Source organism: Saccopteryx bilineata, chromosome X, assembly GCF_036850765.1.
Source record: "Saccopteryx bilineata isolate mSacBil1 chromosome X, mSacBil1_pri_phased_curated, whole genome shotgun sequence".
Classification (NCBI taxonomy): domain Eukaryota; kingdom Metazoa; phylum Chordata; class Mammalia; order Chiroptera; family Emballonuridae; genus Saccopteryx; species Saccopteryx bilineata.
Window position 1 is genome coordinate 131416759 of NC_089502.1, and position 72089 is coordinate 131488847.

Below are 72089 nucleotides of genomic sequence, written 5' to 3' on the forward strand. Positions count from 1 at the left end.
CCCTCAGTCCCTCTTCACCACACCCCTATTAGTTTGTTCCTGGAAACAACTGCTAATAAATAACACAAATCCTCACCTCCCATCTGCTTCTAGGCTACCCCAATTAAGACAGAGTTCACCCCAAGGAAGTAATTTTGTAACTTTGTATGGTCATGGATGGTAACTAGATTTGTGGTGATCATTTGAAATGTATACAAACATCAAATCATGTTGCACACTTGAAACAAATATAATGTTATAGGTCAATTATATAAATACTTCAATTAAAAAATAACAGAGAGAGTGAAGAACAGAAGTCTTTTTGGAGTATTCCAACTAAGCTAGGTCCTAAAGTCATGGAAAAATTTAGCAAGATGAAAAAAGTAAGAGATTCACCCCAAGAGTTCGGTAAAAAGAGAATGCTATGGAAAGAATTTCCGACGTGTGAACACAGAGGTGCAGGTAAAAAACAGCCTGGAATATGCAGGAAACTACAACTGCATCCTAGAGCATGAAATCAGGAGAAAGGATCGGCCAGTGATGAGAGGGCAGGCTCCGCATACTCAAGAGCTTGATGTACTTACTGTTCTGCAGCCAGCAAGCAGCTGCTTGTTAATAGATTCAGAAATCTTATGATCTGGTTGTTAAACAATGGTAGCTTGACACTGGCCTAGGCGGGGGGTAGGAGGTAGTTAAACTATGGAAATTTGCAAACGCTACACATTAGGTCCTTTTTAAAAAGAGAATTAATTTACCAGAACATCACTGCCATGCAAAAGGATGTGCTTTATACCCCATAGGCAGTAATGGGAAGGCCACTGACTTTTTATTTTTTAAGACTTTATTTATTTGAGAGAGAGAGAAGAGAGAGAGGAGCAGGAAGCATCAACTCCCATATGTGCCTTGACCAGGCAAGCTCAGGGTTTCGAACTGGTGACCTCAGCATTCCAGGTCAATGCTTTATCCACTGCGCCACCGCAGGTCAGGCCAGTAATGGGAAGGCCACTGACTTTGTAGCAGTGGAGTGTTATAGCCAGGTTTGTATTTTTTTATCCAACAATTTGAGAGCTATCTGGAGTTTAGAGAAAAAAAGGACCTGAACCAAGGCAATGGTAGCAGACATGCATGTGGGGGACAGAATGATTGAAAAGTTTGTCTGATTGGACATGAGGATTGACGGGCAAGCCGACTGGGCAGATGGCTGAGCCAGCCTCTGATCAACCTGGAGAATACAGAGTGAAAAGTTAGTTTGGGCAACAAGTTCATTTCAGAAACATTGAAGTTCAGAATTCTGAGGCACTAGGCAGTTGTAAATATGGGTGTGAAGCACAGACAAGAAGCCCAGACAAATCTGGGAGTCTCCATGGCTCCAGTCACTTGAGTGAGTCTGCCCAGGCACTGCTGGCCAAATCCACTCTCTCCTACTTGGAGGCACAGTCTCCGTTGCTGACTACCTATTCTGTCAGTTTCTCCCTGCTCTCATCACTGTTTTTACCTCAAGTAGAAGAATAGTTCCTCTGAAAGGAGGGCTGCTCTGGCCAATAGGCCCTAGGTAATTCCACGTCTTCTAAATTTATAGTTCTCTCTCTCGGGCATTTAAACCAAGGGTCCCAAGATGTCACCTAGAATACTCTTCATCCAGGCGTCCCCAAACTACGGCCCACGGGCCGCAATGCAGCCCCCTGAGGCCATTTATCCAGCCCCCACTGTACTTCTGGAAGGGGCACCTCTTTCATTGGTGGTCAGTGAGAGGAGCACTGTATTTGGCAGCCCTCCAATGGTCTGAGGGACAGTGAACTGGCCCCCTGTGTATAAAGTTTGGAGACCCCATAGGCCCTACCTTGTATCCATAATTAACGGTACTCCTTCCCCAGACATGGCCTCAGGTCATGGAGTCAGACATTCATCCTTCAGCTCTTCCCTACTGAAGACAACTTCCCAGCTTTCCAGAACAGCTGGCCCACAGATGAAAGGCAACCTTGGCCTCCCTCCCTCGAGGGAGAGAGATGATGATCCTGAAGTCTGGAGAATTAACCTCAGGCTCCCAAGAACTCATCCGAGTTCCTTTCTAGAACCTAGGGAATCTTTTTTTTTTTTTTAATGGTATACTTGGAAGCTGACCATGATTTCTGCTTCCTGAGAAAGCTTTGACCATCACTATATCCCTTCATTTCACAATATAATTTTCACTTACAGATGGAGATTTTAACAAAATTCCTTAAGCATTTCTAAGTTATCTTTAAATTAAGTGACACAACATACATGCTAATTCCCATCAGCCCTGTCACCTCCACGCCCCTACCTCAGCCCAGTAGGAAATGACAAACTGGATACAGACATTTTGAGAATTAATTTTGAAGGCTAACTACTGTAATTCCTGCCTATTGTAAACATTTTCACCACAGGAACGCTGGCACCAGCCATAATGTATGCCTTTAGACTTCAGTATAAAATAGATCAATTTTCCTAAACTAATCAAGTTCATGCATATTCTCATTTGTTAGACACAATAAAAAAATGTGACTTTGCCAAAGTATGTAGGTGACCAAACGGATAACTTCAGTAATGGCTTCATTGTAAAGCTTGAATTTTAGCCTGAATCCTCCTTGTCAATGTAGCGCTAATATTTAGTCACCCTAGGAAAAGTGTAGAGGGAAAAACACTCCAAGAAATGCTTTACAATCCAGAAGTCTTTCATTAAAAAATCTGAAATCCCTGCACTAACTATATTTATAGATATATTTTCCATTAGAATTTCCACATTGTTTTTAAGTACCTTTGAGACATGTTTAGAAAAAATTCCAACACCTAGCTAAGCTTTCAGAATGTAGACATTGTACTTTCATCTCCATATTGAGCTAAAAAAATAACTGGATTATTCTTTTGCCAACATTTCTCAATACTCTCACAGGGGAGCTAAGATAAATCATGGCAGATTTCATCTCAGAGGGTTCTTCTGGTGTTTAGGAGTAGAGAGGAAATTTATTTATGAGCTATTAGCAACATAAATGGATATTGCTCTTGGGACATAATCATCTATTATATAAATAGGATATGGCTAAATGGCAATAAAAACACAGGATTCACTTAGATAAACATGAAAACTGACATATTTGGAGTTTTTCTATTTAAATATACATTATATGTCTAGAATTTTTTAACATAAGAGGTTAACTTGGATTGGAATGATTCTCAAAAATATAATAGTTGAATATTTGAACTTGAATGAAGGGAACTTAATTGATCAAATACAAATTGGTTTTGGATTTAGCTTCATGTTCATATTAAATAAAGAAAAATTGTTATTTCATAGTCACATTATATATACACCAGCTTAATGAGGACATAAGCTTTCTCTTATTCAAAAATAAAATGAAAAATCACAAGTACTACGATGAATCATTTTACATTGGAAAATGGTATCTTATTTTTTCATGTGTAGAGAATATTTGAAGGAAAGAGGTAACGATGACATAGTGGAAAGACTATTAGCTTCAGACCAAACACAGCTGGGCTTGAGGTCTGGCATATTCACTTTTTGAGAAAATGGAAAAATTAATATTAGTGTTCAATTTTGAGCAAGTTTCTTCAATTCTCTTAATTTTTTCTTATATGTAAAATAATGCTGTAAAGATTAATATTTGTTAATATATTTAAAGTCCCTGGCATGGTGGCTATTACATAGTAGATGCTCAATAAATAGTAGCTACCCTACTTTATTATTTTTATTTTCCAATTACGGTTACCATACAACATAGTAGCTACTCTACTAAATCAATGGCTCTCCCATTGGACCCAAATTAATTAACATAGCTCCAAAAATCTTTCATCATCTGGTGCCCCTTGCTTCCATGACTTCATCTTGTAACTTATCCCTCTTGTACTATCCACTGGTAGTCCCTAAATTGAGGTGTGTGGACCCCAGGGGAGGTATAGCAGACCCTTTTGTGCCCTACCTATATCCTTCAACAGCCAATTCTAAATAGCAACATCTATATCTCTTTCTCTGGGGGCTTTCTCCAAAGTCGCAGAAGGTCATTGAGCTTGCTGATGCAGAAAGCTGGACATGTTGGAGATTTGATGCCTCCTGGGAACAGCCTTCAACCACTGACTGAGGATTGTCCCCAGCTTTTTCATCTCAGGAGAAACAGTCTGAGGCATCTGTCAAGGACTGTGAATGGTCTGAGATTTTGTCCTAGTTGCAAACTAGCAGGTGAACCTGCCACAGTTCCATAGATGCTGGCAGAAAACAAGAGTCCTCTGCGTCTGAGATGAAGGACTTCATTACTGCATAGCAGGCGGCATGAGCTTCATGTTCTCATTGGTTTCCCTTGATGTGCAATTCCCATGGGGTGCTTTGTAATGGTCCAGGTGGACACCATGCACATAGTAGGTCTGTGTCATCACTGAGAGACCCCAAGCTTAGAGAGATCCCAAGCTCATCTGTTAAGGGGCTATTAGGCAAACCTACCCAACCTTTGTCCCGAAGAAAGACATTATCTTTATTATCCTGGTCAGGAAACATATCTGCCCTCTGCCCCAGGATGGAGACACTATCTTTATATTCCAAGACTGCTATGCAAACATCCTTGGAAACATAGAGCAGGACAAAAGTTGTCACAAGACGTGTAGAAACGGCATGGAGAATGGTCTCCCAACAGCATGCCCTCCATCACCACTATTCCCCAGCAGCACTGAGCTCTGCAGTGCTAACTCACTTGATAATGTCCCTTTGATTGGCTTCCTTCCCTTCTCTGTCTCATTTCTCCACTCTCTAACAGAGTTTCCTGAGATCACCTCCCAAATAAATGACTTGCAGATGCCAGGACAAAATTGGAATGCCATTGGGAAGAAAGAAATGAGAAAATAAATGTGGGATCAGTGACCAAAAAGTCTACTAGCTTGCTTACATTTCTCTTGCAAGAGTAGGAAGCATTTACTTTCAGTGTTCTTGTGGAGTTAAGAGAGTAAACAGAGCTTTCTATTTTGCATTAACTCAAAATACACAGTTTTAATTTAAATGCATCTTATAGTATTTCCTGAGCAGCTAATTATCTCATTGGCGTCATTAAACTGCTGAGAAATTCATTGGTCCCAATCACTGCCCAATAAGATGATCCTCTCAAAGAATAAAATGGACTTTATAATATACTCTGATATATACATTCAGAATAAAATTTGGTGACCATGTTATCACTCATGAGAAAACAAGATTTATTTCTTCTTTCCAAACAGTAGGATGTTCCTTACTTTTAAGCCATAACGATAGGATTCACTTTAACTGCACATACATAAAATCCAGAAACACCATGTTTTTAGTGGATAGCTATAGTGGTAGCCACAAACAAAAATAAGGATGTTTTCAGTTTGTTTCCCCAGGTGCCAGCCAACTTTCTCGGCTTTAACTTTTATCCCTTTTACATCCTTTAGTTTTAGTTGTGACGTTCTAAATGGCAGGGTCTGTTGCAGAAAGAGCTGTGTGACTAGCTGTAAAACTTCTCTAGGACGATGCTTTTCTTGTCCGTTCTTCCTCTAAGTGTAGTCTCTGGACCAGTATATCAGCATTACCTGCCGTGGGAATTCTACAGCCCCAACCCAGACCTACCAAATCAGAACCTCTTGGGGAAAGGCTCAGCCTCTCTTTAACAAGTATTTCCAGATGATGTTGACACACTCTGGAATGCTCTTCAGTCTACCCCAAAGTCCCAGTTCTAGTAGGAAATTCTGATGGCTTCTAAGTCAAGGAAACCAACTACCAGCAGCCTGGTCATACAAATAGGAAAGCTTTCAAAATCAGGCCTCCATTGTGCCGAGGCTGATTACCTCAGAGATTATATTTTAAAGTCTGTAAACTAGAACATGGACATTGAATCAGCCAATTTTTACCTCCTTCCTTTAATGAGCACTTTGAGTTGTTTTGGTTTTAGTTTTGGTGTTTGGGCCTTTTTTGAGTGTTTTAGAAATGTGACATTGTCATCATTTTATAGAGTGACATTCACATCTTCAAAAGATCTTTCCCAATTAACCCCATTCTCCTTTGATGTGGCATTTTACTTTGTGACTCAGGGTCTTGTTAACATTTGCATATTCATTTTGCATGTTATTAATCTGCAGCCAAACCATGTCCTTTGGAAAAACTCTGAGTAGATTACATTCATCTGTCAGACTGGAGCTCATGGGTACAGACCATGAGATTTTTCTCATCTCCTCAGAATTAATTTGGCCTCCTGACCCCTATGTAAGTCAATGCTGTGCCAACCAAACACTGATATAAATAAAAAGAATGAAAATCAACTACTCGATTGTCCTTAGCGTACGTCCAGGATCAGGTTTCTCCAAATTCTCCACCATCTTTGCAGTGCCTGGCCCTCATCATCAACTATGAACAAAAAACCCTTAGAACTAAAGAAGGCCAATTTTCTTCCCCCCAACTAGACAGAAGGAAACACCCACTGCTCTGTGGTGGCCACACTCCAAAATCTGTGTCATGGCCACAAAGGCGAGGCTAAGGTGACCAAATGTCTCAATTTGCCCAGGAATTAGGAGTTTCTTGGGATACAGTACTTTCAGTGCTAAATCCAGGACAGTTCTGGGTCAACTATGATCATTGTTCACCCTCATTTAGGCATTAATTCAGAGAACCATTAAAAAAAGTTGATAGGCTCACCTTTCACATCACACTCTGCCTACTACTCAGGCCAACTGGCCAGCAAGACAGCCCCATGATCAGGCCTTCCCACATTCCCCAATGCCAAAACCCTGCCTGGTAGCCCTGGGCAAAATATAGTGTGCAAAATGCTAGGTCCCCACCTTCCCCATTTTACAGCTTTCTTCACGTCCTTGCCTTTTGCGTGGCCCTGGTTTTCTGAGCCATCTATCTCTGGTCTCCCTACCTCCACACACCAAATCTTGCCTAGAGGAGATTTTATCTACATCAGGGATCGGGAATCTTTTTGGCTGAAAGAGCCATGAACACCACATATTTTAAAATGTAATTCCATGAGAGTCATACAACGACCCGTGTACGTTAAGCATTATCCAATAAAAATTTGGAGGTGTCCCAGAGGACAGCTGTGATTGGCTCCAGCCCCCGCAACCATGAACATGAGCTGTAGGAAATGAATGGATTGTAATACATGAGAATGTTTTATATTTTTAACGTTATTATTTTTTCTTCTTAAAGATTTGTCTGTGAGCCAGATGCAGCCATCGAAAGAGCCACATCTGGCTCGCGAGCCATAGGTTCCCCACCTCTGATCTACATGAAGTTACAAAGACTGATTAACAGAGCATTAGTTCTCAAACCTCACCACATATTCAAATCATTCAGGCTACTTTTTAAAAGAATGCCTGAATCCCACTGGTGGAGGTTCAGATTTCATTGATCTCAGGCAGATTCAGGGGTTGGTATGTTTAAAAAGCCCCCCCCCTTGATAATTCTAATCAAGTAGGGTTAAGAAGCACTGGTTTGAAACACTTGTTCTCAAATGTGATTGCACATTGGAATTGCTTTGGAAGCTTTAAAAAATATACTCATGTCTGGGTCCCACCCTCAAAAAGTCTCATTTCATTGGCTTGGGGCACAATCTTGACTTTCAGATTGGTAAAAGCTCTTCAGGAGATTCTAACATGCAGCCAACTTTGAGAACCATTGATCCAGTCTTGCCGTTCAAAGTGTAGTCCACACACAGCAATGTTGGCCTCACTGGGAAGTTTGTTAAAACACACTCATGGGCCCCATGGACCTACTGAAACCAAATCTACATTTTAACAAGATGTCCCAGATGATTCACATGCATGTTGAAGTTTGAGAAGCTCTTGTTTAGAGTAGTACCCCTTCCCAGATTATTAAACAAGACCTAAAACCTTAATGAAAAGAAGAGGGCTCTCTTGCAAGAATTTAGGCATCAGACAGAAGGTAGGGACGCATTTTGGTAAAAGGAGGGCTTCCCCAGTCCTCTGAGTCATGTCCCCAGAAGCATTCACCTACTCCTCCTACTCAAAAGAACATTCTGGTATTATTAAATGTCAGCTGAAGATATACATCTGGCTATGAATCACCCAAGGGAAAATAGACACTGTGGAGGGCTGTCGCGGAAACATACTTCCTGGAAACGGCTGGCAGAGTTCAGGAACTGGAACTAGTATGAAAGTTATCGGGAGGTGCTATTATTTTTTAAAAAAGAAATATTTGAGAAAAATGGGCCCTGTCCACATGGAAGGCAAAGAGTATGATTGGGGGGTGGGAGGGGAATGACATGAAGAGATAGCATCACAGAGATTGAAATTACCCTAAATTAGAAATTGTGTGTTTATTGGTGGGCGAGTTAACAAATCTTCTCTGCCTAACATATTGAATACTACAAAAGAAAGCCTATGCAAAAAATGGCAATGACTTTTACTTAGTTTAATGATGATTAAACGTTATGTAATTTAATTCCTTTGTTTCATTCTGAGCAGACAGAGTTGAGAGGTTCCCGAATGTCTGAGCTGCCCTCTGTTATGTAGCAGTATCATTCATTTTTTCTCTATTTAGACTTATTCAGAATTACACCCCATTTCCAAATGGATTTGAGGGGTGAAAATGAAGAGCACTGCTCTGCATCATCCCCCCAGAGGCTTTAGTCTAAAAGACCCTGTAAGGAGGAAGTGGTAGCCAAAGTTCTCTATGAAATGCAGAAAGATGGCTTCCTTCCTAGGTCAAGTGCACAAATTCTTGTACCCTCGCTTGAATCGTATGATAGCACATTCATTTCAGGCCCTTCATAGCTCAGTGGCATCCCAGAGGAGAGAGGCAACCCTGAGACAGTCCCACAGGAGGTAGCCTGCTGAATTGCAGCTGTGTGTGCAATTCCTCTTGGATTTCGACTCCATGTACACAGAATCCAAGGAACAACAGACACCACACTGGAGCTACTGTGATAACTTGAAGGCAGAATATTTTTCAAATCCACATTAGGGGCTAAAAAGGAGGGACCCATTCTTTTGAACTCAATTTTTATATATCTGAGAAAGCAATACTTCTGATTAGACCTATCCTCCTAGGCATTTGGCAATGACTATGAATTCAAACTATTTTTATAGCAACACAATAATGCAATAATTTTACATTAGCATGGTCATCTCTGGGGAGCTTGTTAGCCCCACCTCAAACCTGCGGAATCAAAATCTGCATTTCACCAAAATCCCCAGGTGGTTGATATACTCATAGATGTTTAAGAAACACTGATCTAGAACAGTGATTATCAGTCCTGGCTGTGTACTTGAATTACCTTGGGGAGGTTCTCAACCTTGAGGCTATCCAGGTGCCACTCCAAACTAATGAAAGCAGTCTTTGGGAATGGGATGTAGGCACCCCTGTGCTTTAAAATCTCCCAGGTGTTTCTGGTGGGTAACCAGTTTTGAAAGCTGCTGACAGAATATGTAGGATAAGGAGCAGTGCTGTTTTTCAGGGTATATCATCCTCTCCCTCTCTCTCTCTCTCTCTCTCTCCCTTCCTCCCTCCTTCTCTTTCTCCCCATGTCTCTTCCTCTCCATGAAATATTGGCATCATAAATATGTTAATTAAATTTACAATAAAGGCCCTGGCCAGTTGGCTCAGTGGTAGAGCATTGTCTGGCCTGTGGAAGTCCCATGTTTAATTTCCAGTCAGGGCACAGAGGAGAGGTGCTTCTCCACCCCTCCCCCTACTGTCTCTCTCTCTCTCTCTCTCTCTCTCTCTCTCTCTCTCTCCCTCTCTCTCCCTCCTATAGCCATGGCTTGAATAGTTTGAGCAAGTTGGCCCCAGTGCTGAGGATGGCTTCATGGGCTCACTCCAGCACTAAAAATAGCTTGGTTGCTGAGCAACAGAACAGCAGCCCCAGATGAGCAAAGCATCGGCCCCAGATGGGGTTTGCTGGGAAGATCCTGGTCAGGGTGCATGCAGGAGCCTGTCTCTCTGCCTCCCTGCCTCTCACTTAAAAAAAAATTACAATAAAAATGAAAGTGCTTTTCCTTAAGCAGCCACATAGGTACAATATGGACCTATGTTCCTAAATATTATCTTTTCATGCCTCTTCAATAGATGGAGCCAAACACTATGTCTTATGTGCTCTTCCCAGAATGCTCTGTGTCACCTTAAATAAGTCACCCTCTCTGAGCTTTGGTTTGGTTTTCTCACAAATAAATATGAGCTTATATACCTTTTTTACTCTCAGTGATTACAGGCAGTCCCTGAGTTAGAGACGAGATAGGTTCTGTAGGTTTGGAAATATTTAAGTATTTATATGCACAGAAAGGTAAAAATAAATATTATGTTGACAAACCTCTGTCTAAGTTGCATTTAATAGGTAAATATACCTATTTCACTCAAATGCAAATTTAACTTAAGAACAAACCCACAAAACCTATCTTGTTCATAACCCCGGGGATTACCTGTATATAGAGGGAATACGGTACCAGTTTTAGTACTGCAAGTCCCCTGTCCCACAACACCTCTCAGTCTTGGACAAAACAGGGTGATTGGTCACTCTAGGGGAAACCAAGTGAATCATCATTAAGATATACCTAGAGGGCTTTACTGATCTACCTGGCTCCCAAGGCAGACCTTGCTAAGGAAAGATTAAAATTGCTGAGCCAATCAGAGATGCAAAGTGTGCAAATGCGGAGCCTACCAATTGCTCTTGAACCAGGAGAGCCCCTCAGAAAGAAGAAACAATGTTAGGGAGTCGTGTGGAAACCTGATTCTCCATAAACAGTTGTTACAGACTCAGATCCAGCCTAGAAGGCAGAGAGCCGGTTTTAAAGTCTGTAAGATTCTGGCAGGTAAGAATGTTAACAATATAAACCATCCCCTGCAGCCTGGAGAACCATTAGTACAAAATTGTAAAGCATTCAAAAAAAATTGTAGAAACTTTCCAGTCTTGCAGGAAAAGAAGTCATAAGCTTCACATTTGTTTTAAGCATGCCTCCAAGGTGGAATGAGGGAATGAGGTAATGATCTAAAAAGCACAGGTCAGTCCCTCAGCCCTCCAGGGCAGTAGTGGTTGTGGATATGTACATTAGGCAGTAGATCTTTGCAACTTCAAATAAAAGGCGTCTTTAGGTGAATTATTATTACTACAAAGCACAATGTAGATTTCCAGTAAGACCTGTAGAAGAAACCACTCCAAGCCAGCTCTACAAAGAACTCTCATCATCCAATGGCACTCCTAGGGGCATAGTTTTACATTGCAGCCCTGAATCCAAAGCTAGCCTTGATTTTTAAAGCAAAAAATCCTGGCCTTGCTTGGACTATTACAGTAGTCTCCCAACTCATATCCTCTGTCCACTCCGGCCTCCCTCATCTTTATTGTCTGATTGGTAGGTCCAACTGACACATCACCACTCTCTTGCTAAAAACCCTTAAGTGACTACCCACTGCCCTCAAGATAAAAAGTCAGACTCAGACTCAACAAGGCCTCATCTCTTACCTCACCATGCTGCATACTGACCGTGGCCAGTGAGACAACTGTGTCTCAGTGAATCAGTCAGATTAATCCTCAGTCGTTTGTGTAAGCCTTCTCTGCCTTCACCACACCCCACCCCACAACGGCTGCACCTCTCATACATATTATTATAACACCCTGTTCCATCCCTGCTGGGAACTTCACAATCCATAATTACAAGTTTGTATGTGAATATTTGATTAATATTTGTCTTCCCGTGGACTACAAGGCTACATTAGCACAGAAGTGGTGTATTACCTTCCCGTTGTATCCCACATTTGTATTAGCATACTGGCTCACAGTAGGCACTCCATATGTTTGTTGGAGGAAGAGAAGAAAGGAGAGAAGGAGGAACAGAGGGAGAAAGCTAATCGTGTTTTTATATTTTGTAGGAGAAATGTACTTTACTGGAAAACTATTTATCGTCTGGAGCAGCATGGGCAAGCACTTGCTATAAGAGCCCAATAGTAAATTCTTGCAGCTTTCTGGGGCATAAGGTCTCTGCGGCAATGACTCAGCGTGGCCACTGGAGTGTGAAGGCAGCCACAGATCATACATAACTGAATGGGCTGTGTTCTAATAAAGCTTTATTTATAGATACTGAAATTTGAATTTTATACAGTTTTCACATACTACAAACTATTTTTTTTTCAACCATGTTAATCTCATAGCCATGCAAAAACAGGCTGAGGCTAGATTTGATTTCGGGACTGAACTGCCAACCCATGGTCCGCAGCCCACTCTTCAGGACATCTGATTCTTATTCTGTGGAGCAAGGCTACAGCCCCCCAGGTTGTGAATAACTGAGAGAAAGGCAAACGAATTCTTGTCTATGGACATCTATAGACATGCCAATGAATTATTCTGGTTAGTGGGACAAGTCCCACCCCACCAAAAAAACCCAGCTCTGCCACCTTTTGCAATCTCTTTCACCATTCCTATATTACATATGTTTGCACTTTTATGACTTCTCCCTGGATTTCTTCATTAAATTAATGAGTTAAAGTTAGAACCTTTATTTTAACACTTTCATTTTATGTGTGTGTGTGTGTGTGTGATGTTTTCACCTTTAAAAAAGCATATCTCTTAATACCTTTTACTCAACTGTCTTTCCCTGGCACAGTAAGACCTATGATGGAACCTTTAATAAATTCTGTGGACTCCTTGTAAACATATCCCCATGCTGAGATTAAAGCCCATGGCCTCTCTTCATTAATGACTCAAAGTGCCTCTTTCTATATACCCACTCATGTCAGAAAGCAAGGAATGTCAAGAAAATACATACATACAGAAAAATGAAGTTATGAAAGATAGATTGAATCCAAAAATGAGGTTAGTACACAAAATATTATGGTGAGAGGCAGGCCATAAATTAAATTCTCAATTATCAATATCTAGAAATAGACACAGAGAAGAAATGCAGTCAGTTAAGCTTCCTGCCCAGTGCCCATGAGACAAAAATAGAACAGTAGGCTCAGGAAAGTGAAGAGATCACAAAAGCGAGAAGTTTCTGCCTCGGGTTCCCACAAGGCAACAGCTTCCGCAACCCACCAATTCTTATTCATTGAGCTCTTATTAGGCCCAGACCCAGTTTAATTTTTAATTTATTTTTAAATTATAGTTGACATACAATATTACATTACTTTCAGGTGTGCATCATTGTGATTAGACATTTGTATACCTTGTGCAGTTTTCAGCAGTTACAAAGTTTGTAGGCCTATTCTCATGCCATTGTTTTAGGGAGTTTCTTAGCCAAAAAAAGAGACCTAATTTGATTAGTTGCTTCTTTGTATAAGACAGTGAAAGAAAGATTTGGGACATCAAAGGACAATTATAGTTTTTTTTTTTCAACCAAGTTCATATTTTCTAGTCAAAATAATAGGGTAAATCAGACATTAACCACACTGGATTCATGGTCATCTGGTCTTTCGCTTTAATAAACTGTTGCAAGTACTAACCCTGAAGGGAAATGCTGGCTTAGGAGAAGGAACAAAGACGGGCTTGTCCGTGGGCATCTCTCAGGGGACGCACTAGAATTGTGGGGTCCATCTCCAAAATCAAGCTTCCTCTTTCCGTTTTGTATACATCTGTATACAACAATCTAATCTGTTCTTTTTGTAATTTGTATAAATTCACTTGCGAATCGAAAGGCCTAAATTTTGCAGTCCAGTGGTCTCCTGGCACCAATAATTAAGACTATATTTTACCAAATAAATGAAGCATTAAAATTTACCAAATGGTCAAAAAACTCCCTCCTTCAACCTCCTGCCCTTCAATATACAATATACGACTTTGCCAAGTCACGAGTATCTTCCATAATCTTGCTTGATTCTCTCCTCAAGTTTTTGAACTTAGTTTTTTTTTTAATAAATAAATTTTTATTTAAATGGGGTGACATCAATAAATCAGGTCACATACATTCAAAGAAAACATTTCCAGGTTATCTTGTCATCCAGTTCTGTTGCATACCCATCACCCAAAGAGAGATCGTCCTCCGTCACCCTCTATCCAGTTTTCTTTGTACCCCTCCCCCCCCCCCCCCCCCCCCCTCCCTCCTTCCCTCCCCCCACCCCCCGTAACCACCACACTCCTGTCCATGTCTCTTAGTCTCACTTTTATGTCCCACCAATGTATGGAATCCTGCAGTTCTTGTTTTTTTCTGATTCGCTTATTTCACTCCGCATAATGTTATCAAGATTCCACCAATCTGCTGCAAGTGATCCGATGTCATCATTTCTTCTAGCTGACTAGTATACCATGGTGTATATGTGCCCCATCTTCTTTATCCAGCCTTCTATTTTTTTTACAGTGATTAAAAGCCTTTAAGCAAACTCTTGGCCAATACAGCAAGAATCCATAAAAGAGTAGAGTCCTTAACATGTTCACCAAGTCCAAGTTGGCCCCATCACCATGCCAAATCCCTGAAAAATGCAACCCAACCACAGTTCAGTCTGTAGGATATGTCACAGGGAGCAGGAGTCCAGGAAAAGTCCACATCCAGGAAAAGTCCGCATGGCACTGGAATTGTTGTCACCATTCTATACTTTGCAGCTCATGTCCAAGTCCCAGTGACCGCTGCTTCTAGCTGGTAATGATTCAGGTAGACTGGAGAAGCCATTTGCAGCATGTGTGGATATGGAGCTTAGTTTTTAAAATAGGTAATACAGTCATGTGGTCTGAAAAGCAAGTCATGGGAAGGCATACAAGTATAGAGCCTCTGCAGGGAGGGATTCCTGGGCAATGATATGACAATTCATTCTGTATCTCGATGGCTGCAAGCACATCAATCTGTGTGTAGGATAAAATTGCACAAAACGACACATGTAGAAATAAGTGTATGTAAAAACTGATGAATACTGAATAAGGTCAGTAGTCTAGTTAACAGTAATATACCAATGTCAATTTTCTTGATTTGATATTGTGCTAGAATCACATAAGATGTCATCACTAGGGGAAGCTAGGTGAAGGGTTCATGGGACTCTATATACATTTTTGTAACACTGTGAGTCTAAAATTAGAATTACTTCAAAAACACTTTTTTTAAAAAAAGCAACCCATGAAAGGTTTGTGGTGAAAGTCTCTAATCCATTCCTCCACTTCCCAATTTCAACCCACACATTCCTATCCAAGCAATCAGTGCTTCTAGTTCCTTGCAGCTCCATGTAGAGTTTTCTTTTTTTCCCTTTTGTATCACCAAATATGAATAGATATTCTTATCCTCCTCTTTTACACAAAATATATACATTCTACACTGTTCTGCACTTTGCTTTTATACCTAATGCTCTATCTTAGTGCACTTTCTATTTCAACCCTCTCTCTATCTCTTTAATCTATTGATTGATTTTAGAAAGAGGAGACAAAGAGAAAAAGGTGGGCAGGGAGGAGCTAGAAGCATCAACTCGTAGTAGTTGCTTCCTGTATGTGTCTTGACCAGGCAAGCCTGGGTTTCAAAGCAGCAACTTCAGCATTTTAGGTCAATGCTTTATCCCTGTGCCACCACAGGTCAGGCTTTAGTGCACTTTCTAGATGTCATATAAATTATTTTCTTCATTCTTTGTATAGATATGAAATATTCCACTGTATTAATGTGCCATAATTCATTTAACCAGTCCCCTTCCAACATACCATTGGACTGTCTCCAATATTTTTTGTTTATTTTTGGTTTCATGGTTTTATTTTGGTATGATTGCACTGTAGCTATAAAAAAGGAACAACAGACTACAAATATTTAAAGTGTGGTACTTTAGTCAAGGTACACAAATAGACTGTTAGAAAAAAATATAGTTCATAAATAGACCCCCAGATATATGGATGGCTGGTTTTTTAAGTTTATTTTAATTATAGCTGACATACAATATTGTATTAGCTTCAGATGTACAACATTGTGATTCAACATTTATATCCCTGACAAAATGATCACCATAATAAGTATGGTAACCACTTGTCACCATACATAGATATTAAAATATTATTGACTATTCCCTATAATATACATTATATCCCTGTGACTTATTTTATAAAAGTAAGATGGTACTTCTTTTTGAGTTTTTGTTGTTGTTTTGTTGGGTTTTTTTCCAAAGTGAGAAGCGAGGGTGGGAGGCAGACAGACAGACTCCTGCATGAGCCCGACCAGGATCCACCCAGCATGTCCACCAGGGGGCGATGCTCAGCCTCTCTGAGGCGTTGCTCTGCTGCAATTGGAGCCATTCTAGCACCTGAGGCTGAGGTCATGGAGCCATTCTCCGCTCCCGGGCCAGGAAGTTGGTACTTCTTAATTCTTTTATCCTTTTCTGCCCTTCTCCCCACTCTCATCTCTGGCAACCATCAGTTTGTTCTCTGTATCTATACGTTTGTTTCTGTTTTGTTTGTTTTGTTTTTTAGATTCCACATACAGGTGAAATCATGAGGTATTTCTCTTTCTGTTTCTGACTTATAGCCCTGCTGACATGTTGTCACTAATGGCAAGATTTTATTGTCTTGTGGCTGAGTAATGTCCCCTTATAATTATATATATATATATGTGTGTGTGTGTGTGTGTGTGTGTATGTATATGTATATACACATATGTATATACATAAACACATACATACATATTTCTTTATCCATCAGTGAACATCTAGGTTACTTCCATATCTTGACAATTGTAAATAATGCTGCAATAAACATAGGGGTGCATAACTCTTTTTAAGTTATTGTTTTTGTTTTCTTTAGATGAATACCCAGAAGTAGAATTGCTTGGTTATATGGTAGTTCTATTTTTAATTTTTTGAAGACTCTCCATACTGTTTTTCATGATAGCTGCTCTAGTTGACAATCCCAACAGCATAGTTGGGTTTTCTTTTCTTATGGACAATGGATTTTGACAAGGGTGCAGAGGGTATTCTTTTCCTGGAACAATTGTACATCCATATGCAAAGCAATGAATTTCAATCAATAATTTACCCTGTATACAAAAATTAACTCAAAATAGATTATAGACCTAAATGTGAAACCTAAAATTCTAAAACTTCTAAAATAAAACACAGAAGAAAATCTCTGTAACCTCTGACCTTAGGATAAGCATATTTCTTAGATAGAACATCAGAATTATAATCCACAAAAGAAAAAAAATGATAAATGTGTTTCCAATATTTTGTATTACAAAAAAAATGCTACAATACATAACCCTGAACATATACCATTCCACATGTGTGTGATTATATCTAAAGGATGAATTGCTAAAATCCCAACCAAGCATTAGATTAGTATTGAATGACTGCAAGATTGAGTCTTCTTCCAGATGAGTTTTTGTTAGTGGTATGTCCTATGTTGCCAGTTGAGTGTACAACAGTATGCTTTAACAATCAACTGAGTGGATAGCAGGAGTTAACCTTTTATGAAAGTTAAAGAGTAGAATAGACCAAGGGACTAGCCATGGGCAGGGCCAGCATTCTTCTTTAGAAATAATATTGGGTCACCACTAACTCACAGAGAGTAGACAAATATATATAAAATATATATATATATATATATATATATATATATATATATATGAGGTGCATATATGGTGCATATATATATATATGCACCTCACAATTCCATACCACAATAAATTGATCCCGAACAAATTTAAAGCATGTAACTAAATTCTACCTTAGCTTTAACAAAAATTCTAAACCATTTCAGATGAAGAACCTTAGAATGCTTAAGATGGAGCAACATGATTTCCTAAAATAATCTTCAAAGTAAACTGCTTTTGAAAAGTATGCCTAGGTGTCTGAGCTGACTTGCAACATAGTTTGTTGCCTATAAATCAATTAAATATCAGTGAACTGCTATCATAAATGATCATTTTGTTTTAAAAAGAGTCTCCTATAGTTCTTTCACTTATCAATAATTAGATAGGAGAGCCAAGAGTTTATCAAGTTTCCTTTATGAGCCGAAATCCAGAAAGAATGCTTACATGTATGTATGTCCATGATAGTTAAAAATAAGAATAAGGGATGTGTTTTTTATTTTGTTTTTTTAATTCATTTTAGGGAGGAGAGAGAGTGAGAGTGAGAGAGAGAGAAGGGGGGGAGGAGCAGGAAGCATCAACTCCCATATGTGCCTTGACCAGGCAAGCCCAGGGTTTCGAACCGGCGACCTCAGCATTCCAGGTCGACACTTTATCCACTGTGCCACAACAGGTCAGGCCTATTTTGAAAAGGATTTATGATTTGTGGGTTTCTGTATAAGAATTTCATGTTAATTATAGAAAGAAAAAACTAAAAAGGCAAAAAGATCCCCTGTAATTCCACTTTTCCAAAAACTTTTGCTCTGATTCTAAAACTAATCTTACTGCTACTAAGAATGAGAATTTTTTAAAATGTTACTGTAATTTTATTATCTTAACAATATTATCTGTGGAATTGGATGAATTTCTGTTCTTAGTGAGGAACACACACATAAAGTGGTTCTTCACACTGAATGCACATTGAAATCAGCTGGAGAGCTTTGAACAATGCTAATGCCTTAGTCCCGTACAAATTCTCATGCATTTGGCCTGCGGTGCATCCTGCACATCAGAATTTTTAAAGCTCCCCAATAGGTCCTAATGTACCACCAATATTGGGAACAACCGGTCTGAGTATTAAGGAAGGGAGTCTGCTACACGTTGAATTGTGTCCCGCCAAAATTCATGTCAATTTTTTAAGCCCCAGTACCACAAAAAGTGACCTTATTTGTAAGTAAGATTGTTACAGATGTAATTAGTTAAAATGAAGTCCCACAAAGTAGGCTAGGTCTCTAATCCAATACGAATACTGTCCTTATAAAAGGGGGAAATTTGGACACAGAAACTCACAGGGAGAACACCCTGTGAAGATTAGAGATAGACTGCCACAGGCAAGGAACTACTAGAAGCTGGGAGAGAAGGGCTAGAACAGATACTCCCTAGTGCTTTCAAAGGAAGTACTGACATCCTTGATCTCAGACTTATAGACTCCAGAACTATGAGACAATCAATTTCTGTCTTTTAAGACACTCAGTTTGTGGCACTTTGTTATGGCAGCTCTAGCAAGCTAGTACATATTTATAACCATTTTCAGTGGCCTAACTCCTGACAAGTATATAACATTAACTTAGTGGCATGACTAAGTAAATGGCAAGAATAGAGTCATGGGAGGCACCCAAACTGGAAACAGTTTATCACATGTCCACACAGGAATGGCAGGGCTCTATTTCTGGCAAACCATCACCTTCAAAATGATTACATCTTCTGGTTTGGTCACCATCTACACACAGTGTTGACTCACCCATAAGTTTTAATAAATTCTTACTGGCTATTTGCCATGGCCGTGCCTAACAGCAAGTGTGAAAAACTGAAGACTGCTCTAAGCCAGGACAAGAGGCCATCTGAGAATGATTCTTCACACAAGCTGCTAATCAGTAGAAGTGTGAATAAAGCCACAGCAAAATAACGTCTATATATTCCCCACATTTTGACTTTATCACATAATCACAGAGTTTTAAACAGTATTTCTGGAATTTTGTTACTGTCCTACAAAGCTTCAGGTGAATGCAGGTGCAAGGAACTTAACTGCAACTATTTTATGGGGAATTAATTTCCCTGAAGATTTGTTTGTGGCATGTCAAAAGAATAGAATTTTACAGCCATTTATACCTACCTGCCAGAACTCATTTTTTTATGTAATTTAATAAGAAATTTAAATTATTTTTAAAAGCTATTTCAGTCATGTATTCTTAAGTGACATCTGGCTAACAGTCCTGTCTGGAAACAGCACCCTCTTGATTCCCATGAAAATGTCTATGAAGATGCAAGAAGAACATACATATCATAAAAAACTAAAACTAGCAGAACCTTCCTTGTTGCAGCTAAGTACAAAACAGGTGGATCATAGGGAAAAAATAAGAAAAGAAGCAACTGGTACCCTGTCCATGCTTTCCTCACAAAATAAAACAGTCCCACCTGCCAGAAAGGTTAAAAAAAAATAAGACTCATATTCTTTCCCCATAGTTTGATCCATTCCACCCACGATGTAATATTGCCTGTGATTGGCTCACTTAGCTGAGGAGTGGGAGTGGTGTGTAGTTTCAGGGCTTCTCCACAGGTCAAGAACCCAATGTCAAGGTTGCCAACTGCTATGCATGTCCATACTGATTATGCTTTCTGGTAGGTTTGTGAACCCATGTGGACCCACTGTGAGCCAGGACTCCATTTATTACATGGCGTCATATACCCTACACTAATACATAGAGACCATGATAATACTAGGGGTCCTAGCATATCATTGTCAACTAAGACTCTGTATTGAACAACCCTGGAAAAATCTGAGTATTCCCCTTTCCTCCCTGCATGATTACTCAAGGAAATGTTCATAAGTTTCTTAGGGAAGAACTGGGAGAATTGCTACTGTTTAGTGCCATGAAGTGGTAGGGTTTTTCCTCATGAAGGCCCAATCTTCAGTCAAAATATTCTGGGTCTAAGAACTGGCTCGGGTCTGGTCATAGGATTGTGACTGTCCATTGTGTTGTTGATCTCAGCCTTCTGATCACCCATTCTTGATCTTCTCTGATTATATATGTTAAGCAACACTTAGAGTGTCTGCCTATATATGTTGCCTCTAAAAATACCATTTTCTATTAGCCATCTCCATAGATCCCTGCAATTCAAGTCCCCTGGGTGCCATTCAGAACTTGCTGCCCATTGTGATCATTATACCCAGTTTGCCTCTTTATAGTTACCCATTGCCATCTTGCTTCTGCTATTCTGGGTCCCTAATATCCCCGTTTCTACTAAGGAGCCAGGTCTGTAACAGCATTTAATATGATCAGCTCTGGCCTACAGAGAAAAGCCAATATTAAGCTATTCAATGACATTGGTACCTCTTTCACCAGTGCACTCCTTATTGCCTTGGAAAACAGGTCCCGCACAAGGAACATAGACAATGGATTGGTTTTTCTTGCCTTATATAGTAATGCCAGTCTAGCATCCCCCCTTCTGGGAGCCTTTTGACCCCTTCCTTCAGAGTCTGTCTTGACAATCCTGACATCTCTATTTCATTTAATGTAGGCCATCACTTTTATTCCAAGTTTCCAAGAGCTATCCCAGGAACATGTAAAACTGTGCTCTCCGGGACTACACCAGGGTGTTAAAAGCTGTGTCACAAGAAAGTCCTCTAATATTGATAAGGTGGATAGAATTCTCTGGATTTTTTTCTGGTTTTTTTATTTTATTTATTCATTTTAGAGAGGTGAGGGGGAGAGAGCAACAGAAAGAGAGAGAGAGAGAGAGAGAGGAGAGGAGCAGGAAGCATCAACTCCCATATGTGCCTTGACCTGGGGTTTTGAACCGGTGACCTCAGCATTCCAGGTGGACGCTTTAGCCAGCCGAGGTGGATAGCATTCTAAGATGGTACCCCAGATTCCCACTCTCTGACTGAGCCATTATACAGTTCTAGCGTGTGGGGGACTGTCAATACCCCACCTTCCACCACGATGAGGTCTGCATTGCCATCCAGCAGGTGAGTGCTCCAAGTTCAGAATCCCATCCTTAGAGTCTGCTTTCAATGACCATTCCTGCTACCAGCTGTCTTAGATTGGGGTTCCTAGAAGCAGAAGCTAACACAGACAATGCTTCACAGGACTTATTGAGGGAGAGCCCTTAGGAGAAAGGAAGTAAAGGGAGCAGGTTAGGAAAGCAGAAAAACAACTAAGCAAGAATGTGGTCTCAGAAAGTTGCTGTGGCCTTATCCCACATGGGCTCTGGAGCATAAATGGCACCACAGTTAGATCTACCCCTTGAAGAAAGGGAACCAGCTTTATTTTTTTTAAGATTTTAAAAGGGTGAAGCATTAATTCATAGTAGTTACTTCTCATATGTGCCTTGACCACGCAAGCCCAGGTGTTTGAACCAGTGACCTTAGCATTCTAGGTCAACACTTTATCTACTGTGCCATCAGAGGCCAGGCATGGAAGCCAGCTTTTTATATCTTGTGTTAGTGAGTCATTGGCTGTAGGATGCTCCTATTCGGGAGAGAGAAGAATAACCTCCCTAGAAGGGTGCTTCCTGCTAAGCAAATTTGCTGCAGAAGGAGCAACATTGAGCAGCTTTAGCAGGCAGCGCTCGAAGCAGTTGGGGGATAGACGCAGCAGCTGGCAGAGGAGACCTGGGCAGGGCGTCCACATCATCCACTACACAGCCCTTCGATCATCCCAGTTTTGATCATCCTACCTCGACAACTACCTGCAAGCTCTGCCCCCATAACTCCCTTCCTTTCAACACCATCTCCTATGACCCTAGATGTTCTCCTTACCTGTTTATTGTCTGACACCTCCCCCCACCAACTAGAGTGTTAGAGCTATAAAGGTAGGGACTGTTTCTATTTGGTAACAATATATCTTAGGCCAATGCTTGTTATAGACAGTAAATGTTTGATGAATTAATTAAATGTCTAGTTAATTAATATCTTTTAGTGAAATGATCAAAGAGGACCTCTTTTATGAATTACTCTAAAGTTTAAAGAGGTGGTTCTCAGAGTGTGCATCAGATTCATCTGGTGGGCTTGTTCAATCCCAGATCTCCATAGCCTTCCTCCAGTTTCTGATTCAGTAGGTCTGGAATGGTGCCCCAAAATGTGCATCTCTAACAAGCTCTAGATAATGCTGCTGCTTCTGGTTCAGGCACCAAAATGAGAACCACTGATGGAAAGACATATGGATGAAATACATGACATAAAAAGATTTAAAAGGGGGTACAGATTTCTCACACTTAGAAAACTCCAAGAGGGAATAATAAGTAAGTACACTTTTTCAGAATTTTTCTTTGGAAGAGAATAATCACCTTTTGCATTTTCTTTAAATGTTTTATACATAGATCATAATAATTGGGTCAACCAATAAATTATTTACAGAGTTGTAAATAATATTTTCAAATGCTTATGTATTCATGTTAAGCAGAAAAAGAAAGGAATATTGAATACATGCAAATTTAATCTCATCAATGTGAAATAACAGAAAGAATTTCATCAATGATAACTGTGATAGTCTTTGTGTAGTAGAATTATTATGTGAAATTCTGTTTTTCTTTTTTATGACTTTCCATTTTTTCTGCACAAAGCATACAGTACTTTAATAGCCAGAAAGGTAAAAATATACATTTATTTCAAAATTTAAGGTTTAACTTTTCAGAGAGGATAAAGAGTCAAAGATAGAAGAAAAAAGATAAACACAGAACTATCCAAATTATAATAAAGTATCTTTTATACCTAAACTGTCATGTTTCTCGTCAAAATGAAAACATTTATAAATATCCAAAAGACTTATAATAACAATTCATGTTTAAATTTTAATGAAATTATCAATGAGTAACAGTTTATCCCCAACCTCCAAATTAGTTTATTTAAAAGAAATATTAATCTATTGCTCCTTCTCACAATTCCAAAACATAAAAACTCATATAGATTTGTTTAAAATAACAAAAACACATGAGGCCATGTTTTAGAAGCTGCTCCTTAGGTCTGCCAGGGTGGCTTTTTGGGCCTGTGCTAAAGTCACTAGGAAGATTCTAGTGTCAACACAGAAACAACCACAGCCTCATAAAATTTTAATTTTCAAACAACTCTGTGAAAAAAGTTAAAATAAAGTAAAATCTAATTACCTTAATTAGGATTACATTTGCAAAACTCTCTTGTTGATTTTCCATTTAAGGACTTTGTAAAAATATTTTTAGTCATGTACAAAACAAAAGGAACTAGGAGGTTAATTAGCATGAAATTTGAGTTTCTCTCTAGGTTGAATCAAGGTGACTTTTTTTAAAGCAACTCAAAATAAGGTCACCCAATGTTATACAATCTGTCTTTGTGGAATCATCCCATTTCATAAATACCTTTTATAAAATAATAATAATGTGTGCTACCTAGGGAAATGATAGTGCATCTGTTTTTAAAAACATAAAATTACCAAACTAATTTTAATTAGTTTAGAGAACATAAACATTGAAATTGTAGTCGTGTAAATAAGACTTTAGAAGTATGTAAATATTATGTTGAAAAATTAAAATTAAAAGCATTCCTAAAATATTCAAAAATAAAATGACACAAGTTAACATAACTATGTATCCAGATGGTATTTTAACATGGACAAAGGACAACTATTACAAGTGACTTTAAAACACAATACAGTGGCACCTTGAGATACCAACAGACCAACATACAAATTTTTAAGATACAAGCTGCGAATCAGTCCATATTTTTGTTCGAGATCCGAGCAAAATACTAAGATACGAGTCATGATTTGGGAAGCTGCCACTAGTTGGCGTGTTGGCTCACGGGTCCAGTATCAGCAGTTTGATATATGAGTTGACTGACTTACGAGCAAAGATACAGAACGAATTAAATTTGTATCTCAAGGTACCACTGTAATTTGACTCTACATCCCTAGCAAGATATAACCTATTTTTTAAAAAGTCCAGTTAAATTTGAATTTCAGATAAGCAACTAATTTTTTAGTATAAATATGTCCCAAATATTAGATGGGATATATTTATACTAAAAATGTTTATAATGAAAAATTATTCATTGTTTCTCTGCATTTTTAATTTAACTAAGTATTCTAGTTTATTTTTTATTAATTTATTGTGTTTACATAGATTCTAATGTCACCTGTGTTCCCCATTATATCCCCCCTGACCCCTGCCCAGTAACGCCCTCCCCCTTTCCCTCCAGGATTTGCTTTTTTGCTCCCATCCCAACCTATCACCCTATCATCCCCTTTCCCTCTGTCTGCTTTCCTTCTGGATCCTTTGATCCCGCCTCTGTCTCTATTCCGCTCCTCAGTTCATATTGTTCGTTGGATTCCTTATATAAGTGAGGTCACATAATATTTTACTTTCTCTGCCTGGCTTATTTCACATAACATAATAGTTTCCAGTTCCATCCATGTTGTTGCAAAAAATAATATTTCCTTCTTTTTCATGGCCCCATAGTATTCCATTGTGTATATGTACCAAGGCTTTTTAATCCAATTGTCCACTGACAAATACTTGGGCTGTTTCCAGAACTCAGCCATTGCAAACAATGCTTTATAAACATGGGGTGCATTTATCCTTCTCAAACTGTGCTATGGTATTCTTGGGGTATATTCCTAAAAGTGGGATGACTGGGTCAAAAGGCAGTTCAATTTTTAATTTTTTGAGGAATCTCTATACTGTTTTCCACAGTGGCTGCACCAGTCTGCATTTCCACCAGCAGTGCAGGAGGGTTCCCTTTTCTCCACATCCTCGCCAGCATTTATTCTGTGTTGTTTTGTTGATGCGCGCCATTCTGACTGGTGTGAGGTGGTATCTCATTGTGTTTTTAATTTGCATTTCTCTAATGATTAGTGAAGTTGAGCATTTTTTCTTATGCCTATTGGCCATCTGTACGTCCTCTTTGGAGAAGTGTCGATTCATCTCTTTTGTCCATTTTTTGAATTGGACTGTTTATCTTCCTGGTTTTGAGTTTTACAAGTTCTTTATAAATTTTGCTTATTAACCCCTTATCAGACGTATTGTTGAATATGTTCTCCCATTGTGTGGTTTGCTTTTTTATTTTGTTCTTATTGTCTTTAGCTGTGCTAAAGCTTTTTAGTTTGATGTAGTCCCACTTGTTTATCCTGTCCTTTATTTCCCTTGCACCTGGAGATATATCAGCAATACATATATTGCTGCAACTGATGTCAGAGAGCTTATTGCCTATGTTTTCCTCTAGGATGCTTATGGTTTCATGACTTACATTTAAGTCTTTTATCCATTTTGAGTTTATTTTTGTGAATGGTGTGAGTTGGTGGTCTACTTTCATTTTTTTTTTTTTGTATTTTTTTTTTCTGAAGCTGGAAATGGGGAGAGACAGTCCGACAGACTCCCGCATGCGCCCAACCGGGATCCACCCGGCACGCCCACCAGGGGGCGACGCTCTGCCCACCAGGGGGCGATGCTCTGCCCCTCTGGGGCGTTGTTCTGCTGCGACCAGAGCCACTCCAGTGCCTGGGGCAGAGGCCAAGGAGCCATCCCCAGCGCGGGGCCCATCTTTTGCTCCAATGGAGCCTCGCTGCGGGAGGGGAAGAGAGAGACAGAGAGGAAGGAGAGGGGGAGGGGTGGAGAAGCAGATGGGCGCTTCTCCTGTGTGCCCTGGCCGGGAATCGAACCCGGGACTTCCGCACGCCAGGCCGACGCTCTACCGCTGAGCTAACCGGCCAGGGCCTACTTTCACTTTTTGCAGGTAGCTGACCAATTTTCCCAACACCATTTGTTAAAGAGATGGTCTTTACTCCATTGTATGCTATTACCACCCTTGTCAAATATCAATTGTTCATAAAGGTGCGGGTTTATTTCTGGGTTCTCTGTTCTGTTCTATTGATCTATATGCCTGTTCTTATGCCAGTACCAAGCTGTTTTGAGTACAATGGCCTTGTAGTATAACTTGATATCAGGAAATGTGATACCGCCCACTTTATTCTTCTTTTTCAAGATTGCTGAGGCTATTAGTGTTCTTTTTTGGTTCCATATGAATTTTTGGAATTTTTTTTATATCTTTGAAGTATGTTTTTGGTATTTTAATAAGAATTGCATTGAATTTATAAATTGCTTTGGTAATATGGACATTTTAATGATGTTTATTCTTCCTAGCCATTAACATGGTATATGCTTCCACTTGTTTGTATCTTCCTTGATTTGTTTTATAATTTTCCGGGTACAAGTCTTTAATCTCCTTGCTTAAATTTACTCATAGGTATTTTATTTTATTTTTTGTTGCAATAGTGAAGGGGATTGTTTTCTTAATTTCTCTTTCAGACAGATCATTGTTGGTGTATAAAAATGCCTCTGATTTCTGAGTATTAATTTTATATCCTGCCACCTTGCTGAATTCATTTATCAGGCCCAGTAGTTTTTTTACTGCAACTTTAGGGTTTTCTAGGTACAGTATCATATCATCAGCAAATAATGATAGTTTTACTTCTTCTTTTCTAATTTGGATGCCTTTTATTTCTTCTTCTTGTCTGATTGCTGTGGCTAGGACTTCCAGAACTATATTGAATAAGAGTGGTGAAAGGGGGCACACCTGCCTTGTTCCTGATCTTAAGGGATTGCTTTTAATTTTTCCCCATTGAGTATGATATTGGCTGTGGGACTGTCAGAGATGGCCTTTATCATGTTGAGGTATGTTCCCTGTATTCCCACTTTACTGAGAGTTTTGATCATAAATGGGTGCTGGATTTTATTGAATGCTTTTTCTGCATCTATTGATATTATCATGTGGTTTTTCTCCTTCCTTTTGTTTATGTGATGAATCACATTCATTGATTTACAAATATTGTACCAGCCTTGCTTCCCCAAAATAAATTGCACTTGATCATGGTGTATGATTTTTTTCATGTATTGATGGATCCAATTTGCTAATATTTTGTTGAGAATTTTAGCATCTAAATTCATCAGGGATTTTGGCCTATAGTTTTCTTTCTTTGTGTTGTCTTTGCCTGGTTTTGGAATCAGAATTATGCTCGCCTCATAAAAGGAGCTTGGAAGTTTTCCTTTCTCTTGAATTTTTTTAAATACTTTGAGAAGGATAGGAGTTAGTTCTTCTTTGAGTGTTTGGTAGAATTCGCCTGTGAAGCCATCTGGCCCAGGGCTTTCGTTTGTTGGGAGTTTATTGATAACTGTTTTGATGTCATTTGTTGTAATTGGTCTATTTAGGTTTTCTGATTCTTCCAGATTGATTTTTGAAAGATTATATTTTTCAAGAAATTTGTCCATTTCACCTAGGTTGTCTAATTTTTTGGCATACAGTTCTTCACAGTATTTTCTTACAATCTTTTGTATTTCTGCTGTGTTCATTGTAACTTCTCCACCCTCATTTCTAATTTTATTTATTTGAGTCCTTTCTCTTTTTTTCTTGGTGAGTCTGGCTAAGGGTTCATAGATCTTGTTTGCTTTTTCAACGAACTAGCTCTTGGTTTCATTGATCCTCTCTATTGTTTTTTTAGTCTCTCTGTCATTTATTTCTGCTCTGATCTTATTATTTCCTTCCTTCTACTACCTCTGGGCTTTACTTGCTGTTCTTTTTCTAGTTATTTTGCAGGATTAAGTTTCTAGTTAGTTGCAGGATTAAGTTGTTTATTTGAGCTTTTTCTAGCTTCTTAAGGTATGCTTGTAATGCTATGAACTTCCCTCTCAGAACTGCTTTTGCTGTGTCCCACAGATTTTGAGTTGTTGTATTTTCATTTGTTTCAAAGGAATTTTTATTTCTTCCTTGATCTTATTGTTAACCCAGTTGTTGTTTAATAACATGCTGTTTAGTTTCCAAGTGTTTGAGTGTTTTTCAGTTTTCCTATTGTATTTGATTTCTAGTTTCATGTCATTGTGGTCAGAGAAGATGCTTGATATAGTTTCAATCTTCTTAAATTTGTTGAGACTTGTTTTATGCCTTAATACAGGGGTCAGGAACCTATGGCTCGCAGGCCAGATGTGGCTCTTTTGATGGTTTTTTATTAAACCTTTAATAAAAAAAATAATAACGTTAAAAATATAAAACATGCTCATGTATTACAATCCATTCATTTACTACTGCTCATGTTCATGTTTGTGGGTGGCTGGAGCCAATCACAGCTGTCCTCTGGGACAACACCAAAATTTATTGGATAATGCATAATGTACATGGGTCGTTGTATGGCTCTCATGGAATTACATTTTAAAATATGTGGCGTTCATGGCTCTCTCAGCCAAAATGGTTCCCAACCCCTACCCTAATATGTGGTCTATCCTAGAAAATGTACCATGAGCACTTGAAAAGAATATATATTCTTCTGCTTTAGGGTGAAAGGTTCTGAAGATATCTATTAAATCCAGTTGATCTAGTGTATCCCTTAATTCTGTTGTTTCTTTCTTAATTTTCTTTCTTGAAGATCTATCCATTGATATTAGTAGAGTATTGAAATCCCCTACTATTATAGTATTGCTGTTGATCTCTCCCTTTATGTCCATCAAAATCTGCTTTATATATTTATGTGCTCCTATATTAAGTGCATATATATAATATTTATAATGGTTATCTCTTCCTGTTGGATTGCTCCCTTTATCATTATGTAGTGACTTTCTTTATCCCTTACTATAGTCTTTGTTTTAATGTCTATTTTGTCAGATATAAGTTTTGCTACCCCAGCTTTTTTTTTTATTTCCATTTGCATGAAATATTTTTTCCATCCTTTTACTTTCAGTCTATGTGTATCTTTTGTTTTGAGGTGCATCTCCTGTAGACAGCATATGTATGGGTCCTGTTTTCTTATTCATTCAGCTACCCTATGTCTTTTGATTGGAGCATTTAATCCATTTACATTTAAGGTTATTATTGATATGTAGTTGTTTATTGCCATTTTATTTTTTAAAGTTATATTCATCTTTTACTATATTCTTTTCCCCCTTTGTTCTGTTTACAACAGGCCCCTTAACATTTCTTGCAGCATTGGTTTGTTTGTAATAAATTCCTTGAGTTTTTGTTTTTGTTTTTGTTTTATTTTGTTTTTGTCTGGGAAGCTTTTTATTTCTCCTTCAATTTTAAATGATAGCCTTGCTGGATAAAGAAGTCTTGGTTGTAGGCTCTTGTTCTGCATTACTTTGAATATTTGTTGCCATTCCCTTCTGGCCTCAAGTGTTTCTGTTGAGAAGTCAGATGTCATCCTTATGGGTGCTCCTTTGTAGGTGATAGCCTTTTTTTCTCTAGCAGCTTTTAATATTTTCTCTTTATCTCTTAGCTTTGGTATTTTAATTATTATGTATCTTGGTATAGATTTTTTGGGTTTCTCTTTAATGGAATTCTCTGTGCTTCTTGAACTTGTGTGACTTTTTCCAGCATCAATTTAGGGAAGTTTTCAGCTATGATTTTATTGAACAAGGTCTCTAACCCTTGTTCCTTCTCTTCTTTAGGAACCCCCATGATGCAGATGTTGTTTCTCTTTAGGTTGTCACAGAGCTCTCTTAGAGTTTTCCCAGATTTTTTCAGTCTCTTTTTGCTCCTCCGCTTCTGTGCTTTCACTTATCTTGTCCTCTAAGTTGCTGATTTGATCCTTTGCTTCATCCAGCCTGCTATTAATTCCTTCCAGTGTAGTCTTCATTTTTGATATTATGTTTGTCATTTTTGTCTGGTTCTTCTTTATGATTTCCATGTCCTTTTTGATGCTTTCAATTTCTTTACTGAAGTGTTCATTAAGTCCATCCATTGTAGGTTTGAGATCTTTAAGCATCCTAAAAATTATTATTTTATACTCTTCATCCAGTAATTTGCTTACTTCCGATTCGTCCAAGACTTTATCAAAAGATTTATCTTATTGAAGCATATGACTTATGCTTCTCTGCCTACCCATTATTCTCTATGACTTGTAGGCTTCTTCCAGCTGTGATCTTCTTACCTAGTAGAGCTTCTTTGAAGTCCTGATTTGTTTGTTTTCTTCTCAGTTTTCTTAACTCAGTGGTAGTCTTGTTTACTGATCTCAACAGGGGGCTTATTTGGAGCTCTATCCAGGAATGCAGTGGGTGTAACCTGAGACTCTGAATGCCCAGTCTACGCCAACATCTCTCCTGGGGTGGGGTGCTTTCTCTGTTTCAGTAGGGGGAGGTGTATCTCAGATCTCCATGGAGACCTGAGTTACTGTCCCTCCTCCCCACTTCCTGTTTTTAGGTTTGTCTTGTTGCTCTGATTGGAGCTGGAGAGCTTTCTGGAGGTAGGTCACCCAGAACCACTTTAGGCTTGTGCTTTGTTGAGGGTTCAACGCCTCCCCCAGGTATGGCTGCCTCTGCACTGAATGAGTTAGCTTCTCAGGTCATCCCATACATTCCTCTGCCCATCACTGTCTGTCTCTTTCTCCTCACTTTCCTTTTAGAAGACAAGCCAGCCCTCTCAGCTCACCTCATTTCCAGGTCCCCAAGAAAGTGGCTGTGAGTGATATTCTCTGCTCTTCTCCTTGTAATGAGAGCCCTTCTGGGCTCTCAGTCTCATCCCACCTTCGTTTCTGAAAGCAGGGGAGACCCACTGTGCCTCGGTGCTCCCTACCAGGCTTGGTGTGGCTTCTTCTTTGCTCCTTAGTTTTTGAGACCTGTTCTTTTAATCCAAAGTTGGTTTTTCATACTGATTGTTCGTAAATTAATTTGCAATCCAGTTTGGTGGTGTGAGCTGGGAGTCTGTGCATCTGCCTACTCTGCTGCCATCTTGGTTCGCATTCTAGTTTATTTTTATCAGGCAATCCACATTGGAAACTGGGTAAAAGATATACAGGACTTCTCTGTGCCATTTTTGCCATTCTTATGAATATACAATAATTTCAAAACAATTTTTTTAAATAGAGAAAAGAATTTAATAAGTAGTATCACATAGAATTGGAGTCTAATTCATCTCAAACTACCTATAGCTGAAGAAAAAATGATACCTAGAATATTCAAAAATAGTAAATGCATATTTTTTCTTTTTTAATTGGATTTATTAGGGTGACATTGGTTAATAAAATTAAATAGGTTCTGACCCAGGCTGGTTGGCTCAGCAGTAGAGCATCGGCCTGGTGTGTGGAAGTCCCGGGTTTGATTCCTAGCCAGGGCACACAGGAGAAGTGCCCATCTGCTTCTCCACCCTTCCCCTCTCTTTTCTCTCTATCTCTCTGTCCCCTCCCGCAGCCAAGGCTCCATTGGAGCAAAGTTGGCCCAGGGGCTGAGGATGGCTCCATAACTTCCACCTCAAGGGCTAAAATGGCCCCAATTGCAGAGCAGCAATGCCCCATACGGGCCGAGCATTGCCCTCTGGTTGCCATGCCAGTGGATCCAGGTCAGGCACATGCGGGAGTCTGTCTGCTTCCAACCTCCCCAACCCCGCCCACTTCTCACTTTGGGGGGGGGGAATTATATAGATTCCAGGTGTACAATTCTATAATCCATCATATATACACTGCACTGTGTGTTCACCACCTCCAAGTAAGTCTCCTTCCATCACCATTTATCTCCCTTTACCCTCTTCTACTTCCTCCACCCCACTTTTTCTCTGGTAAACACCATACTGTTGTCTGTGTCTATGAGCTTTAAAAATGATAGTAAATGCAAAGAGGCAGTAGTTCTGAGATAAGACCTGACCTTAACTTATTTAATATAAGGTCAAGGTGGTCTGGGCACTTAACAAACTGTTCTTTACAAGTAAATGTGTTACTACTGCAAGCTGACTAGAAGGTGAGAGGAGAAATGGACTAGAAGTGATTTCTCTGTCCATGGTGCTGGACTGACAAAAAAGATTTTATTTCATTCAGTACAAATACATCTTGATTAATAAATCACACCTAAGATCATTATAAAGAGCACAATTTTATCATTATTTTTCTTTAGAAAATCCTTCGGCAAACCTGAAAATGCATGAAAGGCAGTAACAATAGAAATAATTTAAAAGTGAAAATTGGGAATATAAGAAAAGTTTTTCCAGATAAATAAACATTGTCTCTTATAATTGATATAATGTTTCTTCAATTGAAGAATTGTTTTTTACAGAATATTAAGCTTTCTACTCTGAGTCATTTCAACATCAACCTGAATCGAGGAAGAAAAGCAGCACTGCCTTCCTTAATCTCAGTCACATTTCAATTTGGGGGGGAAAAATTGAAGAACCAACTTTCTTTTTCCTGGGTTTTGGGGAAAGGAAGGAAGGTAATAAAGAGAGAGTACTATGAGAGTGGACAAAAATATCACAGCACCAGAACACATGGTGAGTGGGTAGAGTGGGAGAACACTACAAAAATGGATATGTATGACCTCACTGCGCATCCCTAAAATATCCTGCAAAGATGGAAGGATTAACAGCTTATTCAACACTGTGTACAGATGCACAGAGCAGACCATGAGCTCAGTAATCATTCCTTGCCTGTCAGAGTCTTCATTGAAAATTGGTGCTTCAAACTCAATATAGTTTGGCTCAGATAATTAAGAATATGTTTTAAAAGTGTATTTTCCAGTTAGCAACGAGATGCCTTAAACAGCTTTCTCCTCGAGTAGCCTAACCTCCCACCCAGTATATGGCCACTACTTTGCAGAAAATCACCAGAAAGGGAAAGAGTCAAAGGTTTTCATTGTGCAAAAATTTAGACCATAAAACTTTATCAACTGCTCGTTCTTTACTGAGCACTGAAATAGATACAAGGGATTTACAAAGACAAAATAAAGCATATCTCACCTACAAGTTTATATTCAGTTTGGAGAGAAGACAAAATTGTACAAGGTTGAAAAGTTTATTTAAGAACTTTAATGAAGCCCTGGCCAGTTGGCTCATTGGTAGAATGATGACCCAGCATATGGCTGTCCAGAGTTCAATTCCAGTCAGGGCACATAGAAGAAGTGACCATACGCTTCTCTACCCCTCCCCCTCCTCCTCAATCTCTCTCTCTCTCTCTCTCTCTCTCACACACACACACACACACACACACACACACACACACACAGCCATGGCTCTGGTTTGAGCAGGTTGGCCGCAGGCACTGAGGATGGCTCCATGGCCTCAACTCAGGTGCTAAATTAGCTTGGTTGCCAAGCAACAGAGAAGAGGCCCCAGGTGGTCAGAGCATCTCCAGGTTAGGAGCTTGCCATGTGGATCCTGGTCGGGGCACATGCAAGAGTCTGTCTCTCTGTCCCCCACAACCTCTCACTTAATAATACTAAAAAAAAGAATTTTAATGATATAAAAACTGGCATCTTTATAAACATTTGATTCACATTTTCTAGCTTACAGAGCACTTCTGGTACATTCTACCATTCAGCCCATGCAGCAGCCCTATAAGGGAAGGGGTTTTGTTATCCCCATGAAACCTACAGGAATTCAGCTTTGGAGAAGAAATAAAAATATTTCTAAACAATTATTCAAATGATAGTAACTGATTTTATCTGCTGACTTATTGGGACATGGAAAGTAATTGACCTCCTTGGGAGCATATTCATATCCCCAGTAATAGATTGCCCAATTTTTGGTATACAGTAGATGCTCAATAAATGCCACTGAAGACAAGTTGAATTGATGTATTAATAAATGTTACAGCACATTCCTTAGTGTGATATCCATTGGACTAGCCCAATGTTTCACATAATTAGGAATTCAGTATAAAGAATTAAACTAAATGGTAGGGGATTAATCCTAAGAATAGAGTGCTTACTACATGCCACATACTGTACTAAGCCCTCTGCATTTATCACCTCATCTAAATCTTATAAACTTTTTATGAAATATGGGTTGTTGTCATGCCTATTTTTCAGAAAAGGAAAATTGACCTCAGGCAGGTTAAGTAACTTATCCAAAGTATCACAGGTATTAAGAGTCTGTGATCTTTTCATTATTCACCTAGTAGACCATAAAGCTAATAATCCCATTAGAAATTTGGAGGGAGGCCTTTCAGGTCTGGCCCTCTCGAGTGTGACTTTGGTGCATGGGCCTGAGGTGAAAGTGGATAATGGTGAACTGAAACTGAGCAAAAATGAGTTAAAGAGATACCTAAAAACTGAAAATAAAGTAGTGGAGAATAAGGCCAAGCAAGAGAAACTCAGTGAGAATCAGCTAGGCCAGGCCATTGCTGCAGCCACCAACCTCCCTACTGATAATGATGTGGGTGTCAGGGAGGAGAACCTGGACCCAAACCACTACTGAAGGATCTGTAGCCCAGCAGTCCACCAACTGAAGATCAATGGGAAAACCCGTACCCATGCAAGTTCCATGTAGATGTCTCGCTCACTCACTTCATCCAAGAATACAGCCTGGGGACCATCTGAATGAAATCACCTTAAAGGTGACAGGTAGAATCCATGCCCAGAGAGCTTCCAGAGGAAAGCTTATCTTCTATGACCTTCAATAAGCAAGTCATGGCCAATTCCAGGAATTACAAATCAGAAAAAAATAATTTATTCATATCAAATACAAACTGTATCAGGGAGACACAATTGGAGTTCAGGGGAATCCTGGGGAAACCAAGAAGGATAAGCTGAGCATCATTCCCTATGAGATCACACTGCTATCTCCTTTTTTGCATACGTTACCTACCTCATCTGCACTTTGGTCTCAAAGAAAAGGAAACACAATAATGTCTGAGATACTTGGACTTTATTCTGAATGACTTTGTGAGGCAAAAATGTATCATATGCATATGTAAGAAGTTTCTTGGCCCTGGCCTGGAGGGTAGAGCATTGTCCCAGTGCATGGAATTCTTAGGTTCAACCCCAGTCAGGGCACATACAAGAGGCAATCAATGAGTGCACAACTAAATGGAACAACTAAATGGAATGAGTTGATGCTTCTCTTCCACTCTCTTTCCTCCCCCTATCTCTATCTATCTATCTCTCAAAAATCTATGGGAATTTTTTTTAAGAAAGAAGTTTCTTGGATAAGTTGGAATTCCTAGAGATTGAAATTCCCATGATGAACATTATCCCAGAGAGAGCTGCGGCCAAGCCTTTTATTGCCTACCATAATGAGCTGGACATAAATTTATATATGAGAATTCCTCCAGAACTCTACCATAAGGTGCTGGTGGTTGGTAGCATTGACTGGGTTTATGAAATTGGATGTGAGTTTTAGAATCAAGGAATTGATCCTGAGTTAACCACCTGTGAGTTCTACTAGGTCTACATGGAAATCATGATTTAGGGATGGGGAAGCACATTACAGGCTTTACAAAGTCACCTACCATCCAGATAGCTCAAAGAGCCAAGCCTATGAGATTGCCTTCACCCCACCCTTTCAGAGAATAAGCATGGTAGAAGAACTCAGCCCTGGCTGTGAGGTTGCCAGAAACTAACCACTTCAAAACTAAAGAAACTCGCAAAATTATTGAAGCTATCTCTGTTGTAAATATGTTGAATCCCCTCCAGCTCAGACTACAGCCACGGTCATTAATAAACTTGTTGGGGAGTTCCTGGAAATGACATGCATTCATCTGTGAGCACAGATAATGAGCCCTTTAGCAAAATGGCACTACTCTAAAGAGGGTTTGACTGAGCACTTTGAGCCTTTTGTCATGGAGAAGGAAATATGTGATGCCCACACTGAGCTGAATGACCCCATGAGGCAGTGGCAGCTTTTTGAAGAACAGGCCAAGGCCAAGCCAAGGCCACTGGCAATGATGAGGCTATGTTCATAGATGAAAACTTCTGCGCTGCCCTGGAATACAGACTGCCACAGGCTGCGGCATGGGCTTCCACCAAGTCACCATGTTTCTTTCAGACTCTAGTAATATTAAGGAAGTACTCCTGTTTCCTGCCATGAAACCTGAAGACAAGAAGGAAAATGTAGCAACTGCTGATGCATTGGAAAGTACAACAGCTGGTATTTCTGTCTAGAAAATAATAATTGTAAGTCACATAACTCGGGCATCGTTGCATCTCTGCAAAAGATCAGGACTGCAAGGGAAATTTTGTGTATCGCTCTCCATTTGCTATCGCAGTTCAGTCACCAGAAAAAAGAAAGGGAATTAAGATTTCCCTTTTTACTCCTTGTTACCAAATAAACCATGTGTCTCTACTCTTTCCCAACAACAATAACAACAAGTAGAAGGAAGAGATTGCCTCAGGTTGAAATTATCAGAAAATATTTCATGCTAGAAAAGAAGCCATCAAAGTAGCTGTCATATTTGATAGAGTGAGAAAAGGGGACTCCAGAAAGAGAATGAGGAGAAATAGCCAAACTTTCAGAGAGAAAAACCACACAAGGAATATGTGTTAGTTAGAGTTTGTAATATCAGCGACTGTAACAAACAGACTCCAAAATCTCAATGGTATAGTAAGTTGATTTTTTGTTCACGTGAAGTCCAAAGAGTATGTTCCTAGGTATAAGATTTCCTTCCACACGCTCTTCAGGTATTCAAACTCCTTTCATCTTTTGGCTTTCCCAACTCCAAAACCTTGGTGTATACTGCAGTATCCTCTAACCTTGGAAGTCAAGGGAAGAGATGGCACAGAGAATCATTCTAGAAGTTTTTATAGGTCAAGACTAGAAGTTGATCAGTTCACTTCTACCCTTATTCCACTGGCCTAAACCCAATTCCATGGCCACAAAAGCCTCCCAAGGCAAGGGAGGTTTAGAAATGCAATCTAGCAGCATGCCTGGGAAGAAGACAAGGCATGGCAGTCTCAACTACAGTATGTAAACTGGACGTTCTTTCATGTTCCATAGAAAGTTCTTATTCTCCTCTTATAATTCTATTCTAGTGTTAGGTGTCATTTATCACTGACCATGATATAACGGTTGACTACAAGGGTAGTAATCAAACATAATGCTCACTCTAAACCAGGGGTCCCCAAACTTTTTACATAGGGGGCCAGTTCACTGTCCCTCAGACCGTTGGAGGGATGGACTATAAAAAAAACTACAAACAAATCCCTATGCACACTGCACATGTCTTATTTTAAAGTAAAAAAACAAAATGGGAACAAATACAATATTTAAAATAAAAAACAAGTAAATTTAAATCAACAAACTGACCAGTATTTCAATGGGAACTATGCTCCTCTCACTGACCACCAATGAAAGAGGTGCCCCTTCTGGAAGTGCAGAGGGGGCCGGATAAATGGCCTCAGAGGGCCGCATGCAGCCCGCAGGCTATAGTTTGGGGACCCCTGCTCTAGACTCAGTAACCACCTACAATATGTTCTATGAACATCTGCCTTTCTCCAGCATTATGTTCTCATTTGGCAAAATGTGAAAGCAATATAATGGACATACAAAAATTATCTAGCTGAAGGAACTCTGTATAAGTCCCAGGAGGAAAAAGGCAGAAAAGGGAAAGGTAATGGGCACCTATATAGAAACTAACCACAAGAAAGATAATTTCATTTAAGCTTATGGAAGGAGAGGAAAATGGAAGAATAAAAGACAATCAAAGAATTGTACCCTGATTTATTGATGTCACCCCATTAAAATAAAAATTTATTTATAATATATATGTTTATATATATATTTATTTATAATATATATATTTATTTATAAAATATATATTTTTATTTATAATATATATATAGGCCCTGGCCAGTTGGTGCAGCAGTAGAGCGTCGACCTGGCATGTGGAAGTCCAGGTTCAATTCCCGGTCAGAGCACACAGAAAAAGTGACCATCTGCTTCTCCACCTCTTCCCCTCCCCTTCTCTCTCTCTCTCTCTCTCTCTCTCTCTCTCTCTCTCTTGCTGTTCCTCTCCCACAGCCATGGCTTGATTGGTTTGAGCACATTGGCCCAGGTGCTGAGGATAGCTCTGTGGAGCCTCTGCCTCAGGTAATAAAAATAGCTCAGTTGTAAGCGTGGCCCAGATGGGCAGAGCATCAGCCCCAGATGGGGGCTGCCAGGTGGATCGCAGTTGGGGTGCATGTGGGAGTCTATCTCTGTATCTCCGCTACTCTCACATTTTTTAATATATAGATTACATGCCAAATGTATATAGAGCACATACAGAGTGAACATGCCAAAAATAGTAATGGAAAAGATTAGGAAAGAAGAGAGAGAGGACCAAAGGTTTAAGACAAGATTCATCTGCCACCCTAAAACTAAGGTAATGAGAGCTTCTAATACAAATATGATTCATAGAGAAACTTGATGTTTTATGACAAATATTGCTCATATAGGGGGTAGAAATTCTTCCTTTCCCCTACCATTACCCATCCTCCAGGATTTCTCCAAGGCATCTCAACAAGCTTCAAAAAGATAACACTAAGGCTGTGAAAGCCAACACTGGTGTCTATATTTACCTCATTTCTTCCCCTCCCATTCACTCCTCCACAATGTGGCTTCTTTCCCCACCACATCACTGAAAGCACCCCAATCAAGGTCACCAGAAAGCTCCATCTTGCCAGATGTAGGGGTCACCTCTGTCCTCAATCTTAAAGTCCTCTCAGCTACAGTCAACATAGTTGATCACTCCCTCCTGGAAATAATTTCCTTTTGTGCTGGCAGTGACATCACATTTTTCTAACTGTTCCTCCTTCACCAACTGACCTCTAAATGTTTATAAGCCCCAATGTCCTCTTCTCTGTCTTGCCTTGATGGATTCATACAGTCCTGTAGTTTTAAATACCATTGGTATTCTAGTTCTGCCAAACTGTATCCTCTGCTGACCCCCCAAGTTTCCCCTCTCTCCTTCAACCCTCACAACCACTGTGATGGCTACTTCCAACTCGACCTCTAAAGCATCCCAAATCTCTTCATTGGCATTGTCTTCCCTGGTCCATCCTACCACCACCAATCACCATCAAGTTCTCCTATCTTCCACTCTTGCCCCTTTCTCAACTGTTTTCTATTGAGAAGTCAGAGTGACCTTTAAACCATAAATCAGATCATGTATTACCCCCCATTTAAGACCATTTTATAACATCCCATTTTTCTTAAAATAAAGTCCAAACTCCTCACTGAAAGGAGTGGCTACCTTTCTAAACTCATCTAATAAACCCTGCCCTACCCTCTCATGTTCCAGCCACACCAGCCTTCTTTCTATTCTGCAGATCAAGCCCTCACTGCTTCTAAACTACATTCTGTTCCATTCTATCTTGTTATCCTCGTAATTTCATTCTTAGTACTTGTAACAACTAATTTATATATTAGTTTCCTTATTTATCATTCATCTCTTTCACTAGACTAGCTCATGAAGGCAGAAACCATATCTAGGTTGTTCACTGCTGCGTATTTAGTATCTAGCACCAATAGTTTATCGAAATAGTCCTCAATGAAAGCATGTTAAATGACTTAAAGGGATTAGCAATCTGAACACAATAAAAATGAAAGAAATGTGTCTCCTTCGTCATCCGAATCTTCCACCAGTAATATCTTTTGACAAAGGTTTGAAATCTGCTGAGATCTCATGAGAGAGAACAGCACAATATAACTCTGAACTGCTGTCATATAGTGGTGGTCCCAATAAAAGTTTAAATGGAGGTATTTTGATGTGGAGGAGGAGCACCAGGGAAAATAGAAAGCAGCAGGAAAATGTTGACATGTGCCACAGGGGCTCAAAGCCGCCAGAGGGGCTAGGCACAGAAATCACAAACAAAAGTTTTAGAACCACCACTCTTGGCTTTCACTTCCCAGCCCACAATTACCACCAATGTGCAGTCAATTCTATTTCCAGGGTTCTATTTCTAAGCTGTAAGAATGGAGCAAATTTTAGAATGTTGCAGACTTTCACAGGAAAAAGATACCTAAAAATATTCTCACCTTTGCCAAAAACCGCTTCCAAACACAAACTTTAGCTTGTCACACCTGCCCCATTTCCCCCTTTTTCTTTCTTTGCTACTACCTATTCCCTCGCTGCACCAGATACATCTGCTACCATAAGAATTAGCCAACACGTCCCAGTAATTTGAGATCTTCAAATGATAAGTGTTCCAGAAATAAAAATAAGATGCTAAATAGTTACAAGTCATTTCTACCAGAATTATTGTTGAGATTTTCTATTTTTCTATTTTTAAGTTTCATCCGTATGTTTTATGGAAGATAATGCCAAAGCATTTGATATTTCACCATATGATTAGTTCTGAAATAAGGGACACAAAGATAGTGTTATCTGGAGCCACTTTTTCTATTTTCTGTTGAAAATATGCACCAACCTAAAAGAAGACTAAAATCTTTTTCCCTGTCTAACAAGTCGGATTTAAACTCTCTGCAGTATATCGGTTTTAAGGATTAGATTTAAAGTTTTATTCAATTAGCATTTACTGAGTACCTACTGTGTACCAAGTATCATGGTAAATGCCTTCACATTGAAGTTTATTTAACCTTCAGAACTGTCCTCTGAATGGGATTTTATTGCCCCATTTTAGAGATGGAAATTTTTAAAACTAGACTTTAAGTAACTTGACCATGTTTATAAAGGCCATGGCCAGTAGATAGGTATATAGATAGATGGACAGACAGATAAGTAGAGATAGAGATAAGTGAATTGAAAGACCATGACAGTTGTGTGCTTACACTATGTAGTAGGCAGAATAATGCTTCTCCAACCACTCCCAAAATATCCACATCTTAATGCCTAGAACCTGCAAATGTATTACCTGAATTGTAAAAGGGTCTTTGCAGATGTGACTAATTAAAGAATATAAAAGGGACCTTATATAAGAGGGAGGCAGGTGAGTCTGTCAGAAAAGGACATATGATGATGGAAGCAGAGATCTCTTGATACAATCACTGGAAAGAGGCAACAAGCCAAAGTATGCATCCATAGCTATAACAAATATGTGTTTGAAGCCATCAAGTTTGTGGTAATTTGTTACAGGACAAATAATAAACCGATACATTGTACATCCTTTTCACATATGTTATTATGTTTAACTATGGGACTTGTCCATCCCATGTGTCCTATTCACTTCCACATCTTCGGTATCTGTCACAGCACCATCAGCCCATTGTTCAGGCTGGTGGTGGTTATTAATGATGATCCAAATCCTATAGAAAACATAACAGCAATCCAAACCATATCTGATATTGTCTTCATGGTAAGAGAAGGAAATGAATTATTATGTTTTGAATCAAATTAGTCGTTTCTTTAATCACCTATGTAAATATTTCTACTACTTTTTACCAAAATTGGAGATTTGTAACTTCTTTAACTTTGAAAAAATAAAAAAGATTTAGCTAGGATTAGAACCTGATAGACTGAAGGAAGTTTGCAGGTCTTCTCTAAAGCTCTTCCAGTTCCATCCTTGGGTTAAACTATTACTAAATAATCAGAAACCAACATGCTTGGCCTATCTTTCCATCACTCTAGAACTGTGTTTACAAAACAATATTTTACCACTAAACATTGGCTTCAACCAAGGCTGAGGAAGAGATAAATCAAGAAATCCTACTATTTTTTAAAGTAAAACATTTAGACAAAATTTTCTGACATTACTAAAACCCCCTTAACACAAAGAATTGAGTAGTAAATTTCTCTCAGATATCCTCATAAAAATATTGTTAGTTTCTCTGGAGATACTGAATTGATTCTAAATAAAGAACATGTGAGATATAAAGCCTATTGAGTTTCTCTTTTTTTCCCCCAGCCACCAGGAGGCACAGAGCTAATTTTGGTATGTAAAATATATAACTTCTTTTTTTCTTTTTCTTTTCTAAGTAAGAGGAGGGGAGACAGAGAGACAGACTCCCACATGCGTCCCAACTGGGATCCACCCAGCAACCCCCATCTGGGGCCGATGTTCACAACTGAGTTATTTTTAGCACCTGAGGCAGAGGCTCCATAGAGCCATCCTCAGTACCCGAGGCTGATGCGCTTGAACCAATCAAGCTATGGCTGTGGGAGGGGAAGAGAAAGAGAAGGGGAGGAGGAGGGGTGGAGAAGTAGATGGTTGCTTCTCCTGTGTGCCCTGACCGGGGATCAAACCCAGGACTTCCACATTGCTAGGCTGTTGCTCTACCCCTGAGCCAACCAGCCAGGGCCACCTATAGCTTCTTATAGCAAGTAATTCTTGCTAGAGTTTTTCTCCTTTTCTTTTTTGAAAATTCATTTATTTTTGTCTTGTGATCACTGTTTTATATTATATAGCCTGCTTCAAACTTTTTTGAAGGTTAGAAGAATATAAATGAATCAATAAATAATATATTAAACCACATTCTAACTTTAATATTTATTACTGTCTTGATGAACATCCAAGTTTTCCAAGAGCCATGTTGCTCATATGCCATGAAACAATGAACTAGCAAATCCTCAGACACATGCTGGCTGAAAGGGTGCAGAAGGGACAAATTTAACAACAAGATCTTGGGGCTAAGCACAGAGATAATGACTTCCACACACAGTAGAAAAGAGTTTTTCATGTAACACTCAACCTAGAAGATGTTCATTTTTTGCTGAAAACCAGGATGGGCTAAAAAATATTTGCAAAGAACTGTAGAGCTCTAATAAGACCAAATGGGTTGAAATAAAGAAATAAAATTAAGAACTTTGTGCTTTAAAGTTTGGACTTGGAACAATTCAGACAGAAGCTAAACGGTCTGTAGAGTTAATATCAGGCCTGGTATAAGGCGTTGACCAGTCTGCAATGCTTTTAGACACAATCAGTGAGGGATAGTAATTAACCACTTCTATAAAAGAAGACAACCAACCAGACAGGAAAAAGTGAGACATTTTCATTGGCCATTCCTATGGAAGGCCCTCACTAACTCCTGAGACGAAACAGACTGGGAGGATAACCTCAGAACCAAACCATACTTACAGTTAGTTGTATGTGTTCTTGTGTCCCAACTGATTTCAGTCCAAAAAAAAAAATTATGTGATAATTCGGTGGTGCTAAATACTACACTAGACACCTGGAAATAAAATAATGATGAATAATATATGCTCTGGGTCAAAAAAAGAGCTCAGGTTCTAGTAAGGAAGACAGACATGAACAAGTAATTATAAGGTTGCATGAGAGTTACAACTAGAATAGACTTTATGAAACAAGAGGCCACGCACAAAAGGAAATCTGAGGAAGGAGGTAAAATAGAATATGGTTTATGAAGAAAGAGACTTTGTTCTTGAGACAGTGAAGGGACAGAAGAGAACTTCGGGCAGGAGACAAAATCTAGGAAAGTCATGGAAACATAAAATAGTATGCTTGGTTCGGAAAAACGTGCCAAAATGAAGGATGGGAGTGGATAGAAGTTAGGACATAGCAAAAGTTTCTGAGGAGGGAATAGGTATGACCAGAATTTTTTTTTTTTTTTTAGAAAATTAAACTTAACAGGGTGACCTTGATCAATAAGAGTATATAGATTTCAGGTGAACATCTCCACATCATTTGAATAGTCAATTATGTTGTATACCCATCACCCAAAGTCAAATCACCTTCCATCACCCTATACTGGTCCCTCTCCCACATCCCTCCTCCCTCCCCCTCCCCCACACCCTCCTTTACACCCTCCTCCCCCTGGTAACCACTGCACTCTTATTAAAACTTTCTTCTGGAGCAATAGTTGACTAGGTTGTTTAGACCAACAATCCTGCTGAGAATAAGTAGAAAAGCTGGGATATAAATTTTTTTTAATTAACAAACAAACAAACAAAAACACCTTAGCTTGAATGAATCAAAGGACTACCAAGGTAGTGAGAATTTGCAGAGTCAAGATCCAGAAGAAGTTGGAAGTTAAGACTTGAGACAGGCATTTGGGAATATGTTTACCATGAAGGCAATTGTCGAATACAAAAGTGAAAGCAGCAACTCAGAAGCTGAAAGGCTAAGCATAACACAGCATACAGGGGCAGAAATTGGAGTTCAGACTGCCCAGGAAAAGGGGCTCTGGGAAATACCTCAAGCTGTCAGTCAGAACCACAAAGGGCTACAGTCTACAAAGAAGGGTGAACTGGAAATAAAACAGTCCTCAAAAGGATTAAAGCACAGCTCTAAGCCCCCTCAATTCCTGACTGGGAGAAGGGGATCTTCTGGCTACCAAACAAATGCAAAAATAAATCCACTGTGGGGAAACTTTGCATGATACAGAGCATCAAAACATCTAAACGTTTTTTGTACAAATATCTGGCACTCAATCAAAAGTAATCAGACATTTAAGGAGATAAGATATAACTAAAAACCACTTTTTTAAAAAAAAAGACAATAGGAAAAGACCACAAGAAATCCAGAGAATGGGATTATAAGACACAGACTTTTAAATGGTCCAGATAAACAAACAAAATCAAATAAATAAATGGCCCAGATAATGTGTTCAAGATATTAAATTAAAAGTGGAGAATTTTGGTAGAGATCTGGAAACTAGAGAAAAAAAAAACACACAACTACACTACACTATCCAAAAACTGAACTACATTACAATTCAGAGCTTCCACATCATTAAAAATGTTAAAAGAAAGCGATACACCAGGAGAAAATATTTTTCAACACAAATAAATGATAAAGGATTCAAACCAAGAGTATATTTTTAGAAGAAGAAGAAACAAGAGGGAGAAAGTTGGGCGAGGGAGAAAGAAAGAGGGAGAGAAAAATAAAAAGAAAGAAGACTTCTACCAATTTGTAGGCAAAAGACAATACAGTGGAAAATGTGCCAAAAGTTTTGAATAAGTATTTCCAAAACGTGGGTATCCAAATAATAAATCAACATAAAAATGTCCTCAATTGTATTGGTTACCAGGAAAATACAATTTAAAACCATCATGAGAGGCCCTGGCCGGTTGGCTCAGCGGTAGAGCGTTGGCCTGGTGTGCAGGAGTCCCGGGTTCGATTCCCAGCCAGGGCACACAGGAGAAGCGCCCATCTGCTTCTCCACCCCTCCCCGCCCCTCTCTCACTCCTTCCTCTCTGTCTCTCTCTTCCCCTCCCGCAGCCAAGGCTCCATTGGAGCAAAGATGGCCCGGGCACTGAGGATGGCTCTGTGGCCTCTGCCTCAGGTGCTAGAATGGCTCTGGATGCAACAGAGCGACACCCCAGAGGGGCAGAGCATTGCCCCCTGGTGGGCATGCTGGGTGGATCCTGGTCGGGCGCATGCGGGAGTCTGTCTGACTGCCTCCCTGTTTCCAGCTTCAGAAAAATGAAAAAGAAAAAGAAAAAAAACCATCATGAGATACAACTTTATACCTAATTAAAGGGCTAAATGTTAAAAGACTAACAATATCAAATATTGGAAAGGATGTGAAGAACTGAAATTCTCATACGCTGCTGGTAAGAATGTAAATTGGTTTAACCACTTTGGGAAGCTGTTTGGCATCTGCAGTTGTTGAACATATGTATTCCTATAATCCAGAACTCTGTCTTAGGTACATACATAACCAACAGAAGTGAGCATATATGTGCACCAAAACCAACAGAAGTGAGCATATATGTGCACCAAAAGACATCTCAAGAATATTTACAGCAGCACTGGCTTTAATAACCCAAAACTGGAAATAACCAAAGTATTTATCAATGTTAGAAGGGCAATAAATTGTGCTCACTTATACAGTAGAAGACTGAACAGCAATAAGAAATTGAACTACATTTACACGCAATGACATGGATGAATCTCATCAACATAATGTTGAATGGAAGAAATCAGACACAAAAGAATATGTATGGTTTGATTTCATTTATTTAAAGTTTTAAAACTGGAAGAAGAAATCTATGGCTTAAAAATGTAGGATACTGGCTACCTTGACAGGAAGGGAAAGTGACTGGGAGTTTACATGAGAGGCCCTTGCAGGGTGTTAGCAAAGTTTATTTCTTGATCTTGTCGGTGATTACACATGTGTCTGTTTACTCTGAAAATTTATCAAGTTATGTACTTAAAATCTGTGCACTTTTTAAAATGTTGTTTTAATTTAAAAGGTTAATTTTGATAAACTACATTTAGAAGCATAGTAGCAATTAGATTAAAATAATCAAGTTTAGAAAATTTTGGAATTTAAAAAGTGTAAAATGTGCAATATTAGCACTTAATGCATAAATAAATCACTGATTTTATGCAATTTTGCTTTCTTTATTGATTTAGGAATTTAATTTCACTTCAAGTAGTAAAGCAACTTAAAAATAGTTTAGTGTTCCCAATTTTGCACCCAGGACATGGAGCATGAGGGCATATTAAAAAGCCACAAATAGTAGATCTGTTTAGACTTGTTGGAGTTCTGAGTTTAAAGCGATTTTCTCAGAAGTCAAGCTTAAAATATTTAAGAAAGCTATTTCCACAACTCTAGGTTTGAAATTTAGGAGTGTTGAACCACAAAATTAAAAAGTAAATAATAAATCTTTCAAACTTCTGATTCAAGATAATTGAGTGAACACAGACATTCACTTCTTCTTACAAAAACCATGGAAGAAGAAATATTTAAAAATAATCATTCGACAGTCTATCAAGAGTCTGTGATGGGTGTCAGCAGTAGACCAGAAAAGAAAGAATTACCTGGTACCTGTAAATTCAGTTGAATCAGACTGACACTGACACCCATAAGATCTGGGATGCACAGGAAATCCTAACCTTTTACAGTGCAAGCAAAAGCAAAAACCTTTCTAGGAGTTTTCCCAGTAAAACCTTGGCATAACCCCAAAGTCTAAGAGAACATGGCTGAGAGAAGTAGGCAGTGGACAGACATTGACTGAGGAGGATTGAATTGACTATATTCCTCTGTAGCATGTTGTCATCATTGGTCCATGCAAGGTGCAGATCTTGTTGAATTTTATTTTATTTATTTCTTTAGTCTTATTCCTCATTCTCATTTGCTCTCAATGTTCCCCACCACCACCACTTAGCACTATGTTTTTAAGATATTCATGTGACTACAACTGATATGATCCTTCAGTTACTGCACAGTATTCTATGAGTTGTACCCTTGACATTTTATGAACCTATTTCTTCAGTAGTGCACATCTGGATTACCCCAAATACCCCTACAGATAATGCTACGATGAGCATTTTAGAATGTGGCCACCTTGCAGACCTCCAAGAGAATTCTCTGATATACAGTGTGTCCGTAAAGTCATGGTGCACTTTTGACTGGTCACAGGAAAGCAACAAAGGATGATAGAAATGTGAAATCTGCACCAAATAAAAGGAAAACCCTCCCAGTTTCTGTAAAATGATATGGCAGCATGTGTGCATGCACAGATGATGATGTAACACCGTGTATACAGCGGAGCAGCCCACGGCCATGCAAGTTGAGATGTGGATGGGACAGAAGAAAGTTCAGTGTGTTCTGTGGCTCGCTAAATTCGAATCTGTGACCAAAGTGCAACGTGAATATCGGCGTGTTTATAATGAAGCACCACCACATAGGAATAACATGACTCGGTGGGATAAGCAGTTGAAGGAAACCGGCAGTTTGGTGGAGAAACCCCGTTCTGGTAGGTCATCTGTCAGTGAGGAGTCTATAGAGGCTATATGGGATAGCTACCTAAGGAGCCTTAAAAAATCTGTGCGTGAGCCCACATCGAACTGCACTGAATAGGTATGAAACTGGGAGAGTTTTCCTTTTATTTGGTGCAGATTTCACATTTCTGTGGTCTTTTGTTGCTTTCCTGTGACCAGTCAAAAGTGCACCAGGACTTTACAGACACACTGTATAACTCAAAGTGAAACTTTTAGGTTATAATATAAACAGATTTTGAATTTGGGTAAAAGCTGTCATATTGCTCTATAACTAGCTGCTACAGTCTAGAGAACCCACACTTTCTGCAGTGATGTAGAGTAGGGCAAAAGTAGGTTTACAGTTGTGAAGACATAAAACACAGAGTTTATTCTTGTATTATTTTCCATACAAACAACTGTAAACCTATTTGCGCCCCACTCTGTATACTATTTCCCTACAGGCTTTGTGTCACTCACCTTTCTAGTGTTTAATGTTTGCCAACCAGATGAGTGCAAAATGATATCCCTTGCTGTAATTTTCATTTCTCTAATTACTAACTACTAATGATTTAGAGCATATCTTTATATACCTGATATAGTCATTTGCTTTCCTCTTTTCCTTTTTTTCCTCTGTAAATTGCTACCTCTTTTCCTTTTGCTGATTTTGCTAGTATGGTATAATTTTCTTATTTATTTACAGGAGTTTCTCCTTAATTTGTCACTGCAAGTATTTTCTCCTAGTCTATCAGATATATAACTGCTTAGCTTGTCTATATTTTGTTCAGTGGACAAAACTTTCATTTTTATATAATTAAATTCAACATTATAGCTTCATCTTTTGCATTTAGTTCTTTCATGTATCTGGAGTTCAGTTTTTTATTTTTTTTTAAGTGAGAGATAGGGAGGCAAAGAGACAGACTCCTGCATGTGCCCCAACCAAGGTCCACCCTGCAAGCCCCCTATAGGGCAACGCTCTGCCCATCTGGGGCTACTGCTCCATTGCTCAGCAACCAAGCCATTTCAGTGCCTGAGGTGAGGCCATGGAGCCATCCTCAGCTCCCAGAGCCAACTTGCTCAAAGCATTCGAGTCATGGCTGCATGGCTACAGAGGGGGGAGGGGGGAAAGAAGGGGAAAGGGAAGGGGTAGAGAAGCAGATGGTAGCTTCTCCTGTGTGCCCTGACTGGAAATCAAACCTGGACTTCCAGACGCTGGTCTACCACTGAGCCAAATGGCCAGAGCCTGGAGTTCACTTTCAAATATGGTATTAAGTAGGGTCCCACTTTCCCTTTTCTCCATATAGTGAGCTGTTTGTCATGGAATGTTTCTGCTAAACGTGCCATCCTTTTCTGACTGATTTCCAGGGCCACTTTCATCATATATTGAATTCCCATCTATACAAGGTCTGTCTCTGAGTTCTCTGTTGCATTCTATTGATCTATTCGTTGTCACACCAGTATTACATATGTTTTTCTTGCTACGACTTTGTGGTATGTCAGTATGTCTTAACATCTGAATGGCTAACTCTCTTCTTTATTCTTCTTTTTCAAAATAGATTTAGGTATTTGCAGAACTTCATTTTTCTATATTAATTTTAGAGTAAAGTTATTGACTATCTCAAGATTATTCTGGATTTAGGTTCTATTACATAATTAATTAATATAAACAATTATTTCATATCAATTACATCATTATTTAGAGGTGACAGACATTTTAATAAAATTTGGTCATTCAATTTAAGAGCAAAAAAAGTCTCCCCATGTATTATGATCGTCTTTTCTGTTCTTTAATAGAACTTAAACTTTTTCCCTTACAGGTTTTGTATATTTTTGGTTATTTTAATTCCTAAATACACTAGAGTAGGGGTCAGCAAATATTTTTCTGCAAAGGGCCATATAGTAAATATTTTAGGCTTGGTAGGCCACCTTCAAAAACTCTCATCACAGTCTCTGTTAAAACTCCTCAACCCTGCCATTGTTGCATGAAAGCAACCATAGACAATATTTAACATATGTGTCTGGTACTCCAATAAAATTTTATTTACAAAAATAGGTGGTTGACTGGATTACCCCATAGGCCATAGTTTGTCAACCCTAGCTTTACTGGTTCTTTTTTTTGTTTTTGTTTGTGTTTTTGTTTTTTGTTTGTTGAGAGGTCTGTTGTGTGTTTTTGGTATTTTATTTTTGAGTTTTGTTTTGTTTTTGCTACCATTATACATGGTATCTTTTTAAAAATCACTTCTAAATAGTTATTGCTAGTACAGTATGTATAGAGAAATGCTATTGATTTCATGAGTTGATCTTGTGTTTGGCTACTTATTTTATAAGTAGATATTTATATCATCTACAGATAATGATAGCTTTATTGCTTACCTTATAATTTTTATAAACTTATTATTATTTTTTGTCTTGTAACTTTGCAGGTTCCAGTGCTATGTTCAATAGTAGCTGTAATAGAGACATCTTTGCCTTGTTCCTGATCTTAAAAGTTCCTCTAAGATTTCTCAGTTAAATATAATCTTTGCTTTAGGGATTTAGTATATAACTTTTACCATAATAAGTTACTTTTTATTCCTACTTTGTGACAACATACAAATATTTTGAATTATCAGATGCATTTTCTGCATCAATTTCCTCCATTAGGATTTTGGCATCTACATTCATAAGTGAAATAAGCCAATTAATTTTTTTCCCTGTATTGTCTATGTTCAGTTTTGGAAACTAGAGTTCATTAGCCTCATAATAGAAAATGGACACACTTTCTGTCTTCCAGAACAACATATTTAAGATAAAAATTATTCCTTTAGGATTTAGTAGAAAATGCCTCTAAAAAATATATGATCCTGGAAAAGGAATGGGAGATTTTAATTGCCATAATATTTTAATGCGTCTTGCTCTGTTTCATCAACTTTTTAGGTGAATTTTAGCATTAATTTTTTTCCAGAAAATAATCTAGTCTTCTAGTTTCCAAATTGAATTGCTTAGAGTTATTCAATATGCCCTTTTATTATTTTTAGTCTTCATTTTATCCATAGTTTAAAAAAAACTTCTTGACTTAAAAGTGTAGCTCATTTCATTTCAATATTTCTCATTTCTTGATAAATGTATTAAAAGCTATACATTTCCCTTTAGGTGAGAACATTACTCTGTGTTCCACAAAATTTGACAGGTAGTGTTTTCATTGTAATTCACTTGAATTTCATTTTAATGCCTTTTTTTTAACCAAAGTGGGTTTTGGTAAGCTACGCAGTTTCTTGTCCCACTGGAATTTTTTAGCAATTATTTTATGTTATGTTCTCATTTTATTATATTATTATAGGAGAATATAGATTTTTAATATTAATAATTTTGAACTTGTTGAGGGTTCCTTTGTGGCCTATTACATTGTCAGTTTTTGAAAATGTGCTGAAAAAAATTACTGAGTTGAATTTAATTAATATCTAATGAATGAAGATTATTAATTTCTATATTCAGACCTCCCATGTCTCAGCTTGTTTTTGATTGCTTGATCTATCAAACTTAGAAAAGAGTATACTCAAACATCTAAATAAGTTATTGCTGAATAATTTATTAATATTATGAGTAGTTTTATACATTTGGAGGTTTTATTGTTAGATAATATATATTCATAATTCTTTTATTCTCCTGACTCTATCATAACCTTTGCATGTAGACAAAGACCTTTCTAGCTCTTACAAGATTTTTTGCTTTAATTCTATTTTATGAGATATTAAGACTACTGCTCCAAATTCTGTTGGCTCATATGTACTTGGTATATCTTTTCATCCTTTTTATTCTCAATCTTTCTCTACCTTTTTGTTTTAGGTAGCTAATATATTATTAATCTTATTTTTTATTCAATTTAATGTTCTCTGGCTTTTAATAGTGAGTTTAGAATACTTACATTTATTACAGTTACTCTTGTAGTAAGACTTATTCCTGCTCTCCTATGTATTTACATTATCTGTCTTTTCTTTTTTTTCTGTTTTCTCCTTCCCAATTTACCAATAATTAGGCAAGTTTTCTTTTGAATGAGGGACTAATATAGTTGTTACACATCCCTTCATTAATCATTTGGCCAAACAAGTCTTGAAGTGGATATAAAAGATAGCTCAGTGGTGGGGTTCAACCAGTTCATACCAGTTCTGCAGAACTGATACCTAATTTTTTGTTTAGTTCAGCAAACCAGTTGTTAAAATGGCACTTGTAATCAGGTTTCTCTCTAAGGTGGGCACCTGGGCAACTGCCCTATGTGGAAATCACAAATTTACATTTCTTACTCTTTTTTAACATTAATCTGTGCAACAGCATATTCTAAGCACCTGTAGTCATGTTCATTCCATCCATAGTGAAAAAAAAATTGCAAGTGAGGGCGCCAATCAAGAAGCAATATGGAAATATCTTAAATAACAGTTTTATTGTTTTTTTTCAGGTATTATTTAATATTTTTTCATTAATATTTTAAAACTCTTATAATCTAATTTTGTGTACCTCTTTTATTGTTCTTATGTAAGTATTAAGTGCATGAAATAATAAACTACCACCACCCAATGTGGCTTCTTTAAGTAATTAAAGAAAGACTTTAGAAGGATAAGAAGATTTGCCTCGTGGAGTGATTACAAATGGAGCTGGTCAGTATTAGTTCTGTGGTTTCTGAGGTATGGCAGGCTTGGGTTCACCTGGTCTTCTCTCCTTAAAATCATCATGAGGGACATAAACAACTAGAGCCTGGACTGCATCCATTCGTAGTATACATTAGTAGAGAGAGAAGCTGGTACCCAAAGAACATGGTCAGGCTGGCTGAAATAATTTTATTTTAAAGAAATACAACATCTAAAAAAGACAGCAAATTAAACAATGTATACCACATGAGGCAGAATTACTGGAACACATGGCACATTAAATACTGTCAAATAGATAAAGTGGGTTATTTGAATTATGAAGTAGTAAAAGGAAGACCTTAAAAAGAACCAAGTAGAAATGCTAAGTACCAAAAATGTAATCATGACAATAGGATCCTAATAGTTAGGATATGTAGCAGGACAGACCCAGCCAAAGACCAAATTACTGAACTATAAATTAAATTGGAGTACTTTGCCATAAAACAGAAGAGGCTAAGAAAAAAGAAATTGTAGAGTTATAAAATAAAAGTCAAGTGATATAGAGGTTTAAAATGACAAGTCCAGATAATAGAGGAGTCTCAGAATGAAAAGAAAAACATGTGTGGCATTAGCAAACTACAGCCTGCAGGAAAAACTCAGCCTATTTTTTGTACATAAGGTTTCAGTAAAGCACAGCCCTGCCCATTACATGTTGTTTGTGGCTGTTTTCATGCTACGATGGCAGACTGAGTAGCTGGTACACAACCGTATAGCCCAAAAGCCTAAAATAGTTACTGCCTGGTCCTTTACTGAAAAGTTTGCTGATTCCTGCTCTAACATACCTAGGAAGCAGTAGAATGTAACAGGATAACCATAATAGACATTTCCATTTAGAAAGAGGAAAAATGACAAACACATGGCATTCCCTGCCCATAGCAATCCAGAAGCCCCTGGGACCCTGAGGGTCGGTCACCTGCTTTGAACATCCTCATGGCAGGGGATGAGTGTCAATCTCACCTAAATCTTAAGGTAGCATGGAAAACCCATTTAACCTGGTAGATAGGTATTTTAGGAAAATTTTCATTGGTGTCTTATTTTACAGTCAGGAAAACTAGATGGTAAAGCTATCTAAATGACTGAAGTTTCTGTTTGCTTGAGCACTCTGTCAGGATAATGCAAATGAGGCAGATCAGGTTGAGAAGAAACAGGGACAGGAGAAAGAAGAGAAGGGTGACAAGTGAAAACAGAGCACACAAGGGAACCTGGGGTGGATAGCTCCCTCCTGATAGTATGGCAACAGGAGTCAGAGACAGACACTGTACCTACAGACTACTCTTCGATTCAGGCCTCCGTAGGACAGAGTTCCTTACCTTGTTAATTATAGGAAACCTCTGTCCCCACACCTCACCTCAAAAGCCCCTGAACATAAAGAAAAACCTGCCACCACCTCCATCCTAAAATATCTGCTCTAATCTCAGCTGTTTCGCCTACTCTGAAACCCTCAAAACCAGAAGTTCATTACTAACTGCTGAGCATTCGGAGTCCTAAGCTGTGTAAATTGATGAATTTGCCATGTGTTTTTTTTTTACTTTATATATACAATGCTTTTTAAATAACTATTCATCAGAATATATGACTGCCCTCATTCATTAGCATTTAGAAATACAGAGGTGACAGTACTCTATCTTAAAAGATAGCTTTCAAAATTATAGCTCCTTGAATACGTGGTTCTGACTAATTATTCAATCCAAAATTATTCATTCAGGCACAAGTCCGGTAAGCTTTGGAAGTTTCAGAAAAGAGTCAAGAATCAATTAAAATCTCTCCTACTTTACCTAAAAAGAAGAAAACAACTTGAGTTCATAGGTGTTTCCAAACCAGCTGACGTTTCCATTTTTTGGATGGGAGGAGTGGTTCATCATCTTCAGTCCGCATGAGGGCCTTGCCCTAGCAGCAATCAACATCACACTTGCCATTCATGGAACAATGAAAAGGAAATGAAAAGGCAGTACAACTAACTGTGCACACTGGCTATTATCTCACTGCACTTTCAGGGCTCCTCTGCCCTCACTAATGGCTTCCAGAATTTTCCAGACTCCTAGGAATTTGTTCAAGATTTTGGCACTCTAGGAATTCCCCCCAGATCCCAGATAAAGGCAATGCAGCTTCAACTGAATTTTTGCCAAGACTAATTCTGCCTTCAGGGTGTGTGTGTGTGTGTGTGTGTGTGTGTGTGTGTGTATTTTCAACAAAAGAACAAGGAATAGTAAATTGTGAAGAAAGCTCCATGCTCCCAAAAGTAATGCCCATAAAACTGAGAAATCCATGCAGCATTCCACAAAATGACTGGGAACACCATTCTTTTTCCTTCTGCTGCTCCTCCAAGCTGACTACAAAAGCAGGCAGTTAGCTCTGAGTTTCCAAGTGGAAAAATATTATACTAGAGAATCACAATAGCATTTCAAATTGGAAGCAGTTAAAAGAATTACAGATTTTGGAAAAATCTGTATTTGTCTACATTTTTTTTCAGCATAAATATTTAGTAACTCAAGGTCTGGAAAGATTCTTTCACATGTCACTTTAAAAAGAATCAACCATTTTGTTCAAAGCAAAGTCAAAAAAGAGATTTAAAAACATCCTACCTGAAGGTCCTCACAGTTTTATAAGTATAACTTCATGTGCATTATCTGTGGTGTAAAATTTTTCCACCAAGGGCTATTTTTACTTTAAGGAAGAGAATAAGTGCTTGCTCTCAGTTTAATGTAAATTTTCCTCTCCAGTTACAGCTCAGCAGTGGAGCTTTTGTCCTATGGGTGAGCTGACATGCTGACTCATTTCACCAACAGGATCTTTAAGCCAGCACCATTTCCCCCTGTGACTAAGGCCCTGGAGTTGCTCCTCATATGCTGCCTATTCTTTCTCTTTCTCTTCCTTCCTCTCTCCCTCTCTCCCTTCTCTCCCTTCTCTCTCCCTCCCCCTCCCTCCCTCTTCTTTTCTCTCCCTCACCCCCTCTGTCCGAGCCCTAGAAAACCAGAGAGAATTCATCCGTGGCACAGTAACTTAACGAGGTAGTCAACCTAAGTTCAGAGCAAGCTTGCCCGCCCCCCAGCTGGCAGCCAGCCACTCTGCTCTGCCAGCATTCAAATTTGGCTTCTCAGAAAATCTATTCCAAAGCTGGCATTTTACCTCAGGAGAATTTAGTCAAAGCATTTGGCACATCATATTGTCTAAAACACAAGGTTAAGAGCTCAAAATAGCCACTCTATTCCAAGACTGTCTTAAATTAAAGAACATAATTATTAAAAGATTCTGCTACAATTGGACATGAGAACCATACCCTTCTACGAAGTAGCTAGGCAAGAGTGCTTTTCCTCCTGATAAATGAACAAATATTTAATGAGCATGCATACTGTTCTTCCACTGTGGGAATACAAAGAAAAACAAGACACAGTCAACCCATCAAAGAGCTTAAAATTAATTAGAGAAACAAGACGTAAACACATAAAAACGAAACCCTTTACAAAATTAGAATACAAGCTATAGATTACAGCAGTATTAGTAACTCCAGATGCTCAATCTCCAGTTTGCAGAATGTTAAAAAATTACCTGTGTTTCCTCTTTAAAACATTTGTTGCAGTCCAATATACACACAGAAAGGTGCACATATTATAAGTATATAGCTCCAAGAATTTCCGTAAACTGAACACACCCAAGTAAACAACACTCAAATCAAAAATAAGATAATGGCCAGTTTCCTGGAAGCCCCTCCTCTCGCCTCTTCCAGTCACTCATCTCCTCTGATGGTATTCCTTACTCTGACTCATATCACCATAGATCCATTTTGCTTGTTTTTATACTTTATGTAAACGGCACCATGCAATATGTATTCTTTTGTGTCTGGCTTCTTTTGCTCAACATTATGTTTAGAAAGTTACACAGGTTGAGTGGAGTTATAGTTCATTCTCATTCCTATATAGTATTCTACTGTGTAAATAGCATTCTGTTGTGTAAAATGCATTTATCCATTTCATGATTGATGAACATCTGGATATGATGAGTAGTATTGTCATCAACATTCCAGTTTAGGACTTTTGGTGAATGCTTGTATACATTTATTTTGAGAACACAGTCATAGGTAGGGTTACAGGGTTATATAGTATCCACATATTCAACTTTAGAAGATACTGCCAAACAGATTTCTAAAGTGGTTGTACCATTTGACCCTCCCCGCAGCAGTATATGAGCACTCAGTCACCCCACATCCTTGCCAGTATTCAGTATTTACCTCAGCACAAGCTTTTGACAACATCTCGACAGAACATAGCTCTGAGCAAAGGCTAACAGATTTCAGGCACAGCCTCCAGGTGGCTGAGAAAGCTCTCCAGTCAAAGAGAGCATCCCAGACTTCAGAGGCTCAAGTCTGACCCCAGAAGCACAATCCTCGCTTATTCCCCGTACTCCATCTTGCATTGAGTCATCAGTCATAGGGACATATGCAATGGTCTCCATTGCCAAAGAAGTTACTTTGGTTCTCTTAAAGCAAACAAACAAAAAGCAAACAAACATACAAATATATCCTTTAACACGGAGACCATTTGGCACAAGTACAAATTCTTCCTGGATAAGGCTAACTATATCAGGGAAAAATACAGGTTTATCTATCTCTACTTATCTAACACATAGGTTCTTACTATAAATATCTATGAAGCCCTGTTCTAAGCCCCTTAAAAATATTAATTCATTCAATTCTTACAACAACATATGAGATAAACATTATGGTTATTCTGATTTTGCAGGTGAGGAAACTGAGACACAGAGAAGCTGAGTAACTTACAGAGCTGCTGATAACATGGAGATTCTAATCCAGGCAAGCAAGCTCCACAGCCTGTGGTCTTGACCTCACTTCATGCTGTCTTTATTTTTCTGGAATACTCAGGCTCTGAATAACTGCTCATGTTAACCAGTCTAATGTGTTCCTTTTCATGTTCCCCTTAGTTTACCAAGAAGTTTGCTTGTTTCATATGCCCAAATATAAAGCTACATCTTTGATTTCCAAAGAGAAAATTCTGCCCCCCCAAATCAGAGCTAATTGAGATAATAAACTTGAAGAGCCACAGAGTAAGCCGTTAACTGACTTCTTGTAATATTGTACTTTTTAGATTTCACACACATATATATCAATAATATAAAAAATTTAATTTTTTTTCTTAACTGAGAACCAGGGAGGCAGAGAGACAGATTCCCACATGCACTCTGACCAATGAAGATCCACCCAGTAAGCCCCCTGTGGGTAATGCTCTGCCCATCTGAGTCTGTTGCTCCATTGCTTGGCAACCAAGGTATTTTAGTGCCTAAGGCAAGGCCATGGAGCCATCCTCAGTGTTCTGGCCAACTTTGCTCCAATGGAGCCTTGACTGCGGGAAGGGAAGAGAGAGAGAGATAGAGAGAAGGGAGAGGGAGAAGAGTGGAGAAGCACATGGTTGCTTCTCCTGTGTGCCCTGGCCAGGAACTGAACCCGGAACATCTACATGCCGGGCCGATGTTCTACCGTTGTGCCAACCAGCCAGGGCTAATATAACAAATTAAATAAAATGATATATTGTTAAAAATACTGCTCATCGCCCCCTAGTGGGCATGCCAGGTGGATCCTTGTCAGGCGCATGCAGGAGTCTGTCTCTCTGCCTCCTCGCTTCTCACTTCAGAAAAATACAAAATAAATAAATATATAAATATATAAAGAATAAATAAAATACTGCTTTTTTCCCAAACTTGTGTATCAGGAAATAGTTTATTCATCCTAGCTGTCCCTATAGCTACTTTTTTATAACATTAGCTGCAATTTATTCTGAGTGACATACAGCATCTTCTGATTTCATATATTGGGAATTTTGTCTCAAATTGAAGTGCCCCTTTGCACACCTTTTTAAGTACTTTTTTGTCCTATGGGTAATATAATCACAACCTCTTCAATGAAGCATATGAATATATTGCTCTATAAAGTGATGATGAAAAGTTTTGTCTACTGTAATATGAAATGATCGAGATAGAGTCATGACCCCAGCTATAGTGGACTAAATCTGTTGTATTGCTTTTCTTTCATTTTACCTAATCTGTAAATAGACCTGTATAAACTTCCCAAATTAATATTGAATGAGGTTTTTGTTTTGTTTTGTTTTGTTTTGTTTCTGAAGCTGGAAACGGGGAGAGACAGTCAGACAGACTCCCGCATGCGCCCGACCGGGATCCACCCGGCATGCCCACCAGGGGGCGGCGCTCTGTTGCTACCAGAGCCACTCTAGCGCCTGGGGCAGAGGACAAGGAGCCATCCCCAGCGCCCGGGCCATCTTTGCTCCAATGGAGCCTTGGCTGCGGGAGGGGAAGAGAGAGACAGAGAGGAAGGAGGGGGGGAGGGGGGGAGAGGCAGATGGGCGCCTCTCCTGTGTGCCCTGGCCGGGAATCGAACCCGGGACTTCTGCACGCCAGGCCGACGCTCTACCACTGAGCCAACTGGCCAGGGCCTGAATGAGGTTGTTTTAATATTCCTCCCCAAAACAGTACTTTATCATTCAAACTTTATATCAATAATTATAATTCAGACTTTATAAAAGACTCAAAGAGAGGGTGACAATTTGAACTGTCTAGGAAGCAATCATGAGGAAAGGGAGGGAACTTCACCTCTGAATTCCCGTCCCTGGCTGAAGAAGCCACAATATTACTGAACACCTTTAAAAAAGAGTAAACCTTTCTTTTAAATTCGTCTTCATTCTTCTCCACTAAAATTTACCCCAACATTGTCCTTCAGCTCCAGACTTGAGACCTAGATCTCGAGCTCTTTGCATAGAAAACACTTTGAACCTTAGAGTCATTGGCCAGAAGCCAAGGAACTAACAAACATAATAGTAAAGAGTAATTCTAAAGTCCACAAGGACAACCCATTTACTGAGATCACATTATGTTTTAGGCACTATGCCATGCCCTTTAATCCTTACAACTAGACTGTGCTAGGTTATGATCTCCATTCGTCAGACGCAATGGCTAAACCTCAGAAAAGTTAAATAATTTCCCCAAGGCCATAGAACTATTAAGTTGTATTCCTTAACCATCCCTGTCTGATTCCAAAGCCCAATTCTGAACCCGATCCTGCCATATTTTTAGATGAGTTAACTCTGATGATAATAACATATTAGATTTATTCTATAAGCATAGATGTGCAGAATATACCACAGATTCAAATGCAGTTGATGGGGAACAAGTTTCTACAAGGGAAGCCCTCAGTGTCTTGATAAGTCTGTACCCAGTTAGATGCAGTATCCTTCCAAAGCCTGGTCACCATAAGCAGACCACAAACTGGCAGGTTTCTCTTGAGCAGTGCGCCATAATGGCCAACCACCATACAGAGCTTCTGGGTAGCTTCTGTCCAAAGAGCCATGGCCCCTATTGGGGGAGCATTTGGAGAACTTGCAAATAACAAAGCAGATAAGTCAGAGCAACAGTCACCTTCTAAATCTATTAGGCTGTCTTCATCAGAACTCCTAAGATATAGAAAAGAAAGGCTAATAGGCCTTTGGTGTTGTAGTAAAGAGCAAAGGCTTAGCAGTTATAAACATCCAGGTGAAAACCTAGCTCCATCACTAGCTGTGTGGGCCTGCACATAACACTTATCTTCTTCAAGTCTATAAGATATAAATAATAATAACTGTAATGATATCTAATTCATAGAGTTTTTGCGGGGAATAAACTAAACTATGCCTGTCAAATATTTAGCACATTCTAGCATGTGTGAATCCCTTAAATGATCATTTCATATTTCATTCTGTATTATAAGCAGGTCAAACCCAAGATTAAGTGACTGGGATATTCCTTCTCACTGTATTGAAAGGCTATAAAGGTCTCCCAGGAAAATGGGGGGGGGGCCTTGGGTAATACGAGGGAAGGGCATCCCCCTCTATTCTTCATGCTCCCTGTTTCTGAGTTTGCTTTGCCACATGCTAACAGTGCTCTAAGCCCACTTGATGCCAAAATTCACATCACCACATGAAGTAACATCTTCAAGATGAAAAGAAAAACAGATAAAAGGATGCCAGTGATGTCTCAGTTCAAGCCATAGGAAACGTAGCTAAATTTCTCATTCTTCCTATTCCGTGTGAACAAAAGTGCCTTGTACCTGCCACATAGTAGCTCTATAACTAGTACACTGATTAGGGAAGATATCTAAAATTAATCATCTTGAATGACACTAGACCAATTTCTTGCCAATTTAAAAAAACTTTTTATTATGGAAATTTTAAACAAACAAAAGTTGAAAGAAGGATCCCTATGTACCCATCACCCAGTTTAAAAGTTTATCAACTCATGGCCAAATGTGTTTCTTAAATACCCCTACCTAATCTCCCCTCTTTTTAGATTATTTTTAAGCAAATCCCAGACATCATATTATTTTATCCTATGTATTTTGGCAAGTGACTCTAACAATGCTTCTTTTTTAAAAAACATGACCATAATGTTATTAATCCCCTGATTATTCCTTAATATTGTTAAATACTCAGTAAGTACTCAAATTCTCTCTAATCTTGTATTCTTTAAAGTTTGTTTGAGTTAGAATCAAAATAATGTTTATACTATGTAATTAGAAAATATGTCTTATAAGACTTGCTCAATCTCTGGCTTCTGATTCATTCTCTCTCTCCCTATCTGTCTGTTTGTCTGTCTGTCTATCTGCCTCTCTTATTTTTCAATGCAAGTTTGTTTTTGAAGCAAGCATGTTGTTTGTCCTCAGAGTTTTGATAGTCTATATTTTGCTAATTGCATCTCTATGGAATCATTTAATGTGCTCCACTGTTCCATATAAATCGGTAATTAAATCTAAAGGCTTGGTCAGATTCTGGTTTGATATTTTGACAAGAAAACTTCATAGATGGTATTTTGTACTCCCATTAGGAGGCTTTTAATATCTGGTTGCCTTTCTTTTTGATATGGTAGCTATTGATCATTGTCCTGATTCAATTTTTTAAGACAAGGTATTACTATGGTTTATCCCAATATTTTTTAGAAACTAGATTTGACTTGATTAGGAGCTAGACATCTAGGCCAGGAATCTGAACAGTTTAGGGAAGCAATTGCATCTCATTTTGCTTTAAGGCTCCAGGGCTGAGAGAGAGCATGTTAGCTGTGACATCACAGCTACTCCAAAACTGTTGGTCAAATTAAATTGGAAAGCATGTATTCAATATTTTCTCTAAAGTGTAATTTATCCAAAGAAGTGCATGCTTCTCTACTCTCATCATTAGCTCTCATAAAGTCAAGGAGTCCACCACTACCCCAACACCTAGGTTACCTGTTCCTTTTAATTTAGTCATCAGATTTTCCTCACATACATAAAGGAAGAAATCATTATGCCTGGAATTGAGTGGTTGCAAAGGCTAACGTTAAGTTTTAATTCTTCCATCACATCTGGTTAAATGCCGTCATTAAGACTTCAGGCACAATTTTCCCAGTAGCATTTACCTGGGCTGTGTATGCAAATTATATCCCTGCTTACACAATTGAGACTTCAGGGCATGATTTTGTTTTCCTCCCTTCTGTGATGAAAAACAAAAGAAAATTTGGTTCATACAACATAGAAGGCACCTTTGAATTCTCTTGTTCTATTTTTTAAACAATTTATTGTAACAATACCTGGCAGGACTCATTGCCCTGGGGGTTCTTGATCCTGTTGTGACACACTCCCGCCTCTCTCTTGATCTTGACAGACTTAGACAATAAGACCAAAAATCAGCATTTAGCAGAAGTCAATATAGAAGCCGGTTCTATGCACAGAAACAACCCTAGTTTGTCATTTCTATCTTTGGTTCAGCTGTGACCTTTCACTGTCCAAGTTCTCTGAGAAGGTATATTTAATTTATTTAGCTCTACTCTCTCTCCTTCTCCCATCTCATACCCTTTTCAGTCTCCTGCAATCTGATAACTATGCCTACCTCTACCTAGCAACTGTGTATATTAATCAACTAGGCTTTCCTTGGCTCTCATCTCATATGATAGTTTTGCATTTTCCATGCTGTTCAGCACCCCTTCCTTTTCAAACCCCTCTCTCACCGTCTGAGGCTACACATTCCTGATTCTCCTTCTACCTCTCAGTCCACTTCTCATTTTCATTTGCTCTTTTCTCTTCCCTCATCAGCCTTTTAAATATTGGATTGTCCTATTGTTTTTGACAAAGACCTCCTATTTTCTTACTCTTTTCCCCAATCATTTTATGACCAAGTTTTGGGAGAAGACTACGAAATCAACATCTCTTCCTCTGTCCTTATCTGGGAGTACAGACTCACATCTCTGGTTGCACACTAGGGTAGCTACAAATAAATGGCCAAGCAGCATGCATCCAAATAAAATTCTTACCTCTTGCACCCCTACTCCTTCCCTTCTATCAGTGCCCTAATCTGTGAAAATATTAAGCCCACCTCCACAGTAACCCCGACCCTCTCTTCTTCCTATTTCCCACATCTACTTGGTCATCAGGTTCTTTCAAATTAGTACTCCAGAAGTCTCTCAAAGTCATCACTTCCGCCGTTTGGTTCTTCTCTTTGCCTTGCTTATGTCCAGATCTCCTTGCACCTGAATAATCACAGTAGCCTCCTAACTCTGTGCCAGTGTCTTCCTCTCTAAAGCTGTTGTCCTCACTGCTGCCAGAGTTCTTACTGTCTTCCTAAGACACACAGTGGGTATTGTGACTACCCTCCGGAAAGGTTTACAATGGCTTCACTTACTATAGGCTAAAGACAACAGAATCCAAAGTCCTTCATGTCATGGACCCAATTTCTCTATCTAGCCTCATAAGTCAAAGTAAAGAGTCTCCTGAGCTCTCAGTAGAAGAAGAAATTTAAAGAAAGGTAGAATTTCTATGGGAGGAAAATAAACAGAAAGGCATGCATAAGTAGGGAAGCAACAAGAGCAAAAACACTAAAGTTGAAAATACTATTTTTTTTATTAATTTTAATGCAGTGACATTGATAAATCAGGGTACATATGTTCAGAGAAAACATCTCCAGATTATTTTGACATTTGATTATGTTGCATACCCCTCACCCAAAGTCAGATTGTCTTCTGTCACCTTCTATCTGGTATTCTTTGAGCCCCTCCCCTCCCCCCATCCCCTCTCTCTCCTTCCTTGCCCCCCCATTACCATCACATTCTTGTCCATGTCTCTGAGTCTCATTTTTATGTCCCATCTATGTATGGATTCATATAGTTCTTAGTTTTTTCTGATTTACTTATTTCACTCAGTATAATGTTATCAAGGTCCATCCATGTTATTGTAAATGATCTGATGTCATCATTTCTTATGGCTGAGTAGTATTCCATAGTATATATGTACCAAAGCTTTTTGATCTACTCGTCCACTGACGGACACTTGGGCTGTTTCCAGATCTTCGCTATTGTGAACAATGCTGCCATAAACATGGGGGTGCATTTCTCCTTTTGGAAAAGTTCTATGGTGTTCTTAGGGTATATTCCTAAAAGTGAGATAGCTGGGTCAAAAGGCAGTTTGATTTTCAATTTTTTGAGGAATCTCCATACTGTTTTCCACAGTGGCTGCACCAGTCTGCATTCCCACCAGCAGTGCAGGAGGGTTACCTTTTCTCCACATCCTCGCCAGCATTTATTCTGTGTTGTTTTGTTGATGAGCGCCATTCTGACTGGTGTGAGGTGATATCTCATTGTGGTTTTAATTTGCTTTTCTCTAATGATTAGTGATGTTGAGCATTTTTTCATATGCCTATTGGCCATCTGTATGTCCTCTTTGGAAAAGTGTCTATTCATTTCTTTTGCCCATTTTTTTGATTGGATTGTTTGTCTTCCTGGTGTTAAGGTTTACAAGTTCTTTATAAATTTTGGTTATTAACCCCTTATCAGATGTGTTGTCAAATATGTTCTTCCATTGTGTAGTTTGTCTTTTTATTCTGTTCTTATTGTTGTTAGCTGTGCAAAAGCTTTTTAGTTTGATATAGTCCCATTTGTTTATCCTGTCTTTTCTTTCACTTGCCCATGGAGATAAATCAGCAAATATATTGATGTGAGAGATGTCGGAGAGCTTACTGCCTATGTTTTCTTCAGAAAGAGAAATTAAGGAAACAATCCCCTTCACTATTACAATCAAAAATATAAAGTACCTAGGAGTAAATTTAACCAAGAAGACTAAAGACTTGTACTCGGAAAATTATAAAACATTGATAAAAGAAATCAAGGAAGATACAAGTGGAAGCATATACCGTGCTCATGGTTAGGAAGAATAAACATCATTAAAATGTCTATATTACCCAAAGCAATTTATAAATTAAATTCAATGCAATACCAATTAAAATACCAGTGACATACTTTAAAGATATAGATCACATATTCTAAAATTTATATGGAACCAAAAAGAACATGAATAGCCTCAGCAATCTTAAAAAAGAAGAACAAAGTGGGAGGTATCACACTTCCTGATATCAAGTTATACTACAAGGCCATTGTACTCAAAACAGCCTGGTGCTAGCATAAGAACAGGCACATAGATCAATGGAACAGAACAGAGAACCCAGAAATAAACCCACATCTTTATGGACAACTGATATTTGACAAAGGTGGCAAGAGCATACAGTGGAGTAAAGACAGCCTCTTTAATAAATGGTGTTGGGAAAATTGGACAGCTACATGCAAAAAAATGAAACTAGACCACCAACTTACACCATACACAAAAATAAACTCAAAATGGATAAAAGACTTAAATGTAAGCTGTGAAACCATAAGCATCTTGAAAATACTATTTTTAAAAAAGGGAAGACAAGACATAAGCTAATGGGCAAGGAAGGCTGGTGTTGTCATATAGGGAGAGAGGTGCTTTAATCCATAGGATGGAGAGAAATCATTAGTAGGAGTCCTAAAACAAAATTAAACATGAAATTAGTAACAGTTCTATGTTAATTTCCATGTACATTATCTATCCCTGCATACAGACTCTCCAAACCTAATATTCTACAGCATAGCCAATAAAATACTTCCAAATTGGCTAAGTATTCTTACTTATATTTTAGGCTTTAAATCCCAATTGTTAACAACTCCATTAAATATAAAACTTCCTTTCAGAGCTACTTGAAAATGTGTTACATAAATGCTGAATATTTCCCCTCTTACTTCTTCCCCAGCATTTCCCAAGCTTCTAAAAATAACACCTCACATGCCGGCTTTGTTCACTGTTCAAGCTCCCACTTGCACACCTATCATGTTCAGAGCCCAACTGGGACAGATCACTTTCACTGGCATTTCTTTTTTGTGTCTCCATTCCTTCCTGTTCATATAGCAATTTTTTTTTTTAATGCAGCTTAATACTCCTAAGGAAATTATGTTCTGTGACGGGAATGAAAAGGCTACAAATCATCATTTTTTCTCCTCTGATTTCCAGAAGACATCTTTTGCAGTTAGTATAAGAGCTCTCCTATATACTTTAGGAGGGGGATGAGGAACAATAATAGACAGTGGTTACCAATATTTACTTGAAAGCTGACTTAGTATGAGCCAGACACTGTGCTAGGCACTTCACGATCGGAATCATATTCCATCATCATCTCAATCCAACGACTAGGTATTATTACATATCTCATTTTTCAGAAAAGTAAATAAAAACTCAAAGGGGTTAAAGAAGTTGGCCCAAGGTCTCAAATCCGGTAGCTGACAGTAACTACTTTCAGGCCTAGAGCTGCATGGCACCATAACTAATGTTTTGTATATAGAAAATCACATAACATTTTTGAAATAGAAACCTATACCAGGTATCTTAGACCAAATTCTCCCAGAAGCAGAGCCAGAGATGAGTACTGGAGTATCAGTGCTCTATATACACCAGGAGCAGAGGAAGACATGGTACAGGGAAGGGAAAGAAGCCCCAAAGGGTGTGCATACTCTGAGGAACTCTGAGAGGAAGCCTAGAGCACACCTCAGAGTTAACCCAACCAGTGGGCAAGGAAACACATTTCTCCAACAACTCTCATGTCTGGCATCGGTTGAGAGTTGGAGGCTCTGGCAGCTGGTTCTGAGCATGGGACTGAGCATACTCCCCAGTCAGAAAAAAACCTCAGAAAGTCACAGATGTTCAACAGAAAGCACCTCATCAAGTAGTTGTGAGCACCAAGGGATGTGGGCAGGGTAATGAGAACACCTTATACACGTGCATATGGCCCTGGGAAGTAAAAATGAAAGAGAGAAACGGGCATCCCCTGGGCACACACACTCAATAACGCTGCTTCACACACCATCCTCTGGACTCAGCTTAACCACTTAGGATTTCTCCGTACTGGCTTTCACCCCCTTTCTCATTCATTTCCTCTTTTCTGTTTCCAGCTGAGCAATGTGAACTTTCAAGGAGACACAGGAATTATGGGGTTGCTACCGCCAGAAACGGCACAGGAGCCCCACCTACACTTCCACCATTGCGCACCAGAACTTTCTAGCAACCAGCACTACCTTACACTGTGGAAATCTGTACCGTCCCCCGAATAAAAGATTTCTCACACTGTATCCTTAGGCTGCAAAGGCTAGATACCGTAACAGTCCCCAAATTCCAATTTCTGCAGACCAAGATGAGGTCATTTTCAAAGACAGGATCCTAACTCTGAAAAACCCTCTGAAAAACTTCTTCATTCAAAATTTTGCAATTCTGAAGTTCCTAATTTAGTCATTATAACCAAGAGAGCTAAATATTGCATAGTCTCTGGGGTTAAATAACTCTCTAAATAATTGTGTAGGTTGGACATTGTAGCAGTGATGGTAAATATTTACAATACTAAAGACTTCCCATGTACTGATGGCTCACTATGTGCCCAGCCATCTGGTTTGCTCATTATTTCTCACTATAACCCTAAGATACTCTTGCAGTTTAAAAATCAAAAGTCCATTGGTCTGTCTATGGTCCTTCCAAAGCACCCATTCCAATCTACCCCAAGATTTATAGCCTTCAGAGAGAAAGAAAGCAAGGGGAAGAAACATTGATTTGTTGTTCCTCTTATTTATGCATTCATCGATGATTCTTGAATGTGCCCTGACAGGGGATCAAACCCACAACCTTGGCAAATCTGGATGATGCTCTAACCAACTGAGCTTATTGCCCAAAACCATCACAAGAACATTTTACAGAGACGGAATGGAAGGGGGCTCAGAGTGAGATTGCTAATAGCCAGGTGTGCAAGGGGGGGTGCAAGGCTGGCCCAGACAGATAGGGGAGATTAAAATTAGTCTTCTCTTTACTGTCATTCCAAGTTTTTGTCACATGTCCTTTCATTATTTTCCTTAAACTTTCCTCCCATCATTTTTCCTCCTTCCATCACTTTGCCCCCAAAAAAGAAAATAAAATCCAAAGCCTGGATGGTTAAGTAATTTGTTCAAGGTCATACAGCAAATAGAAGTCAGATCTGGGGTCCAAACCCAAGCAGGATTGTTTTCTTCTATTTTACCACAGTTTCTTTCTAGCATTCCCTGAAGTGAAATACCCCAGGCTCCTTGCCATGCAAACACTAAAGAAATGATCACTAAGTAATTGGCTATTTTCATAAATATGAAATATAGAGCACTTCAGAAAGTTTGAGATATTATAATATCCTGCAAGATGGTTGATTTATTAATGAGTGCCGCTGTATCCTCCACGAGAAGTCAAATTAATAATGTCATCTACATTTGTTCTTGGAAGAAGGATAACTTGCTAGAATGGCAAGAATTCTGAGATCATCTACTTGCCAGCTGGCAGGACCGAAGCCAGAGAAGTTAAGGAAGTAACTTTAGGACACTGGGCTAGCTAGTCCGCAGTCAGCTAGGCTCGGATCTGGCTTTCCTTGGCTCCAGGTCTATAGCCTTTCCACTCACCCACCAGATTGTGTCTTTTCATTCAAACTGCCCCACCCGGAAGGGGGGCAATTGCAGATGGTCACAGTTTTTAGCACTTATGCAAATTTTGATCAGTTCCACTGCCCCACGTTTCTAACAATTCTCAGAACTGTTTTTTTCCTCACAGGCATTTAGGATAGTTCTATAATAAGTTGTTTTTAATGTCTTTTCTCCGAAAGAAATAACAAGCCAAAGCTCTGTTTCATCATTATATAACACTTGTCTGGGATTACAAATCACTTTGCAAAAGGACAAGGCCTGGAGGAGGCGAGGGTGGGTGTGAATCTTTTGCGGTTTCTTGTGTAACGTAAGGCAGTTTGTCATTTTAAAGAAGCTGGAGCCCAGGTTCTCAGATCCATACTAGATCAGGCGCATTTTGATTATCTCTGAAAACTTAAAAGGTCTGCAAGGCTAACCCCGAACTGGGGTGGAACACAATGGGTGCAGACAGACCTGTTTTCTCTTTCCCCTTCCACCCAAGTAAGAGAACAATCTAATAATAAACCAAAGTTCTGGAACTTAAATTTGAACTGAAAATACCTCCGAAGAAAACCTGTTTCTTCCATCCTGCTAATGGGAGGGGACACACGGATTAGCCAGGGCAGGGAACTGGTGCATTTTCTGTGAAAGTGCGTCCTCTGCTGATGAATCTCAGTAACGACTGGCTGTCGAAAGGAGGAAACAAAATTATCATACCCGAACGAAAATTTTTATTGATTGGTTTTGGAGAGAGAGGAAGGGAAATGAGAAAGAGAGGGAGAAACATCGATTTATTGTTCCATTTATTTATGCATTCATTGGTTGATTCTTTTACGTGCCCTGACGGGGAATCAAACCCACAACCTTGGCAAATCCAGACAGCGCGCTAACCAACTGAGCTAATCATCCAGGACCACCACAAAAAAAAATGGTATGGGAGGATAGAGAAGATCTATAGAGAACGTATTAATGTTCAACTTCCTGTAGTTATAAATTAGCGGGCATGGAGGGCCTGCTGAGAGTCGTGTTCGCTGTCCTGTTCATTGCACAACAGAAATTCAAAACACTTTTGTTACTTGGGAAGCTCTCCCAACACCTTGTTGCTGGGCATATTTACAGAGAAGTCAAAATAAAGCGACTCCAAAGGGACAGCGATATAAAGATTTGGGCTATTTATGTTAAACTCTTGTCAAAACAGTGAAAAGCAGTGTGAAGTCGCTTCAGTTTGGGAAGATAAGCAAGAATTCAGGAGCAAACAGAGATCTTTGTAAAGTATTTTGACTAAAATGAATGAGGATTTTTGAAAAACAGTACAGTAAGCTTCAGTTGCAGATCTTCCATTGTTGTGTCTTGTCTATATATCTAGTTTTTGCCTCCTTGTGAAACCCCTGCAATCTGCTGCATATGTTTACTTCAGTGTTTAAATGAAAAGGGGAGTGAGAGAAAAACAAGCCGTTTATTAGGCATTCCACTCAGCAACCTCCCATTCGCTGGTCCTTGGTTATATTTGATAGGGAACGAATTCCAGTGATCTATGGTCCGCTGCTTTAGAGAGAGAATTTTCCCTCACAATTCCCTTTCCTGCTTCTCGGGTTTCACCCTACCCGCCCGCCCCTCCTGATCCAGACCACCTAAACTGCCTGCATTATTCACCTAAATCATTCCTCACCACTCTGCTCTGTGCACGAGCACTCACGCTGATTTCTTTAGCAATGCTCAGTTTAACCTCTTGGTGCGGGAGAAATACAAAATCAATTCAGCTGCCTGAGTCGAGCACTCACGGGGACTGCGCACAGGTTTTGCAGTTCCCACTTTTGAACCAACCGAGCAGGAGCCCATCAGCAAACAGCCCACATTACATAAGGCAGCGGGCAGGCCAGCGCTGAGACCCGCAAGGCGGATCACACCACAGCTTCACCCACGTGCTTGGAGAAGCTCCCCCAGCCCCTCCGGAGAGGCAACCCAGACATCTGTAGCTGTGCATATATTGCCAGGCAGGGAGCACACAGTATAGAATAGACTCTGACTTTCTCTCTCTCTCTCCCTCTCCCCCTCTCCCCCTCTCCCCCTCTCCCTCCCTCCCTCCCTCTCCCTCCCTCTTCCTCCTTCTCCCTCTCCCTGTACATTTGTGTATTCCAAAAAACGAAATACTTAGCAGAATTCACGTTGCCCCAGGGGAATCAGAAACATGCTTTGCTTCTTTGAAATTCCTTCAAGCTCTCATTAAGTATAACAGTGCGCAGGGGGTGGCTTGAGCTCATTTGTTTTACTCCCCAGTCAGCACGTGTGCAGTGACTGGGGGAACAGAGCAGCTGTGATCACAGGCGGGCAACCCATATTCGTCCTTTCTCCTACTAGCCTGAGCCTTCCTCAGTTGGCCGCTCTGCAGGAAGAAAAGAGGGCATGGCAAGAAACTGCATTTCTCTGCGGCCACCTGAGCCGTAGCTGCTAAGGCACCAGGCTGCGTTTACAGAAGTCCAAATCTCACATGGAGATTTGGTTTGAGAAATGAGCAGGCAAGTAAAACCTCTCTCTGCTTGGAACGACACTGTGATAGTGGGGAAAAAGAAAGAAAGAAGGAAAGAAAAAACAGAGGCTGAAATCAAAGTCATTTTTCACGTGCGAGTTGGAGTTGACCCTAAGTAGGTCGCTGCACTTGGGCTGGCTGTGTGCCTCGCTGCTCATTCAGTTCGGGCGCTTGGCAGCAGGGGTGGAGCATTGCTTTTAAGTGGAAATAATGTTTTCCTACCAATATATCACACATATTTAGTGGTTCCTTTTTTTTATTCTTCTTATAACTTTTTTTTAGATTTTATTTATCCATTTTTAAAGAGCGAGAGCGAGAGAGAGACAGAGAGACAGAGAGACAGGGGAGGGGGAAAGAGCAAGAAGCATCAACTCCCATTTGTTCCTTGACCAGGCAAGCCCAGGGTTTCGAACCGGCGACCTCAGCGTTCCAGGTCAACGCTTTATCCATTGCGCCACCATAGGTCAGGCTCACACACATATTTAGTATGCAAGAAAACTCCCTTCACTTTTGAGATCAAATTTATATGTATTTTCTCTTGTTCTGTGTTTGAGATAGCGTTGCATTGTACAAAAGAGACAATTAGAATGTTAAGAGGAAAAGAAAAGGAGATGGGGAGGGGGAGAAAAGAAAAGAGAGAGGAAAAAAGAAAAGTGAGAGTCCGGGAATGTTTAAGGGTATGAGGGAAAGCAAGTCCCACTCTAAAGGAAAGAGTGTCAACCTATTGCCTGTCAATCGCCAGAGAGGGCTAATTAGAGAAAGCTGCCGGCTCCTGCTGAGCTCATCAGAAATGGAGGTTAGGAGTATTCCAACTTTGCAAACCCCCTCCCCATTGAGAATCTCTGCTGACAATAATGTAATAATAATGACAGTGATGTAATGGGAGGTGTCACTGATGTGAGGATGTCATACGTGAGAGTCATGTGGGGAAAGAAAAGGCTGGGGACCCCTGCAAATAAGCAAGGGAGAAAGAAATTAATCCCTTCACTGCATATTAAAGACACCAAATACATATTTGAAGAGGAGATATAGAAACTGTCAAAAGAGGAAAATTAGTAATTAAGTCATTGAAATCTGTAATACCCCATCCCAAACAATATAGGAAAACAACAATTCTTTGTTAATAACCAAAAAGGGGTGTGTCATTTGCAGGGACAATTGGTCATTATGTGCCAGTCCGTCGGTATAGAGCTGAGAGTCTATATCTGTCCCATGACCAGCCTTCGGAAATTATTGTTATGTAAATGCGTGTGGAGCGGCAGCTGGCTTTTGGTTCAATGACGATATTTCCAGCATTTTATTATTTTTTTTTTACTAATAATTTCTAAATTCTGCAGCAA

General features: G+C 39.1%; 1 pseudogene; it reads left to right on the forward strand.

The window, feature by feature from the left end:
- The first annotated feature begins 34821 nt into the window (after positions 1 to 34821).
- On the forward strand, positions 34822 to 36294 carry LOC136317165 (lysine--tRNA ligase-like; annotated as a pseudogene).
- Positions 36295 to 72089: the final 35795 nt, after the last annotated feature.